The sequence below is a fragment of the Rhinatrema bivittatum genome, unplaced genomic scaffold (genome assembly GCF_901001135.1).
Source record: "Rhinatrema bivittatum unplaced genomic scaffold, aRhiBiv1.1, whole genome shotgun sequence".
Taxonomy (NCBI): Eukaryota; Metazoa; Chordata; class Amphibia; order Gymnophiona; family Rhinatrematidae; genus Rhinatrema; species Rhinatrema bivittatum.
Window position 1 is genome coordinate 112,032 of NW_021820764.1, and position 69,898 is coordinate 181,929.

A 69,898-nucleotide genomic window follows, 5' to 3' on the forward strand; every position below is an offset into this window, starting at 1 on the left:
CGCGCCCTGCCCCCAGGGAGCAGCGTAAAGGATGTCAGCCCTAGATATCTTAAAATAATTTAAAAAAAAAAACATTTAAATATGTCATCAATTAGCAACCAATCAAATGAAACGAATATCATTTTCCTAAAGCATGGCCTTTAAAACATGAAATCTGACCTCACACACATACAAAAAATTGCCTTGCCACAATCCCCCCCCCCCCTCAAATCCCCTCTCAGGGACTCTATATAGTACCTAATCCTGTATATGGTTCTTCATCCTGCAGAGCCTGAAATGATTTAATAAAATTATTCACTTTCCTTACAGTACATATGACCCTGCGGTAATCATCAGCAAAAAAATATTGAAGAAAGAAAATAGAATGAAAAAAAAAAACCCCCAACTCTTCATTATATAAAAATATTAAAAATGGACCCAAAACTGATCAGAAACTACTGGAATGCCATGTTCCAACTGGTACCATTTGAGAGGTACCAGACACAGAGTCTAACACTACCCGCTAGGCCTTCTGGCCTGCAGGTCATGAAGCACCAGTGCAGTTCTATTAAGTATGTGTTGTGCGTGCAGAATCCTGGCGAGCAATTTATTAATATCACCTCCTGTCCAATGCAGAGGCCCCCAAACCCCTCGTTAGGGAGTGAGGGAAAAGCATGGGACCTACACTCACCCAACACCAAGACATATCACTGAGATACCTTTTGGTCTCTTGTTAGCTGTGTTACAGTCTCCTATGAACGTGTCAGGTAGAAGCAGGCCTACGGAGAGGACGGCGGAGTGTGGAGCCAGCTCTGGCACGGGGGGGGGGCCTGGAGAGGGTTACATAAACAGCAGGGAGCATGAGCACCTGCAATGGGATCCGTCTCGCCCAGACCCTCTGCGCCGAGGACACCCTCGTTACCAGAGGATGCTGGCGTTCAGCTCAAATGGCACTGGTTTATTATTTATTGGAAGACAAAAAAAAAATAAGAGACCGGTCCCTTGTCTGTCAGAGCGCATACAAGTTCCCCAGGGCACGCACGCCAGACAGACGGATGAAGAAGAACGTCTCTCGAGACAAACGGCCACCGAATAAATGACTTGATGGCGAGTAGCCCAGCCCCACCTTACGGGTGCCGAGGTCTCTTCTCTGCCCAGGGTTTTCACTGGGCAAAGCGCAATCTGTTTGCGGCTGGCGTGGGGGGCTCGGTGGTAGGCGCTGTGCTGCGCCAGGGTGAAGACTGGGGTTTCTGTTCTCTGAGCCGGCCGGAGAGGCACAGACTCAATCACGGTTGTAAAGGTAGCACCCAGCAGGCAGACACAGGGCCCACGATGCAGGGCGTGGCTGGTGGCTGTCACTGCAATGACGGGGCTAAGGGGGGAATATAAAATAGTTAAAACAAAAAACAGGCAGCTGTGACTGAGGACTGATGGCACCGCTGCCCAACACCGGCCGGTTCTGACTGAACCCAAATCCCACGGAAACAGAAGGCAGCTGCTCGGCGGGGGGAGGGGGAGGAGGGGATAACGCACAATCCTGGTGGGGGATCCTTTCCATTCCTGGGTACTGATTTAGGTATGGAAACCTGTAGGCTCATTTACCCCAGATGGTGGACGACCAAAAAAAGAGGGGAAAAACAACAAAACTGAATTGCACGACGAATGATCCCCTGCAGGTGGTCAAGCTTGCACGGCTGCCTGCTGGGAGATATCTTTAGCCTACTCTGATGTGAAAAGGGTAGGAGAGGGCGAAGACAAGAGCGAGAGGGGACAACCAGGCAGGCCGGCTAGTCCTTAGCTGCAGCTGACCGCTCGTTACTGTACTCCGGACGAAGCCGCAGCGTGGCCGAGAGAAAGGTTGAGGAATTGCCTACAGAGCCGCCGCCCCGCTCCCCTGCCCTCCTCAGCCCCCTACGCCAGGCCCGCCCCCCCCCCCCCAAGCGCGGGCGCTCTAGACGACATTGTTGTTGGGCTCGATGCGGGGCAGCAAGCCTGGTCACCAGCTTCTCCATGATCTTGGAGCTGGCCTTGCTGGTCTGCAGCACCTCCTCGTGGTTGGCGACTTCCTCGCTGTCGTAGTCCATCACTGCTTTGTTGGTGATGAGGGAGAAGCCCAGCACCCGCAGGCCGCAGTGTCGGGCCACGATCACCTCCGGCACCGTGCTCATGCCTGGAAAGAGGAGCACGGCAAGGCAAGTTACACACGGTGGGGGGGGGGGGACATCAAACCCTCCTCCCCACTGCTGCCGAGAGTCACAAACCGGCAAGATAGAATGGGATGAAGGGCACAGAGTTTGTGACTGTACACACCAAACGCGCAAATAAGACTTTACTTGGTCAGGGCGTAGCATTTCAAGTTCTTTTATTTCATCGCGGTAACTGCTTTCGGTGAAACACGGTGTTTAACAACAGTCCCCCAACACGGACATTAAAATTATCCCCCCCGAAGCAGCCGGACTGGCGAAACAGAGGGTCCGTGTTGGGGAATTGCTGTTAAACACCGTGTTTCACCGAAAGGAGTACCGAGTTGAAATAAAAGAACTTTAAATGCTACGCCCTGACCAAGTAAAGTCTTATTTGCGCTTTTGGTGTGTACAATAGATGTGCAAAGTGCCTCTGTGCTCCAGTGGTATATTGGGCACAGATTTTGTGACGCCATCTAGGGATTAACTAAAAAAAACTGTAAAATGAAATCAAACAACAGTATCCCGGCCTTAGCATGCTCAAAAATAAAGATGTAAAGTACCCCAGATGACTTAAGACTTTCTCATAAGCTGGTGATGGACACAAAATTTAATTCTACTTTTTTTTAGCATCCACGTAAGCTCTGTGGGGAAGGGGCTCTATGACTGAGATGCACATTATGAACAGTCTCTCAGCTGGAAGGGCACGCCGTACACTACAAGACAAATGACACTGAGACCTGATTACCCTCCCTGAAACTGTCCAGGCCATCGGATACGCTGATCCCATTTTACGGCCGTGCTGATTAATAAGAGGTAATAAACGGGACGCCTCGTTCACGGGGTCCTTTCTGCAGCCTCTGCTTCCCCTCCCCTGTGCACCTGCCGACAAGACGGAGCTCGACGCCGCTGGCACCGCCTCCATCTGACCACCAGGACTTTCTGCATGGATGGGACTTACCCACGGCGTCCGCTCCCAGCCGGTTCAGGAAGACGCACTCAGCGATGGTCTCGTAGTTGGGGCCACCCAAGCTGCAGTACACCCCCTCTCGCATGATTCTGGCGCAGCCCAGCTCCTGGCCCACTGCCAGCGCCAGTTTCCTCAGGCTCTTGTCGTAGGCGTCCGACACGGCCGGGAAACGTGGACCAAACCTAGTGCCGAGCGCACAGCTGGGTCAGTCGCGGAAGCAAAAAAAAAGCCAGCCTAAGCCACGCTCCAGGGGTCTCCGATTGCACGTTACAAGAACGCCAAGCTACCGCCTGCTGAACGAGGGGCCGTTCAGGGTCTTTACCTCTCGTCGTTCCTTCCTATCAGGGGGTTCTGCCCCGCGAATCCCGGCATGTTGATGTGGTCCTTAATGACCATAATGTCACCCACTTTGTAGTCTTGGTTCAGACCCCCAGCTGCGTTAGTCACGAGGACCGTGTCCACGCCCATCAAGTGGAAGACGCGTATGGGGAAGGTCACCTGACGGGGGGAAATTAATCGGGTTAGCTGTGCAGGTTTACAGAGACCATTCCTTAAAGCAAGGAAGAGAGCCGCCCCCCCTCACTGCCACCCCAAGACGGTACTCAGTCGCCTGAAAATTCACCCAACCCCAGGCGACGAAAACGAAACAGAATTCCTCTCCGAGGCAGGAAGGCGGCGATGGCGATAGCAGCAGAAGTCACCGCGCGCTCACGGAGCCTCCCCCAGACCTAAGGCACGGGTTTCCAGTCTCTAACAAGAAGCCTGCCCAGGAGGAAGGGAGGGAGGGGGGGCCCGTCAGTGCTCCCCCACCCCCCCACTGCTGAACACAGGAGGGAGGGGAGGGAAGCGGCCCCCGGTTCTATGAGCCCCACCCACCCCACTGGGAGCCTCGACCCAACCGTGCGAGAAGCACAGCTCTAAAGATTCAGATCCCACTGCCTGCTCCCTGTGACCTTGGGCAATTCCCCTCCGGAGACGGGGAAACGCCTGCCGGACCTGAAAACGTAATCCGTTATTGAAGTGTCTGAAAAGGCGGAACAGAAATCAAATTTCAATCAATCAGGTGGAGCGCTCACCTTCCAGAGGGGGTAGCCCTCGTACATGTGGAACCTGCCCTGCATGCAGACACACGGCTTCCCGTTCAGCTTCCCAAATACCAAATGTCCAGCATGGCCGTGCACTGTGAAGAACAGGGGAGGGAGAGAGAGAGAGAGCGTGAGCATCTCAGAAAGGAGAGACAGAGAGAGAGAGAGAGCGTGAGCATCTCAGAAAGGAGAGAGAGAGAGAGCGCGTGAGCATCTCAGAAAGGAGAGAGAGAGAGAGAGAGCGCGTGAGCATCTCAGAAAGGAGAGAGAGAGAGAGAGAGAGCGTGAGCATCTCAGAAAGGAGAGACAGAGAGAGAGAGAGAGAGAGCGTGAGCATCTCAGAAAGGAGAGAGAGAGCGCGTGAGCATCTCAGAAAGGAGAGAGAGAGAGAGCGCGTGAGCATCTCAGAAAGGAGAGAGAGAGAGCGTGAGCATCTCAGAAAGGAGAGAGAGAGAGAGCGCGTGAGCATCTCAGAAAGGAGAGAGAGAGAGCGTGAGCATCTCAGAAAGGAGAGAGAGAGCGCGCGTGAGCATCTCAGAAAGGAGAGAGAGAGCGCGCGTGAGCATCTCAGAAAGGAGAGAGAGAGAGAGCGCGTGAGCATCTCAGAAAGGAGAGAGAGAGAGAGCGCGTGAGCATCTCAGAAAGGAGAGAGAGAGCGTGAGCATCTCAGAAAGGAGAGAGAGAGAGAGCGTGAGCATCTCAGAAAGGTCCCCAGCCCTCTCCTGTAATCCAATCCCCAACGCTTGCCCCTGGTGGTTCTGCCACAGCTCGGGCATCGATTCCTCTTCTCCCCATGACCCCCCCCAGGCCAAAATAAGTCCCGGTCTTACCTGTGCTCTGAGGGAAGTTGGGAATGTCGCTGTACTTAATCGCCTCCCGGTCTTCCATCAGCTCAGCCAGGCCCCCCAGGCCGGACCCCAGCACAACAGCCACGCTAGGACGGCATTTCGTCTTGGCCAGGAGCCAGTCGGCCGTCTCCTTGTACTCCTCATAGGTGTACCTGAGGGAGAGAGAGAGCAGCACAGGGCGAGAGCTGAATTGGGAGCACAGAGCCGGGAGAGGGCCTGCTCAGCGCGCAGCCCACGCCACCGACAGAAACAACGCGCCTTCAAGAGCCATGCGCTTAACCGTCACTACAGCAACTGTGGGACCCTCAGCAATGCCTTCCTTCCAGGGCCTGCGGTCGCCCTGGCACGACCCCAGCCATTTTATCCAACTGCAACTGGGAAATAATGCTCTTTCCACCCTCCTCAAAACACCCCCCAAATGTATAAACTAAGGTGGAGCGCCAGCAGACCACGCTTCTGAGTGGATATTAACACATTTTTTTAAGATATGCACAGGGAATTTGGTAGAATTTGGGATGTGTGAAATCCAAGTGAGCTTGTAATTTACTGGCAAAACATCCCTCCACAACTGGGAAAAGCTTCTAAGGTGAACTTTTGCCACGAGTTCAGAAGTTTCCCGTTGCATGTTGAGAGTTTTGCAAGGGGAGCTTCAGAGCAGCTGGGGAAGGTTTCAGCTTTCGGGTCTTCCGCTGTGCTGGTAGCAGGACCCGCCCTTCCCTGGGGCTCGGAACCTGCGTGTGATCCGGACCCCGCTCCATGTGCACAGCAGGAATACAGCACGCGGTACCAGAGCCAAATCGTCTTACGCAAATGCCACCCACCATATTGAGCTGTGCCCATGTTCGGTTCACATACAGACACAGACGCAGGCTCTGCCGGTATTCCCACAGGCCTCCCTCGGTGGAGCGCACTGTTAGCCCACGTTTGGACACGCGTTTGATGTGCTAGCTTTACCCCTTATTCAGTAAGGGGTAATAGCGTGTCCAAAATGCGCATCCAACCCCCCCCCCCCCCCCGAACCTAATAGGGCCATCAACATGCAAATGCACGTTGATGGCCCTATTAGTCATTCCCGCGCGATACAGAAAGTAAAATGTGCAGCCAAGCCGCACATTTTACTTTCAGAAATTAGCGCCTACCCAAAGGTAGGCGCTAATGTCTGCCGGCGCCGGGGAAGTGCACAGAAAAGCAGTAAAAACTGCTTTTCTGTGCACCCTCCGACTTAATATCATGGCGATATTAAGTCGGAGACCCCAAAAGTTAAAATAGGCCCGTGGGTCGGAAGACGGATGCTCAATTATGCCGGCGTCCGTTTTCCGAACCTGTGGCTGTCAGCGGGTTTGAGAACCGACACCTGGCAAAATTGAGCGTCGGCTGTCAAACCCGCTGACAGCCGCCGCTCCTGTCAAAAAGGAGACACTAGGGATGCCCTAGTGTCCCTAGTGCCTCCTTTTACCGCGGGCCCTAATTTGCATAGGCCACCCTCCTGAATCGCGCGCCCAGGAGAGTGGCCTGTGCGCGCGCCGGTTCTCCCGCGCGTTCCTCTGCATCGGCCTGATTGTTCTTATCACAGCTCAGCACATCTGCGTCTCAAAGCTTGTGTTTGCTAACAGTTCTCATGGGTTCCGTGCATTAAGCATTTCTGAGTACAAACATCTGCATTGCCATTGGCTGTGTTGCTCCATGATACGTCTAGGTGAACCCATGAACTTAACCAACGCTCCCCCAACACAGAGGCATCACAGCTAACCCTACCCCCCACAGTCGATAATATGCACGCTAGTCTAGTGAGAACTGCAGCAGGGATTAAAATAAGAGCCTTCTGCTGCTCGACCCAGAAGGAGGCGCGCCAGGTCTGGCCAATCAGCACAGCTGCTGCTATTGGGCCACAGTCACATAGGCAGATAAAGACCGAAATGGCTCGTCCAGTCTGCCCAGCAAGGTGTTTAGGATTGCAACTGCCGCTCAAGGCAGGTTACCCCCCTCGCCTTCTGTTTAGGATTGCGACTCTCACGCCACTGGGTGGTAGGTCCTTGCTTACATGCTGCGCTGCCCCGAATCACAGTCCAAGGCTTGCCCCTCTCCACCTGATACTAGGCCCATCATTTCCCTACTCTCCATTTTGGGATTGGGGGGGGGGGGAGGGAGACATGGGCAGAGGGAGAGGGGAGTTCCATGTAGCGTTCAGGCTTAACAAGAGGACCCCCAACGAGCAAAGAAAAATCAGGCTGGCTATAAAAGCAGCGGGTTTTGCGTCTGCGTTTCCTTATTACTGCATTTATTTTACGTCCACCCATAACTGCCCTGGGCAGATTAATGTTTCTAATGCAAAGTACAGAACAATAAATCAAACAGTTGCCATCAAGACTCCCATAGAAGAGTGACGTATTATCCAAATTAAAACCACAACATCAAAAAAACAAGCACTAGAAAGCAGATCCCCTGTGAGACCGGGTGCATGAAACGAGGGTATCGGAAGAAGGTGGCGGAGGGGGTGTGGGTCCCCGCTGGCACAAGGGCAGAGCCAAAGCGATTCGGTGCTAGGGCAGACCTCTCTCCAGCAGCGAGGGCCAGCAGGGTCACCGCAGGACAAATCACAGAGGTGGTGGTGCAAACACACATAGACAAACAGGAGACACCGGAAGAGGAAAACAAATCTTGTCTGCCATTTGCAGTTTTTCAGATACTCCCATAAAACTGCACAAAATGCCAGGGATTGTTTGTTATCTATTGCAGTGTGTTACTTGTTTTCTTTACTGTAATCCAGCTTGAAAGGGTTTCGAAAACTCAGAAAGGGGGCCTCTACACGTTAAATGAATCTCTTTGCCTCGCCTGAGGTAGAAGACAAACTGGCATCCTTCTCGCTGTTCTCCCCTGCCTTCTTCTCAGCTTGCACAGGAAGCACAGCAGCAGAGAAGCTGGGGAGCAAAGCTGCGGCAAGAAACCGACCTTCTCAGGAGAGGAAACCATGCCAGGGGAGGGCTGAAACTTTGCTGCAGAGCCTTGGTTTTACAGACCTGGGTGGGGGAAACATTTACAGTAGACACTGGCTAGGGATCCCCAGGCTGAGCTCCGGATGCCGGACACGAAATGATCTGACCGGAGACGTGCTTGCAACCCTCCCCTTCTCACCGAGCACCCAGGAAGGCGTATGCGGCAGGACGAAACAAGCTGTCATACGTGGGGGTAAAGCAAAGCCCAGAGGGCCGTATCATTCGCATTCCTTATTTTATGAGATCACGCGTGCGCCTTTGCCTGGCCACAATACGGTTATGACCTCAGAAAGCTGCCTTCACCACTTCTAGACAACCAGGCAAAACATTTTCAAAGGTGGCAGCTGTGCATCCAAGCACACAGGGCTCCGTACACAAAAACTGGGTCCGATATCTGAAACCTTTCCTGTCTGAAGGCCGTTACATTGGACGTTTTTGCGAAGCACCACGTCACAAGTTTAGCTACTTGGTGCAGGTTCAGGTACCCAGAGTTACCCCAAAAGTAATCCGGGGCATCTAAACGCAGTGTGTGTAATGCGAGGCTGCACCTCTAACTCCACCCCAGTTTAAAACATCTGACTTTCTGTAACTAATTGCAGTCAGATGCTCATCTCTTGCTTTGGGAAGGCTCTCAGGCGTAAGGGTCCCTTCTCCGTGTCCCTGCTCCTGTACAAGCGCCGCTAAACTGCCGCATGCGCCCCCTGCAAGCGTCTTCTCTCTTGGTGCCTAAAGCGAATGTATTGTGTGGCATACGTTGTCACTCAAGTCAGGAGAAAGTGTGCACGGAGCACCTCATCCCCTGCAGGGTCAGAGTCTGACGCCCATTGCAGTCCAAGCACCAGAGCGCCCACTTTCCACAGAGCTGATCTGTGTCATCCGACTCATGCCATCCTTTCCGGATCTCCGGGGTGGGGGAGAACAGCCGAAACCTGGACCTCACCATACCTTGCTACCTACAGTCCTCCAGAGAGCCAGGTGTGCTCTTTACAAACTCGGCTGCCAGGCTCGGAAAACGCAGGACGCGTTCTTTCTGCAGCCGAGGACATCGGACAAGGAGACAGGTGTCCAACGAGGTCAGCTACAGGAAGTCCAATCTGCTTCCACCGAGGGCAAAATCTGATTGGCAAATTGAGCGGGTCTCGGTTGGAAATGCCAGAGCAGCCATACGTAGCACATCCGGAAGTCTCGCTTCTCCACCGTCTGTTTTTATCATTCAAGTGGAAAATGTTAAGCAAAGTGTTCTATTTAATTTGCTTCTGACGAGCTACCAACATTTCTGCTTGTTTCTAGCAATTCCACACACACACACACGCACGCTCGCACAGACACACGCATCCCCTGAGAATCCCAAAATGAAAGCCTGTTGTTAAAAAGGGAGAGTCTGAGGAGTAACCGGAATAATAGACTAACCTGGTGACTACAGCACAGAAGACAAACTTCACCACAGATGGCACGAATCTCACAGTTGGAAAACAGGATGGCAGAGAAAAATCAGCAGAGAAAACATCCCGTCTAGTCTACCTCTGAATGAGTCACTTATATGAGTCAATGGCCATCAGAAAATGCCACTCACTGCTATACTCTATGGTGCAAATGAATCATGAACCATACATGAGCTACAGAGGATCACAGACAGTAAGGGATTATCTCTCCAAAGACAGAGAACTTTGTACAACAGCAGACATCTTTAAATCAATTATTGACTCTCATGGCACAGGCCACCTTCATAGAAACATAAATACATAATGCTTTAAAAAATAAATAAATAAATGTGGTGTTTAAAAAATAGAGATTTTTAAGATCTTTTATGAGGGCCTAAAATATATGTTCATTATAACTTACAACTGTAACATTTGTGTGAATTAGGAAATATTTAGAGGTGGTTAATATTTTATAGCGTTAAGATAACTTACATGCAGAATTAATAGGAAATGTAGTTTGGTTATTGAAGTTAATGGTATTAATACATGTGTGTGTGTACAAAGGTGTGGATATATGGAGTGTATTTGATATGAACATAAGAACCTGCCATTCTGGGTCAGACCAAGGGTCCATCAAGCCCAGCATCCTGTTTCCAACAGTGGCCAATCCAGGCTACAGGTACCTGGCAAGTACCCAAACACTAAGAAGATGCCATGCTACTGATGCCAGTAATAGCAGAGGCCATTCTTTAAGTCAACTTGATTAATAGCAGGTAATGGACTTCAAACCTTTTTTTAAACCCAGCTATACTAACTGCACCAACCACATCCTCTGGCAACAAATTCCAGACCTTAATTGTGCGTTGAGTGAAAAAGAATTTTCTCTGATTAGTTTTAAATGTGCTACTTGCTAACTTCATGGAGTGCCCCCTAGTCCTATTATCAGAGAGAGAAAGTAACCATTCACATTTACCCATTCTAGACCTCTCATGATTTTAAAGACATCTATCATATCCCCCCTCAGTCGTCTCTTCTCCAAGCTGAAAAGTCCTAACCTCTTCAGCCTTTCCTCATAGGGAAGCTGTTCCATTCCCCTTATCATTTTGGTTGCCCTTCTCTGTACCTTCTCCATCGCAATTATATCTTTTTTGAGATGCGGTGACCAGAATTGTGCACAGTATTCAAGGTGCGGTCTCACCATGGAGCGATACAGAGGCATTATGACATTTTCTGTTTTATTCATCATTCTCTTTCTAATAATTCCCAACATTCTGTTTGCTTTTTTTGACTGCTGCTGCACACTGAACCGACGATTTCAATGTGTTATCCACTATGACCCCTAGATCTCTTTCCTGGGTGGTAGCTCCTAATATGGAACCTAACATCGTGTAACTACAGCATGGGTTATTTTTCCCTATATGCATCACCTTGCACTTATCCATGGTTTTATGAATAAGAGATGTGTTGATTTTAGTTGTATGATTTTTGAATTATATATGGTAATACATTGCATGGACATGTCTCAGGACCAATAAAAAGCATCAGAGCTTACAAAGCATCCATGTCCCTATTTGGAGGCAGATCCATACAAGGTTAAGTTATTTCTTGCCACTGGAAAAAAAGAGGAAGGGAACAGCTCTGAGAGGTCACAGCCAGATAAATCAAACATCCCAGCAAGGAGCAGACTTCCTCACTTCAAAGCCAAGAAGGAAGTGCTACAGGACTCTCCACTAGTGCATGCTATCTTGCTTATTGGTGTCCTTGCAGCAGATCCAGCCTCTGGTACAGCGTTTCCCAGCCCTCTCCTGAAGGCACAGGTAACCAGTTGGGTTTTCAGGATATCCACAATAAATATGCATGCAATAAATTTGCTTGCATTGGAGACCTAAGTTATGCAAATCTATCTCATGCATATTCATTGGGGAAATTCTGAAAACCCGACTAGCTAGGCGGCCTCCAGGACAGGATTGGGAAACACTGATCTGGTATAGGGACCGATGCATCACCATGACCCTGGGAGGGGGATGGAGGGAACCATTTCCTCCTTCCCTTTCCTTTTCTCTGTGGCACCTTCCTTCCCCCTCCCAGGGATAGTTGGGGATGGGGGAACACACATTACTCCACCCCTCCCGCCAGGCTCCCCGATCAGAACTACAAGTCCCAGAATGCCGCGGCGCTCACCCCGTCCTTTTTTGCTCCTTCTCCTGCTGCTCCTCCTGGGGGGTCTTCGAATGCTTGGACATGACGAGGGGAAAGAAAGTTCAATGTACTGTATTTTTTTTAAGGCTAAGAGGCGGCAAACCAATTAAAAAAAAATACAAAATAAACTGCCCCGCTTCTTGTTAGGGTGTCACGAGCCCAGGGCGCGTCTCGCGCCAAACACCGGGGAATTTTTTCGCGTGCGAGAATCACGTGACCAGGGTGGGGCGACAGGTTACTACAAAATAATAATAATAAATAAATAATAACAGTAATTGATAAATAAATAAGCAAAAAAAACCCTCCCCGAATTCTCAAGAACCGAAAAAACAAGTTAAATAATAATAATAAGTGCCTATTAGAGTGCTTGCCGGTCGTTTGCCCGCGCGCGGATGCTCAGAGCACGCGCTAAGCCGCTCGCGCCGCCACTCCAGCTGCAGGGAAACTGATGCTGCGACCATCAGGGCGTTCGGTAGGTAAAGCGGGGGGCGGGGCCTGGGAGGGGGGTTAGGATAAAAGGGGGAAACAGTAGCCAAAACAACAAACCCAACTAACAGTGAGGGGGCGCGGCTTGGCCTCCGTGACGTCACTGCGCGAAAGACGGGAAGGGGAGCGGGGAAGGCGAGGCTCCCGATTCCGGCCGCTGATTGGCTAAAGGGAAAAGCGGGGCGGTGACACCCCCACCTTACGTCAGGGGAGAGAAGGTTTGCGGCGCCGGGGTGGGAGGAGCTTCGTGGTGCAGTGCAGGTAAAGTGTGCAACACGGTCTGCATGCACCTACATTTATGTATTGAATTAGTAACAAATATATATATGAATATTATAATAATGTATCAGAGCCCCGTGCAGACATTGCACCGAAACAGCAACATAGTAGATGTCAGCACAAAAAAAAACCCAAAAAACATCCAACCGGCCCAGTTATCCCCCCTCTACGTTGCCAAGAATGCATCCCAGCTGCCAACGCTATCACGCCTTATCCTGGCTGTAAACTTTTCTTGCCTTCCTCCACTTTCTTGGGCTGATGAACATATTTCCCTGTTCTCTGTTCCGCCACTGTGTGTCTGTGCGTGGGGGGGGGGGGGGGGTTTGCAATGCTAACACCCAGTGGTTATTTTTCTTTAAAAAAAAACAAAACATTTTTACCGGATGCGGGTGTGTGTGGCAGTGGCAGCCTCCACCTTCCACTTTCCCCCCAATGCAGCAAAGGCTGCAGGTTCCAAAAGGTTCCAGATGGGTGACCTGGCGGTCAGAGGCGCCAACCCACGGATCTTATTATGAATGGAGGGGTTTGTTCCCCTGTATTCACGCGGGCCCCCTGCTCAGGGTGAGGGGATTGGAGAATCCTCATCCAATTGGGAAGGCAGCGGGCCACACGCCTGCCGGGCCTCAGCCAATGGGCCCCGAGGGCTCCAGCGACCGCCCTGCTGCCAGCATGCACCCCACCGAGGAGAGGGGCAAGGGATCCCAAGGATCTTTCTGATCGGGGGTAAAGGGCAAGGCCTCACCGAGCCCCGGAAATGGGGAGTGAGGGGAATGGAAGGAAAACAATCGCCAAGGAATGATATTTTGTAGTTAAATTGTAATCTCCGGCTCTGCAAGCCAGGGCAGATTCTCGGCCGGAGCCAGTTCTCTCCTTTCATTGCGGCCTTCTGGCTCCCTCCGAGGCGAGGGGCAGCGCTGCGTAATCAGTGGGAAACCTTCCACGCAAATAAATAGAATAAGGGCGCCTCCACCTGCAGTGGGCTAAAGGTAACCGAGCGCAGCTGGCACTTTCCAGCTTTACACAGCAGCCTCTCCTTGATGGAGACCGCCAGACCGGAGCGTGCACCCTCCACTATCTCCCCTGGTGTCCTGGGGGGGGGGGGGGGGGGTTGCATGCTGCTCCACCGGGGGCTGCCTCTCACAGCCCTTCCAGGGGCCTGGCTTGCATTATATTTTATTTCCAGACGTCGGCAGCCCCCTGAGGGGAGCCTGTGCGTGCATGAGCCCGAGCTGCTGCAGGAATGTGGGGAGAGCTGGGCCGCTTTGCACGGCACACGCAGTGCACGCAGCACCTCTTCCTCCCCCCGCCTTCTGCCGAGTCCTTTCCAGCTTCTCATTCCCAGGCGAGGAGAGCGGGCGCTGAGCACTGGATGTGACTCACCACCCAGTGCTGGGCGCAGCAGCAGCAGCAGTGGAGGAGCTCTGGCAGCAGCCACATGGGGCACCCGAGTTAGCTAACACAGGGCACCCACCTCTCCCTTCCCCTGCACTTGTATAGAGAGAGGGGACTGATGCACTGTGCTGAGCTCATGTGCGTCTCCACTCCCTCCCTGGGTTTCAAAAATGACTCTCCCCTGTCCACACTGCTTGCCCCCCCTGGAGCCTGCTGTGCCACACATGTGTTAATGGAGGTGTGCCTTAGGCTTGAAAAGGTTAGGAACCAAGATTTTGTTAGTTTACAGTAGGCCACAGGGGCTCAGTTGTAATCGCTGTCATAGCATGATAACAAGTTTCACTAAGCAGATGCTGCAGGGAGCCTCCCAAATGTTGGAAAATTCCCGCAGATGTCTCTGAGCAAGCCACAGCTGCCGCCCTTGCTCTGTGAGTGTGTGCACGTTTTGGTTTTTTTTTTACACGCTATCGGCTTAAGCTCCCTCCGCGGTGGTTTCCTGGTTGTAGATTACGAGGCCATTTCCCAATCCTGGCTATAGACTGTGAGACAATTTCCCGGACTACACAGCGACTTTGGTTCCTTCCGATTTCTAAACCAGTTGTTGATTTCTCTTCTTTCCTCCCAATTATTTCCTTCTGACACTTTGTGTGTTAAATCGTCGGGCCTGGAAAAGTCCTTGAATCTGACAAAGAGAGGGAGAAACACACAAGGCCCACCAGGCTCTTTCCCGCCATCCCAAAACACTTCGCCCGTTGTCCCGCGGCCCTCTCTGCTGTTCCAGCACTGAGATCCCCTCTCCCATACACATGGCAATGGCACTGACTCTCTGCGTGGGACTCTGGGAGGAATCCCTTTATCCACCTGTGCCTCAGTACTAATCCCCGGCTCTGCCCCCAACTCCGTGAGGGTGATCCTGAGAGAGTCACTTTATTTACTTTTCTATTTAACAAATTAATATAGCGCAATAGACAAAGTTCAAAGCAGTTTGCATTACAAACATCCATAATAAAAACAAAACATAAATAACTCAGTTAACAAATATCCATCATAAAAACATTAAAACGTACATAATAACTCAGTTAACAAATATCCATCATAAAAACATTAAAACGTACATAATAACTCAGTTAACAAATATCCATCATAAAAACATTAAAACGTACATAATAACTCAGTTAACAAATATCCATAATAAAAACATTAAAACGTACATAATAACTCAGTTAACAAATATCCATCATAAAAACATTAAAACGTACATAATAACTCAGTTAACAAATATCCATAATAAAAACATTAAAACGTACATAACTCAGTTAACATAACCAGGTGTTCAAGTAATATGGACTGAGCTAAATGAAATGGGGAAAGTCTTCGTTTTCTTAAATGATTTAGAACATGAAATTGCACACAGATGATCAGGAAGACCATTGCATAGGTTTGCAGCGGACACAAAAAAAAAGCCCTTTAGCGAGTTTCTGATAAATGCGCTTATTTAATAGTTGGAACAAATAGCATTCAGGCCTGAGAGGCGCGCAGGGTGCGCTGTGGATTGTATATCTTCAGGAGAGCATACATCCATGCATAGTCTACGTTATCCAGGAATGCGTGAATAATGGGCGACACCTTTTATTGCACTCTGGCATGGACAGGAAGCCAGCGTAACTGACGCAGCGCATGGGGTGACAGGGGGTCCTGATTCTTGTACCCGTCAGAGTGCGCCCAGCTGTGCAACTTGGAGGACTCGGACAGCAGCTTGAGGCAACTCCAGACACAAAGAGTTGCAGTAATCCAGTCCACGAAAAACTAAAGCCTATCCCAGAAAATCTGTGGGCTCGAGCAAAGGTTTAAGATTGTTAAATTGAGGATCTTGTGTAAAGGTTGCATACACAACCTTAGAGTCTAGAATAAAACCCAGACTCTTAGCATGTGACAGGATAGATATTTCATATCCATCAAAAACAGATTTTGAAAGCTTATCTGCTCAACTTGTGCCTCAGCTCTAATCCCTGGCTCAGTTACTGACTCTTTGTGACCCTGGCAGAGTCACTGTAAGAAAACATCCAAAAGAAAAAAAATCAAAACAAGATGCCTCTGATCATACCGAGGATTTAATGAATAAATGCCGGAGGTTTTGTATTAATGCACTGATTTAAAATATTGTGTAACAGGCACCCTTGGTTTTTTTTATCGCTTCGACTTCCTACATACCGGTTTGCACGTATTGCATGAAGGTCACACACCTGTCACGGTTGTTCGACGGTTTGGGGGTTTGTGAAAGAGAAGGGGGATTGTCCCTACCTGCTCTCATCCTGGGCGCTTGCTGTCGTCTTCGTAGCCATCCTGCGCCTGCTTCGCTCGCGTAACCCTCCCTGAATGAATTCTCTCCACGGACTGCCCTCGGGGTCTGGGGCACCTGCGGCGGTGGCAGCCCCCAGCTCTCTGCGCAACGACGTGCTTACTACCCCAGTCCCACGATGACACAACGCAGGCAGTTCCTTCTTCACAGCTCAGTGTACACCGCTGCCCGCATTCGTTACTGATTTCTGTCTTGCTCAAGACAAGTTAGCTTTCATTTACATTTTAACTTCAATCAGAAAACACAGGAGCAGCAGCAGTGTAAGCTTTGGACACGTAGGCGCTTCCCCATCACAGAACAGGTACAGTACAGACTGCCAGAGAAATCTCTGCAGGAGACCCTGTGACTGTCCCCCAGCTGCCCTCTACTGCTGTGCAGGTTAGAGATGGTGGAGGGGTGTGGGAGTGCCTTGCTGAGGTGCCACCACTGGCCGGTCTCCGGTATGTACCAAAACCCAGATTAGAGCGATTAAAACTCAATTCGCCTGAAGGCCTGAGCAGCCACGTCTTAGGGTTCAGCACCCTTTGGGGGGAGCCGGTGTTGCTGAAGTGGACCCTTGGGCCGAGGTGAAGTTGGCGCAATCCACAGGGAGGGGTCCTGCAGGTCCCCCACCATTGGCAGGCGGCGTTGGCTGGAGCAGATGCCCAACTGGAGCTTCATCAGTACCAGCCCTCATTCCCCTTAGGTTGAGCCCTCGGGTGCTGGGGCCCAACTGGATTTAGGCGCGGGCATCTGTGAGGTGAAGATCCATCACGCAAAAGGTGTTGCAGGCCAGCACGGTGAAGAAGTAGACTCTGTACAAGCAGCGGTCGGGACAGATTCAGGTTGTGGTCAGTGGCGGGCGGAGTTCACTCAGTGTCGTAGTTCGGGCAGTGGTCAGAGGCAGGCGGAGGTCGAGCAACATCGAGGTCCAATCCATGGTCAGGCCAGAAGTCCAATCCGATGAGGAACAAAGAGGAAGAGGGAGGACGAAGAACCACAGGAGCAAGACAAGACGCTGAAGACAGATGAAGGGACGTCTGACCACGAAGACGGGAACTCAGGAGACAAACCAGACACCCAGGAACCGCGAACAGGCCACACAGCGGAAGCAGGAACCAGGAATGCAGAGACAAAGCACTTCTCCGATGCAGTTGACCAATTGCCGAGGCATTGGAGGGGTGTCCAGCCAGGCTCTTTAGACAGGAGGCTCCATGATGTCATCAGAGGGCGCCGTGGTGGATTTCCCGCCATGGGCCCTTTAAATCCTGGCAAGTTGGGTCCGCACGCGCCTGGGGAGGCTTCTGAAGCAGGACCTGCGGCAGCGTCAGCCTAGCTGCCCCGTGGCGGGCGGCCGTGTCTCGGCTGGAAGGATCGATTGCGCCGTGGGGAGTCTTTCGGAGCGGACCCGGGCTTGAGGTAAGCGTGGCGTGCAGTGGGATGAACCTGCGGTCCGCCGAGCACAACAGCCAATGACCGAGGCCTGGCCCTGGTCCATGCGCCAACTTTAAGATTTGAAGAGGCTGCGAAAGCCCAGTCAGAAGCTGAGATTTAGGCCGCAGAACTAGGGACACCTGGGAGTCGGGCTACATCCAGGTTTATCTCTTTCACCACAATCACTGATCACTCCTGCAGCGCTGTACACCCAGGAGCCAGCCCCTGTCCCACGGACCTTACAATCCAGTGGAAAATGCATGGGCAAGACAAAATGGAAGGTTTCAGGAAATTTGACAATTACAGTTTGGATTGAAAACCGGCTCCAGAGTTACAGGCCAGGCTCTACTCCACTGCGTGAACGGCTTTCCGCTTGTGCGTCTTTCTTTCTTTAATTATTTCTTGGCGCCGTAGCCCGCCTTTCCAAAGCAGCCCGTGGCAAAATCCAACAAAGTAATACAATCCAGCTGTAAGAAAAAAAATGCACGGACGCAGAAAAGCCACAAAATGAGGAGCAGCGAATTTAACAGCCAGTTACAGAGAAGTAACCCCTGGGAGATCTCGTCCAAGCAAGAACCATGAAGCCAGAAAATGCACCAGCCTAGCGAGCAGTCCTCTGAGTGTTTCTAAAATACAGAACAGGGAAATAGGTTCGGTCAAAAGCGAGGAGGAAACAACTGATGTCAATTAAACCAGTAGGAGGGCTACGACCACCACCGACCCTCTAAACCAAAAGGAGCCCAGCCACTAGGAAGAAGTTCAGGTTGCAAAGAGCCTTTTCTAAACGATTGGGGGGTGCGAAACTCCACACACATTTCCCCCTCCCTGGGTCACAGTCAAGGGGGCACTCATTGCATGCACTGAGTGACAACTGGGGGGGAGGGGCTCCCATCCCATCCCTGGCCGACCCAGGACAATCAGCACCCAGCACTTGCCACCATTTTGGGGGCAATAAGCGTAAACGATACGGAAGCCTTTAATATTTAAATCTAAAGATCCTTTTTTTTTTTTTTTTAACTCTTCCCATCCAGAACCCGTCTCTCGATACGGTGCAAGGGCTGGCTGAACGGGATACATTTGCACATCAGAGCAGGGGGGGCAGTCGGACTATTCCAACAATAGGGCAGTGCCCGAGGGCCCTCAGCACTCTCCCCTGCCCTCGGGTGGGTGGTTAGGGTTCAATGGCCCTGATTGCCTTTGGGTGCAGATTGCTGGCAGTCCATGCCTGCACCAGAGTAACGAACCATGGATTGTAATTTGACAAGAAGCCAAGGAAGTGAAAACCTGGCACAGGCCTGGATTCCCTAGTGCTTGTCAGCCATTACCCATAAGAACACGAGACATGCCCTACTGGGTCAGACCAAAGGTCCTTCAAACCCAGCATCCTGTTTCCAAGAGTGACCAATCCAAGTCACAAGTACCTGGCAAGTACCCAAACATTAGATAAATCACAAGCTACTATTGCTTATTAATTAATAGCAGCTTATGGACTTCTCCGCTGGGAACTTATCCAAACCATTTTTAAACCCAGTTACAATAACTGCACTAACCACATCCTCTGGCAATGAAATCCAGAGCTTAATTATGCATTGAGTGAAAAAGCATTTTCTCTGATTAGTTTTAAATGAGCAATTTGCTTACTTCATGGAGTGCCCCCTGGTCCTTTTTTTTATCTAAGTAAATAACCAACTTACATAACCCTATTCTAGACCTCTCATGATCTTAAAGACCTCTATCATATCCCCTCTCAGCCTCTCTTCTCCAAGCTGAAAAGTCCTAACCTCTTCAGCCTTTCCACATAGGGGAGCTGTTCCATCCCCTTTATCATTTTGGTTGCCCTTCTCTATAGGGCAACCAAAATGGCAACCTTCCCCAGTGCAACTATTTCCTTTTTGAGATGCAGCGATCAGAACTGCACACAGTAGGTGCAGTCTCACCATGGAGTGATACAGAGGCATTATGACATTTATTTATTTATTTGAAATCTTTACGTTTTATTCACCATTCCCTTCCTAATAATTCCTAACATTCCATTTGCTTTTTTGATCGATTTCAATGTGTTATCCACTTTGACACCTAGATCTCTTTCCTGGGTGGTAGCTCCTAATATGGAACCTAACATCGTGTAACTACAGCAAGGGTTATTTTTCCCTATATGCATCACCTTGCACTTGTCCATATTAAATTTCATCTGCCATTTGAATGCTCAGTTTTCCTTCAATAGGTCCTGCCGCAGTTTATTACAGTCTGCTTGAGATCACATCTCCCCGATTCTCTTCTCCCTGAACTGGCTACCAACAGACGCTAGAATAAAATACAAAATACTTACTTTGATTTATAGTCAGCATGGCTTTACCCAGGGCAAGTCTTGCCTCACAAATCTGCTTCACTTTTTTGAAGGGGTTAATAAACATGTGGATAAAGGTGAACCGGTAGATGTAGTATACTTGGATTTTCAGAAGGCGTTTGACAAAGTTCCTCATGAGAGGCTTCTAGGAAAAGTAAAAAGTCATGGGATAGGTGGCGATGTCCTTTCGTGGATTGCAAACTGGCTAAAAGACAGGAAACAGAGAGTAGGATTAGATGGGCAATTTTCTCAGTGGAAGGGAGTGGACAGTGGAGTGCCTCAGGGATCTGTATTGGGACCCTTACTGTTCAATATATTTATAAATGATCTGGAAAGAAATACGACGAGTGAGATAATCAAATTTGCAGATGACACAAAATTGTGCAGAGTAGTTAAATCACAAGCAGATTGTGATAAATTGCAGGAAGACCTTGTGAGACTGGAAAATTGGGCATCCAAATGGCAGATGAAATTTAATGTGGATAAGTGCAAGGTGATGCATATAGGGAAAAATAACCCATGCTATAATTACACGATGTTGGGTTCCATATTAGGTGCTACAACCCAAGAAAGAGATCTAGGTGTCATAGTGGATAACACATTGAAATCGTCAGTTCAGTGTGCTGCGGCAGTCAAAAAAGCAAACAGAATGTTGGGAATTATTAGAAAGGGAATGGCGAATAAAACGGAAAATGTCATAATGCCTCTGTATCGCTCCATGGTGAGACTGCACCTTGAATACTGTGTACAATTCTGGTCGCCGCATCTCAAAAAAGATATAATTGCGATGGAGAAGGTACAGAGAAGGGCTACCAAAATGATAAGGGGAATGGAACAACTCCCCTATGAGGAAAGACTAAAGAGGTTAGGACTTTTCAGCTTGGAGAAGAGACGACTGAGGGGGGATATGATAGAGGTGTTTAAAATCATGAGAGGTCTAGAACGGGTAGATGTGAATCAGTTATTTACTCTTTCGGATAATAGAAAGACTAGGGGACACTCCATGAAGTTAGCATGGGGCACATTTAAAACTAATCGGAGAAAGTTCTTTTTTACTCAACGCACAATTAAACTCTGGAATTTGTTGCCAGAGGATGTGGTTAGTGCAGTTAGTATAGCTGTGTTTATAAAAGGATTGGATAAGTTCTTGGAGGAGAAGTCCATTACCTGCTATTAAGTTCACTTAGAGAATAGCCACTGCCATTAGCAATGGTTACATGGAATAGACTTAGTGTTTGGGTACTTGCCAGGTTCTTATGGCCTGGATTGGCCACTGTTGGAAACAGGATGCTGGGCTTGATGGACCCTTGGCCTGACCCAGTATGGCAGGTTCTTATGTTCTTATGTTCTACTGAATGACGACACCAGCTCATGGCTTAGCTCACAGCTACGCATTTATAAACCGGTTAGAAGCCTCCGCTCCGCCAATAAAAACCTTCTAGAAGTACCTACCATCGAGGCGGCACGTTTAGACATGGAGAGCTTTTTCGGTAGCTGGATCCCCTGCTCTGGAATTCGATCCCAGACAATCGTAGAAACTCCTCCGGTAAGAAAGAATTCAAAAAGAACTTGAAAACTTCTCTTCGGAAAAGCATTCCCCAGTAAGAAATAACGACTCGGCGCCCAGCACCGTTCCAGACAGGCTCAGTAGGCCGGAGTCCTCCTTCAGTATTCCTGCTACACGTCTCTTTTTGACAATCCACTTGGAATCTCTTTTCTCCTTCGATGTTACCTGTTCTTATGATTTTAATTTAACTCAAACCTTTTCATTTATTTTCTCGTATTACATACCTTTGTCTGTATTTAGTATTTTATCTTCTTTTTAACAAGTATGTTCACCTTGTAAACCGTTTTGGCTACCTCCCAGTAAAAAAAAAAAAAACGGTATATAAAAATAGTTTAAATAAACGTAACCACTCTGCATAATTTTGTCTTCCGCAAATTTGATCACCTCACTCGTTCTCCTTTCCAGATCACGTATAATAAGTATAAACATGTTCCAAAGATATTGAAAATGGCCCGAGCCTCCTCGGGTTCCATTGCTGTGCAGGACCACGCTGGACTTTCCGCTGTCCCCCTCCTGGCTTGGACATGATCTGTGCAGATTTTCCAGCAGCATCACTCAGGACAGACCGAAGCCAGCCTCTTAGCACTTTTGACTCATCTTGCAAAATACCGAAAATAGACAAATGTGGGGGAAAGCCCGAAGAGATTTGCAACTTTTGCATAAGTTTGCACCATTTTTGCTCAGGCCCAGAGCTCCTGGAAGGTGACGGTAGATGGAAAGGGGGAGGCCGTTTTCACTCTTCTGCTTTTCTTTTTTTTTTTTTAACAGCCCGCATGAGGCAGACCTGCTCCTCTTCAAGTCCTCCGTGCACATCCCATCAGCTTTCCTTATGCAACCCCTTGGGGTTTTTTTGGTTTTTCTTTCTGCAGGCCAACCAACGCCTGTGGCTTTGAGAGTTTAAAACATCCGTCTTATAAATCCTTAGAATGTCTTGCAAATCTCCGCACTTTAAGAGCTCGGGGTTGGGTACCAACCTTGCAAAACCTCAAGACTAAATATATGCAATTTATAGAATGCACCCACTTCCTTATTCCTACCTACTTCTTATCTATTGACTTGCAATCTCCCTCCTATCTCTATATCATATCTGTATTCATGTATTACGTTCCGAAGGTTAACCTTGCAACCTCTCAGCCTGAAACTGAAAACGTAGCCATTCGCTGTGCTACAGGAGCTAGAAATAGCAGATTGACTTACTGATGGAATAAGGACGTGTTTTGACTTTGAGGCCATTGCTTGGATCAGAAGTACGTACAGAGCAAGAACGCAGATAAAGCCTCTCGTGATCTGTGAACGAACAGTTGACAAGACGATCTGGCACGGGGGTGGAAGGCTGTTTCAGGAGTCTTTTGGCTTAGAGTAAAGTGAAGGGTTTGGAGCTCGAGTTACTGTGTAGAGAGTTTGGGGATTTTAAGGGTATTGTACGTCACGTATGTTTTTAATATTGGTCCATTTTGTTTGTGCATGTTCATTGGTAACTCGCCTGGTACAGATGGGCTGATATAGGCAGAATGAAAGAATTTCAAGTAAATAGATCAATCTTTGCCACTCCGTCTCACACCTTCATTGGAGCACATTTTGGTTGCCCGCGCTGTGCAGCAATAACAAAAAGCTGGCAAAAATCGAGAAATTGCCAGTCGTTTCCATTATCACAGCAATCCCAACAGAACACGTCGTTATGGTAATAAAATCCACAAAGTGCCAGGCTAAAAGCACAACCGGGTCTTCACTTTTCCTGGAAAGGTCGACTGCAGCCATATCAGTAGGGAATTCCACGGTTTTATTTGTTTACGAGCATCTGATATCCTGCTTTTCCCTAAAGTCCACAAGTAATGGATACCTGACTGATTAAATGATAAAGCAGATTCGCTTCCTCATTCTAAAACAAAAAAAAACAGGACGCTGGAGGCTCCCTGCTGCCGGTGAGCGTCCAAGCCACCAGGAGTCTCCTCGGGCCCCCAGTTCTGAATCGAATATTTCAGCTGATTCTCTGGGCAAACTGCACCACTTATTCCTGCTGTCTATGGACACAGGATTCCCCTTTCTAAATTAACCCTTATTGATGTTAAGTCTATACCTTAATTACAAAACAATTAGGCAACACATACAAATATATAACAGAGCAAAAGTAAGAAGAGCATTACAATTGAACATCACTCGAACCTCTATCTATGAGGGCAACTTTTCCCAGGAATAAACTTCCCAGAAGACGTTAGGCCACTCTGCCCACGGTTCCCCTGGCCACGGCTTAGTGCCATGCAATGAAGGAGGAGCCCTTATCTGGGGTAAGTTCATCCATTCTGAGCAGCACATTTTTGTGATACGGCAAGATCACACCAACTATTAACCCTTAAACGTGCCTACCCTGAATAGTAGCTGAACTCCCTGCGCCTCCAGGTTCGGCCTTTCCAAGACACTGTATCCTTATTTTCTACAGAGTTACTTCTTGTTGTTTTAACCTCTCCTTCTCTAGTTTTTCCCCCTCCCAGTTACTCCCCCTTGTTATCATGTAATTTCAGTCCTGCTGTTCAATTGTGAACCGGTATGATGTCCATACTAATACTGGTATATAAAAGCTGTTAAATAAATAAATATGAACATGATTTTGGAGATGACTTTAACAAAAGGATTAACGATACCAGCATTACAGATACTTACAACCAGAGGTCTCGCTCAGTTACATTTAGACCAGTGGTCCCCAACCCTGTCCTGGGGGCCCACCAGCTAGTCAGGAATTCAGGATATCCACAATGAATATGCGAGAGAAAATTTGCATGTTATTGAAGCAGTGCATGCAAATTTTCTCTCATGCATATTCATTGTGGATATCTTGAAAACCCGACTGGCTGGCGGGCCCCCAGGACAGGGTTGGGGACCACTGATTTAGACCATCTGCTATGAACAAAGGCCCAGTCCCTTTGGAAAACTCTTCCCCTAATATCTTTTTTCCTGGGTCCGAGAAGACTCTTCCGATTCCTCTTTTAATTTTCCAAACAATTTAGAAACTATACCTTTGGGAGAACCAATTTTTATTCTCTCAAACTCTGTAAGATCTCTAGTGAAATTGGGCCTGCCCGGTCCCCTATGTTCGTGAAATAAATTTCTGGATTGATTTTAAAAACGTATATCCCACAACTATCCCCTGTTCTAGGTGCGTTACAGACATACATTTATATAAAGGCAAACATGAACATCCTACAAAAAAAACCCACCACAACCCATGCCTTCCTCTCCAATCATGCCCCGCCATCGAAATAAGCGGCGAGCTTCAAGCTAAGTTGTTAAAATATCATCCGCGGCACTGAAACTACATCCTGCCATGTTTTTCTCTTTTCCATGGACTCCAGAGCAGAAGTCCTCATCCAGATCAGGCATTACCTGGAAAATGTCGATCCTCTTATAGGTCACCCACCTATTTAAGTAGCAGAGATGGGCATCTGCTTTCTCTCGAGCAAGGCCGGTGCAAAGATATTTGGCGCTCTAGGCAATCCTTGGGTCCTGCACTCCCCACCTCCTGCTTGCCTACTGGCAGCTCCAGCACGGCGCCACCTCCCACTGGCAGCTCCAGCACGGCACTTCCTTTAGCGATGTCGGCTCTAGTCTAGCGTCCTTTTGGGCTTTGCGCTAGCTGGATTTTGCCACCCCCAAAAACTTCCGTGCTCTAGGTGACCGCCTAGTTTGCCTAATGGAAGCGCTGGCCCTGCTCCTAGAATTTGAATACCTTTGTGGGCGGAGGACACATTGCTTTCTGCCCTTCTGCATAAGAACATAAGAAGTTGCCATGCTGGGTCAAAATAAGTTCCATCAAGCTCAGCATCCTGTCTCCCTCAGTGGCCAGTCCGGGTCACCAGTATCCAGCAGATCCCACATATTAGTAACACATTCATCGCAGCCACTAAGCTTCCTTTACATTATTTATTTAAAAGATTTATAACCTGCTCACTTACTGTTGTGACAGTTTAAATATTCTCACCATGAGCACTCTGGTAGAAAGGCGAGTAATAAATTGAAAATAATAAGCAACAATCTTATCAAAGTGCACATTGGCCTATACAAGTATCTGCTGTAAAATGGATGGCTACTAATGTTTTATCCCTGCCTTGAAGATCAGCCATAAAGAGAACCAATTTGTTATCCAGTTCATGTGCTATGTTCATGATTTTTCCATTACTTTGCCATAACTACTGCAATCTTATCTTTTTATTTTAACAGACCATCCACTGATAATCTGTCTGTATGCAATCTATTTATTTATTTATTTGAGATTTTTATATACCGACATTAGTGTGCAAACATCATACCGGTAACTAAAAGATGGGAAATACAATGAACAGGGAGGGGTGGGGGAAACAGGTAATTGCAACAGGAAACTTGCAGAGAGGAAAGATAAAGCGCAAATGGCAACTATCTAATCTCTTGCTATGGTAAGAACATGCCATACTGGGTCAGACCAAGGGTCCATCAAGCTCAGCATCCTGTCTCCAACAGTGGCCAATCCAGGCCACAAGAACCTGGTGCAGCAAGAGGATTGGTAGTAACTTATATACAAGGGACTTATAAAAGTGTAGGTAAAGTGCATCGCAAGGTTAAAAACAGTGACTTGTGCCAGAATTGTGTGCAAGCGTGTGTCAGAAGGTGGAATAGGAGGGCAGAGGGCAATCTAGTCCAAAGGGCTTGGCTGTGTTGTCACAAGATGCTCCCTCTTAAACTCATTCTTATGCTGAGAAGTCTAATTATTTCCTAATCTTTGGATTACCAGTTCAGCACAGGCAGCCACTGAGGTTGCCTAATCTAAATCCCATTATGCACCGCCCTTTTTATTCAAATCACTTGGGCTCCTGACCGACATGATCAATATTTCTACTCAAGGGCGGATTGCCCTATCAACGGATTGGGCTTTCCCCAGTGGGCCGGTCACTCCCATGGTTTCCATTTTTTTTTTTTGGGGGGGGGGGTCAAGTTTAAAAAAATATAGATTGCTGGAGGGAGCTGGGCTTTTTTTGATGGGTGCGGGACAGAGAGTGAATGATGCCGGGGAGGGGGAGGTGCGGGGGCAGCGCAATAATTGTTCGCGCAGGGCAGCAAAAAAAGCTTGCACCAGCCCTGGAGGCCATGGCCGGAAGATACACGTGCTACAGGGAAAGTGCATGAGGGCGTTGGATACCTCATGGGTCAGTTTTGAAAAAATCCCCCGGGGCTATATGTTCCTGCAATCCGCCCGTTTCCACATGAGTAAAATTTTCTCTTTGACTTGATCCCATCACAACGTACATAATTCTTTCCTAACCCAATACAAATGTTCATTTTAGCAAGATGCTGCTGGCTGGGGTGAAGTGGCATCCCTTCTGTTACACAAGGAATGGCCCTTCTTTCTGTTCCTTAAGTTCGTGGGGGCGGAACAGATCCATTAACATTTATAAGCCGGCTAGACTTGGGGATCACCACCTCCTACTTCTGGCCTGGAAGTGAGCAAGGTAAACAGGATCTCGCCATTAAGATCTGACAGTCACTTCCAAGTGACCCAGACTGGCCATTGTCAAACAGGATGCTGCTGCTCAGTGCTCTGACCCTGCATAGCAAAGCACTTCAGTTCTTTTTATGCCCAGCTCTTCGTACTTGATTTATCTCAAATTTTTTTTTTTAATCTTTCTTGCACATTATGACTTCCTGGTGTTTTGCTGTTAAAGAAAAATGTTCAGCTCACAACCACCACTTTAGGTTCCAGAACTACAACTCCCAGATTGCATCAGAGACGATACCCAGGAAACTGTCAGGATTCCTCCCTACCCGTCACCTGATAAAGGACGTTTATTTATTTATTTACAGAACCTTAATATTCAGCACTCCTGAAGAGGTTACCCCTTTCCACTCAGCAAATCAGAGTGAATGTTTTCCCTGTCAGGCACAGAAGGGTGCCACCCCCACCTCCATTAGCCAATCATAGAGGCCTCCCTACACATCTTCCGGTATCACGTGCGCAGGAAAACCGGCTTTTTCACCAATCACCTCGCCCTCGTCGGAGGGGGAGGAGCGCAGGGAGGGGAGCGCAGGCGCACTGAGCCAGGAACAGGGCCGACGGCCGGCGGTGGCGGCTATGGCGGACGGAGAGCGCTCCCCGCTGCTCTCGGAGCTCGCCGGCGGCAGCGGCTGCGGCTGTGACGCTGCAGGCCCCGCCACGCCGGGGCCCGGATTGCTGCTACCGCCGCCACCCCTGCCTTCCTCCGCCGCCCCCACGGGCTTGGGAGCCGCGAGCCAAGTGCAGGGTGAGTCGCGCTGTGACGTCAGCTCTAATTATTCACGAGGCGACCACGCCCACCCGCAGAGGCTACGCTGATGAGGAGGCGGGCCTCGAACCCCGAGCCATTGTTTACGACGCTTCGCAGCCAATGGGGGAAGCTGGAGACAATGGGAGCAGGCGCGGCGGCCAATCAGAGCGTATGAGTGGGGGCGTGGCATTTTACCATAATATTTATCACATATGTGCTATAGTTCTGATATAATATTCTGTCTTGTCAGCTTGTTGCATGCTAAGTTACTCTGTCTGGGTGCAGAGTATCACAGTTATGTAAGATGTTCAGGTTTGCTTGGTATTTATTTTTGTAATCACGCCCGTGTGTCCAAATCGATTCTGGATGATGTACGACATAATCTCGTATTTTAGAGGGGAGGGATTTTAGTGCCGGGTGGAAGGATGGCGTCAAACCATGATGGGGGGAAAATGAGCTGCCTGCCTCTCCATCCATCCCTCTACCAGCAGCTTACATAAAGGAGGGGGTTACTGTTTCTCTCTTTCAGGGTTCCCCCCGTTCCCCGATGGCCCGCCCTCGGTGCTGCCGGGAGAGGACCCCCCTCTGTACTCGCCCATGGCCAGTCCCGACAGCGGCAGCACCCCCATGATCACCTGCCGCGTCTGCCAGTCGCTCATCAACGTGGAGGGGAAGATGCACCAGCACGTGGTGAAGTGCGGGGTGTGCAACGAGGCCACGGTGAGCAGCTCTCGCAGCCCTGGATGCCCCGTGCAGGGGACTCCCTTCCGTCCCCCATGGTACGCAGAGGTGCCGCCTTTGACTCTTGCCCCGGAGATGTCACAGGCAGGGGCACCCCTTTGGCTTTTAATCCAGCATAGGTCACCCAGGGGCTCTCCTGCAGCTCTTGTTGGGGGGTACCAGGTATGGGGGTTCCTCTCTGGCTCTTGTCAGGACATCAGGAATGGCCTTTCAATTCACTTCCTTACCCTGCTTTTAGCAAAGAGCTATTGTGCATGGTCTTTCTCCTTGCTCCCTTCCTCCCTCATCAGGCATGACTCCTCTTTCAGAGCGAAGTTTGAATCTCAGTATTCCATGACTGAGACAGTTCTTCTGCCAGCTGGCCTCATGCGCACTCCTTGATCTCAGTCATATTCAGATTTAGATTAATTTATCGGCATGACAAAATTCCTACTAAGCTACTTCTTTCAATTTTGGTAGAGGGCTCTTCCGCGAGCTCCCTGCAACATTAGCGGGTAACCCCTCTGGCCCAGTCCCCAGCAGGGCCTAGACAGATATTGCTGGCAGGCCCATTGGCATTAAAGGATCAAGAGCTGATCAATGACCCATTTTGTCTCTATGATTCCTCCCATCCGGTACCAAGATTGCCAAGTGGGTTCTCCCAGAGACCCAGCGCTGGGTTAGGAACATCCCAATCCTGGATTATACGGTGGAGGGAGGTGGTATTTACTTTCTGGTAATACCTCGCTTCTCTCCCCGCTACAGCCCATCAAGAATGCCCCTCCAGGGAAGAAATATGTGCGCTGTCCCTGCAACTGCCTGCTAATCTGTAAAGTGACGTCTCAGAGGATAGCTTGCCCGCGGCCTTACTGGTGAGTGACTGGGATGAACTGGAAGCTACCTGCACCCAGCACACGGTCAGGGACTCTAACCATTCTCTTCCTGTTCTCCCCCCCCCCCCTCCAGTAAACGGATCATTAATCTGGGGCCAGTGCAAGCCAGCCCTCAGAGAGCCGAGCCACAGCCGTATGGAGTCCGAGTTATCTGCGGACACTGCACAAACACTTTCCTGGTACGTGCACAGAAACGACCCATTAGAGTCTGTCCTACTGCTTTCTAAATGTTTGCTGCTTCCGATGTTGTTTGAAAGAGTATGGTTTATTACATTTGATATACTACAGGTATCAACCAGTCCCAGTGCTTTACAAAAGAAAATATTCATTATGTTAAAAGAAAAAAACAGCACAGACCACAACTAAGCCAGAATAAATATATTACCAATTAAATACACTACAGAACCATGATAGAAAAAAGATCAAAGATTCCTATTAAACAAATAGGAATCAAAATATGGGCCAGAAATAGCAACATCTTTGGTACAGTGATCTCGCATCACAGAAGTCACAGATAAGAACCTTAAAAGGTCATTCGGTCCATCCCAGTTCCAGGGATGATCCCTCACCCAGAAACCATCCCATACAGCCGTGTGTCTGACCTACTCTTAAAACCAGTCAGGTAAAACAAAGGAATAGATGCCTTGGTCCTTTATCAGTTGTTTATTAAAGTAGAGACGTAATCTTTTGACGATTTCATCTCATTCAAAATTTGAGACTCATGATTGCTTAAGGTAAAGATGGATATTAAGATTGGTCATTATATACTGACAAGAAATTCTGTGTCTGTATGAGCAACATATCAATAATAGATTTCTGTTGCACGTTTTTTAAAATGACAGATGTCACAGTTTTTTAAATTGAATTTAGTTTTACAAGTTATCTGCATGATAGCTAAAAGCTTTTTAAAAAATGTTTTTTTTATTTACTGATTACATTTATTGTATGATCTTTTTATAGCCCCCGAGACAGCGGCTGTTGAGCTGCGAAACTCGGCCCGAGTCGGGCATGGTTTTAAAAGATTACGTCTCTAATAAACAATTGATAAAGGACCAAGGCATCTTTTCCTTTGTTTTACCTGACAGCTATTATAGATCGCCTCCCTCTTTGTTTTTTGGGACCTACTCTTAAAACCCTCCAGTGACAGAGCTCCTGCCAGGTTTGACTACCCACACGTCTCCTCTGCTGCATGCTAAGCCCTGGACACTTTGCTGACAATTCAAGATAGGCTTGCGCTCAGCAGCTAAAAGATTTAAGGGCTTGCAAATCCCTCTTTCTATGCTCTGTGGGCTGAGAGGCATGGTGGAAGGGTTTTCACTCTTTTTTGTCTCTCTCATGTCTTTTCCCCCTTGCACCCGCTCAGTGGACGGAGTTCACAGCTCGGACCCTGGCCCGATGCCCTCACTGCAGGAAGGTGTAAGTGATGCTGTTTACTCATTTTGTCATGTGTTGAGTGTAGGTTGGAGGGGATCCTTCCCTCTACTACCATTTCAGGTGTGAGGTAGGAGACATGGCTAGCAGAGGCCCAACCGCCTAGCCCGCTCCTACTGGGAGAATGAATTTATTTAAATGTAATATCCCACCTTATGTGAAATCTAATTAACAAGTCCGTAACATTTGCACCCTCTCCCCACCCCCGAATTTTTCTGAGCGGTGATTTAAGACCTGGGTTCTAATCCCGGGTCCCGCTGCAGAGGTTCGAGGAGTTGGGCTCCATTCTTGGCTTGGGCTGGAAGCAGTGTTCTCTCCAAGCAGCGAGTAGCTGTGTGCAAATGTATTTTTCATGTGAGCAACAATTTTTTTAAACCAACTGTTTCTGAGCACCAGTATTAGCCTTGCATTTCTGAATATACGGCACAAAAGAAAAAACATTTCTATGAGCAACCACGTCAAAGCTAGGAGCAACGCGCACAAATGCATCGGCGTTGCACACGTGCTCAGCTTCGAGGGAACAGTGGCTGGAAGTGATACTGAGAGCCTTGGCTTTCCTCCCTCATCTCTAGCACCTAACTCCTTGGACTGGGGAGGGGGGAGCAGGAATTTAGCACCAGTGCCCTTATGTGATGGGGAGGCTCCTGTGGACAACAGAACCCGCCCCGAAAGGGTGAAGGATTCTAGGTCTGACTGCTGCTTTTTTGCTTTCAGCTCCTCCATCGGACGGCGGTACCCCCGGACGAAGTGCCTCTGTTACTTTTTCTTAGGTTTATTGTTTGTGGTTGCCGCGGCTGGACTGGCGGTGAGTACCAAGCCCCTCCTTCCTTACCGCAGGGAGAACCAAGAAGGAAGCAGCTGGACAGATAACCCCATGTCCCAGCACCGGGGAGGGGGCAGGGGTGACATTAATCAGACACAGGAGTGGGGGGCATGTTTGGTCTCCCCCGGGGCTGCTTTGCTCAGTGCTTTTAACAGCTTGGTTCCAGCACTGCCCGGTGTGCTGCATGCTCTGGGGAAGCAGGAAATGGGTTTGCGTTGGTACCGTGAATCTAGTCTGCATTCGGGCTGGGCTCCCGTGTAGGGTGTCATTTCTTGCATCACAATTAGTCACAGGGTGAGGATGGTGCCTTGTAGCTGCGGGCGACATGTTGAGGGTCACCGGGCCCCAGTCTTCCTTCAGCGTGGGATGAGGGCGGCTGCATGCGATGGGTGTGACAAGTGATATTGTGAGCATCACCGCTACTAGATATCGTGTCGCTGTGCGACGATGGCTGTGGGTGACATCGTAAGGGCCATCATCACACAGGGAACTGTCCCTGTGAAACACTGTTTCCATGACTGCGTGGGGGGTGACGATGGTGCATTGGGATGTCTCGGGTCGCTGTTGGCTGCCCATGATGGGATCATGCTGCCTCCCATTGCAGGTTGGCACGTGGAAACACGCGCAGAAGTACAGAGGAATCTACGCCTCGTGGGCGCTGGTCATCGTGGTGGCCGTCGTCGCCATGATCCGGGCCATCTACTGGGCATGCATGAGGGTCAGTCACCCTGTCCGGTGCTTCTGAGCCCTTCCCCCTCTCCTCCTGCACATCGCAACGAGGAACCAGACTGAAAGAATCTCAGCACTTTTCAGATCCAGAGCTTCTCCAGAGCCCACCCACCCCCAACCCTCAGCAAGGAACGAGAACCTCAGCAATCGCCTTCTGTCCAGAGCTTCTTCCGAACGTGACAGAGAGAACCTCAGCTTTGCACCTCACAGCTTCTCCCGCGCCCCACGCTGAGGATCATGAAAGAGAACCTTGCCATCATCTCTCCATCCAGAGCTTTCCCCCGAGCCCCACGCCGAGGAGCGTGAGCGAGAGCGGCAGCCTCCTGCGCCCACCACGGCAAGGAACTCGGCCTCCAACTCCGGTCCAGTGCTGCTCAGTGAGCGAAGGGTGGAGGGGAGCCTCATCTTCCAGTGCATCTTCTGGCTGGAAGCGACTCGGGCTGTTAGGTTGCTGAATGGTTATAGTATATGGAGTCGCCCAGCTGGCCGGTTCAGGGCATTAATTGACTTTTTTTTTGTGTCACTCTGCAGCCCCCTCCCTAGATGTGTGACAAGAGGGCAGGATGTGCAAGGTTGGGTTGGGTAATGAAGTCCTTCCCAATGCAAGCGGGGGACACCATCAGTGGAAGGAATGTTTGCCTGTAGGACGGCCCCTGCTGTTAGTGCCACCCCTTCCCCCGAGGTTGTAGGGCCGGATGTAAAAATGCCCACAAGTCACTTTGGAAAGAGTGGGTCTTATGCCCAAGAGCTGAACCCATGCATGTAGGAAAAAGACAGCCAGGCTTTTACCTCAGCGAGTGTTTGAAGCAATGTCCTCGGCGAACGCAGCCCGATTGCATCCGTGGGCCTGAGGTCCTGCAGAAGGCTGCGGTTTAAAATGCGACTGTTAACCTGAAGCAAAAGCACTTTTCCCTCCCCACTTCTGGGTGCACGTCAGGCTCTTTGATGTTTTTACGGCTGGGGCCTGGAGCACACAACACCGGCTTTTGAAAGCAGACCCTTCTCCTGCCTTCAGAAAAAGGTCCCGATTAATCGTTTAATCTGCTGCCTCCGAAAGCCTTCTTTCAGCCGGGTCTGGGCAGCACCGCCCCAGATTCTGCATCGGCCCAAGCTTCCTCGAATTCAGAGTCCCCCTGAGGAAGGGCTCCACCCCCCTTCTTCTGACAGCAGCGGGAGTAGTGCTCACATCCGCAGGCAGATCATCTTCTTGCGATTGCCCCCGAGCCCATCAAGCCTCTTCTCCTGCAGTCCCCAGCTCGCTTTCCACCTCTGTACACCCCCCACAGTATCCCAGACCTTTCCCCTCCTTTATGCAAACTTCTGCGCTATCCTAACCGCACAATCTAACTGGAACTCTTCACTGAAGGATCAAAACGCTTGCCCTGTACATAACAGCTGTGTGCCACCGATCGAGAAACTGACATGTAAATAATATCTTTTTAATTTATAGCTCTTCCCCGACCCTCTCAGGATTGCAGGGAAAGGGGCGATTGATTTTCTTCTGTTTTGATTTTTTTTTTTTAAAGCACCAGTTGCGATTTGTTTGTTTTTTTTAATGTCCTTGTGATTACATGATTTTTTTTTAATGTGTATGTATATTTGCTGGTATATTTTACCCCCATCTGTCCTGGTAGCCATCATAAAGCTGGAAATAAAACTGAATTGTAAAAAGGACTTTTTTCTGATCTCTTGTGCTTTTTTTCCCCCCTTTGCTAAAGACTCCACCCATTCCTTCAGAGACAGAGGTCAGAGCAGTCGCTCCCAGCCTCCTGTGAGAATTACCAGACTATGATTCGGGCTGATCTAATATAAAAAACAAAAAAAACAACCCACAGAACTCATTTCCCAGTTAAAGCAACAGCAGCAGCACCTACCGTACCTTTATTTTTATAGTTCGGTGGGCTGCAGCAACTGGAAAAAATAATTAAAAGTCATACTTTGCCAGGAGGAGGTACCTTAAGTGTTTATCAAGATGTTGGAAGCTTCTGATTAGCTGTTGCCAATGTCTTGACTTGTGAGAAATTCTGAAAAAGGTGCTGCAGTGCTGATCATCATCAGAGGCCCATGCACATGGCAGACTGGTATACAAAGCATGAGTACAGCGAGGAAAAAGCACCGGATTATATACAATGCGCCAAAGCCCTCTCTGGACACAAAGATTATTAATAAACTCTACCCATAAACCCTAAGCTGAGGCAGCCAAAGATCCTGTGGTACCCAGAGAAAAAAAAATTAATTAAAAAAATTCAAGGCACTCTTTATAGAAAACCAATGCAATATTTTATTAGGACTAAGGATCCCTGGGTCCTTCCCCATCGATTCCAGTTGCCAGTTTCCGGGCACCACATTCAGCCCTTGGTGCCATGCTTTTCTTTGCCGTGACAAAAAGCTGAAGTCTGGCCAGCTGGATGAGGGCTTCTCCATTAATCGCGCCACGTCACCTCTACTTCATCTGTTCGGTACCTGTGGAGGAGAGATGGGGGCAGAGCTGCTAACACTGTATTGTCTCGGATCATTTCCTGTGCTAAAGATCCCACACTAGTTCAGAGGTCGGAGTTCAGAGCAGTCATGCCCAGCCTCCTCAAAACAGCTCAAACACTCTGTCACCGATGGCATCGCACGCGTGCACACACATCCGGCTGGTTCACTTGTAGCCAAACCTACGTGCGACACCATCTCTAGCGCGTCCGAACAGGACCCTGCTGACTGACTTTCAATAAACAGAGGCAGTAACACGTGTCGCCCGAGACAGGACAATTCTTCCCACTTTCTGTGCACAGCTGTAAATTACTTTTATATTAAAAACGGAAACAAATCACTTAAGACTACTGCCTCCCCTCCCCCAGTAAAATTGTGCTTGAGTCCAGATTATTAAACCCTTGCTTTCTTCCACTTCCCTGCAATACAATTTTGCCTTTGCAGTTTCGATTCTCTTTCGAGAAAGACGGAGGTGTGACCTTGGATTGGAGCACGGGGGGGGGGGGGGGGGGGGGGGGGGGGGGGGGGGGGAGGGGTACCTCTGTGTGATCCAGGACTGGTCCAGCGAGGTGATCTGCCCCGAACGGAACATCTCCCAGCCGGCCTGTGCAATCATCGCCCCGTTGTCAATACAGAATCTGGGAGGATGGACGCAGGCAGAAAGAAACAGGCCAATTAGAACGGAAGCCAAAACTCCCAGCTGATAAACTCTCTCACCAGCGGCAAGTTCCCAAAGCCGTGCAGGACAGAAGCTGAAACAAACAGACTCCAGCTTGACATTGGGCATCCGAGCATTAGATCAGATGCTCAAGTCCTTGGGACAGGATCACATCCAGCATGTGTTTAGGAGGAAGTTAATGCATCTTTTGTGAGGTTGTGCCTCTAACCCTGCCACTCAGACTGTAGGTGCCTCATTTCTGATCAGATGCTTAACTTGTCTCTCTAGACCTTTAAAGTATCCATGTTACTCTTTTATGTGGCTCACTAGCACACAGCACATTCTCAGCTTCCTCTTCCAATGCCACTTTGCAGTAAAAACGACAAAACAGAGCAGATCTAAGTCTGGAATCCATGCAGACTTTCCAGTCTACACTGCCATGTGGCAAGCCTCTCATCCCCACCCATAAAGTACCTTTCATCTGTAGCAAACAGCCGGGCCCCTCGCTCTTTGCACATGACCTCCATCATCTCCTGCAGCCGCACATTACCTGAGGAGACACGGAGGCTTATTTTCTGAAACTCAAGATGAGTGGTGATGGGATTCTCCCATTGTCTGAGGATTTCTGCTTACAGAACACAGCCTATGCTTTGCATTCCATTTTAACTCTAATAACTTATTTGGGGGGGGGGGGGGAGGGGAGGAAATTGTTAACCAGTAACCTGAGCAGATCTGAACTAGGAGTACCAGAGTAGACAAACATTTGGGCAGCACCTTGAAGGGTGCTGGCTCCAAAACTTGCTTAGTTTAGAATTTAAAAACAAGGGGATGTGGCTGTAATAAAAAGGTGCACACCTTGAATTTTGAAACATTAAGATAGAAAAGAAAAGCTAGATAGGACTAAGACCCAACGAGGAGGGTGTGGCTAGCAATGCTGCATCATATGGGAAGGTACTAACATCAGGCTGGAAGTTCGTACATCCTACCCCTCCGACGATCAGCACCTCCTGAGAGCCACAGTGCGCCATTGCCCGCTCCGTGATTTCTACCAGCATGGAGAAAAGTGTCTCCTGGGGAAAGGGAGAGACAAAAAAAAGAGGGGAGTAAGAGACAGCACTGGATTCAGGACTTGCAACAACTGTGAGCCAGGTTGGAGCAAAACAGACAAAGGCAGATTGTCCTCCTTATAAGCGACAGTCTTTTAGGCCAGATCTTCAGATGGTTCCACATCACAAGTTATGCAGGCCATCCTGGCTTCCACTCCCACCGCAATAAATGCTGGGAATTGCATCCTGTCTGTCCCTGCCGCAATCAGAACCCAGCCCTGGTATCCTGCAGTTGACAGACTGCAGTGAAAACAGTACTATTTCAATGGATCTCTTTCTGCAGGTTGGTGCCAGAGAAGCAAAATGACCCTTTCTTCACAATATGCACCACCCCCCCCTCCCTCCCTCCCTCCCCTTCTTAAACTTCCACCAAGTGCGATTACCTGGAGTGAAAAGCAGAGATCTTCTGCGGTGCAGTCCCCTGACAGCAGCATCTTATGAGCAGCCTCCTGCAGAAGAGAGTGAGTGGTGAGGGAAGTCAGCGACCACTCAGTATCCATCCAGCTGCCTTCCTTTGCCAAGTCATGTTTCTAACCAAAAATGGGCAAGTTCTACTTGCAAGCTTTATAGTCTGGGGAGGAACAGCCTGTTGCCTCTTCAATAACAGAGACTCGGATAAAGACAGGACGTCCACATCTGTATCTGATTATAACATTACCTCAATATAGGAGAGGATCCCTGAGAAGGAGACATCCATTCCTTTCACTGTGTAGGGCAACTCCACAAATTTCTTTCCTCTGTGGATGGGGAGAAAACATCCTGAGGTGCAATCACTCCAGTTACATAGTGAGAGAAAGCTTGAAAGACTCGAGACAGACCCTGATTTGAAAACAGGGAATGACCATGTCCAAAACAAATTTGAATCCCTTTCCTTCATCCCTGGGGGGGGGGGCAAGAGGGTCAATCACTCACTTTTTAGCCATCTGTTCAATATTGTAGCCAGGACTGGGGTCATTCGAGATCTAAAGTAACCAACCAGAATTGAAAGCTATGATTAGCGTTGGCCAGAGATCCACAATATGCAACAAAGTGAATGTACGAGAGACTACAGAATTGAGGTGCGGAGTTCCCTTCCACTCACCTTCAGCACACGGGCAAAGCGGTCCAGGCAGTTCCCCACAGCAATGTCGATGGTCTCTCCGAATATCCTGTATCTGTGCTCAGAATATGCAATGACCTGTGGAAGCAGAGCAGCAGGAGCATTAATGGAAACCCAAAGCATAACACTCCACCCCCATGTGCTTGCCTTGGGATACAGAGCACATACCTGGGTGTTCCCTCCACTCACATACAGGACTGTGGGGTTCTCGGCTCCCGTGATCAGCCGTCCCATCTCGATATGCCCAATACAGTGATTCACTCCCAGGAGGGGCTTCTTCCACAGCTGGGCCACCGTGCGGGCCACGATGGCCACAGTGAGCAGAGGGGCACCCATGCCCGGCCCTGTGTTGCACAAGACAACATAAGAGATGGAGAGACAAGCAGAGAACAATGAAGTGGGAAGGAGGGGGGGTTGGAAAAGGAGAAAAATAAGCCTGATAAAGACAAACTCCCTTATATGGAAGGCATTTTCCAGTCACCAGATCATCGAGTCAGCCTTAACTCCCCGCTTTCCACTTTGTCACAGCCTCTCTCTCTCTACCCGGATTAAAATCCCTTTCTGAGGCTGCATTTAAATCTTACATCCTGGATCTCCCCTTTCACTGCCCTGCAGCGTATTTCATCGGTGTTTACCATAGGCACTTTTCCTGAAGTCTCTCATTATCTGGTCTATATGACTTGACTAGACAGTAGGCTCCTCGGGGCAGGGACAGTCTCTCGGCCGCATTGCTAAGGGAACGATCAGAAAAAAACAGGAGAGGGTAACCGGGTGGAGGGAAGCGGCGGGACGGCACCTTTGGTGTAGCAGACGCAGTCGATCTCCTGCGGGGTGAGCCGGGCTTCCTGCAGCGCCTCCTGCAGCACATCCAGGACACAGGCGCGGTGGTGCCGGGCGGTGTCGCTGGGCTGGAAGCCTGCAGAGGGAAAACGCGAGAGGCGTCAGGGGCAGCGGGAGGGTAAGGGGTTCTCCCCGCGGCTCGTCCCATACCTTGCCCGGGCGGGGTGATGTAGGTCCGGCGGGGGTTGGCCAGGACAGCGCCGTCTCGGACGATGCCGACCCCGATCTTGTTCGCGCTGCCCTCGAAGCCAATAATGACGGTCATGGCTGGGAGGAAACAGGGGAACCGAACAAGCTCCGTCCGCACGCTCCCGGCTCCCCCGCTGCGCAGCCGGCGCTTCCTCTTCCTGCCTACGCAAGCGCCGCGCACTTCCGGTCCCGCCCCTTCCGCCTTGGCCTCTTTTGTTTAGCTGGGCGCGCGTGTGTGCGAGTCTGAGCGCGAGGGTGGGCGGGGCTGGGAGACAGACTGGCGCGAGGGTCCCCCGGGAACGTTCGGAGGACCGGCGCGAGGCATTGGGTGCGTGCAGACAGCGGTGCGCGAAGGCCTTAGCCGGTGAGTCCGGGCCTACGGACCCGGCACGTTATCCCCTCCTCCCCCAGCCCAGCCAGGCTCCTTCTGCATTTGGAAGCGCCCGGCGGGGGAGATGCATCCCTCGTTGCTCGCTCAGCGCAGGCGATCCCCAAGGCCGCCTGGCTAATGATTATTGACGGACCTGTCCTCGAAAATTCCTCCATCACCAGGTTCCATGGCTTGATTGTAGCTGGAGTGAAAATAAAACGTTCTCCAGTTTGTTTTAAAACGGCTGCGTACTAGTTTTATGGTGTCCTAGTACAGTTTGAAAGGGTAAACTTGCATGCCCCCCACTCACTCATTTTATACATCTCTGTCAAACTGAAGAGTCCTAGCCTCTCATCACACAGGAGCCGTTCCATCTCTTTCAGCTTTTTTGTTGTCGTCCTCAGTACTTTTTTTTTTTTTTAGTTGTTAGATCTCTTTTAAGATGGGGGGAGACCAGACCTTCATACCTTAAGATATTGCCCCAGAGCATGCTGGGACTGCTGCTCTTGCCTTCCCCCAGTATCATGTCCTGTGAGCCAAAGCCTCCCTTTTGTTATAAGAGCATTATCTTGGCTTCCTTTCCCCTCAGGAGAGATTCTGCGTGTCTCTGTGTTTCGTGGCTGGCTCCATCTGGGCTGTGCTTGGAGGATGCCGAAGCGTGGTAAGAAACAGCTGGAGGAGGAGACTGTGAGCGTCGAGTGCCCAGAGCAGGATGGAAATGGTAAGTGCACTGTATGGCACCTCTGCAGGAAGATGGACGGTAGTGGACAGTGCCAAAGGCCAATGCAGCACTTAGTTTGTGCACGATAGCTCCCTGATGAGATCCTTGTGTGGCGAGGAGAAGGTGGAGTGGAGATGCCAGAGATATTTAAGCTGATGTTTAAATGTTTTAACCTCCTCTCCAGAGCAAGTAGCAAAGAAGAGCAAGAAGGGAGGAGGGGCCAAAGCCACGAAGGAGCCAGAGGACCCGCCCACATATGAGGATCCCCCTGATAAGCTGACCTCTGCCTCAGGGAAGAAATGCAACCTCAAGATCACCTCCTGGAACGTGGATGGGCTCCGGGCCTGGGTGAAGAAGAATGGCCTGGATGTGAGTGTCCCCCCAGCAGGAAGACTCCTCTCTTGTCTGCACGTGCCTTGCTCCCCCTCTTCTCCCCCACCCCCAACAACAAAGCGAGAGATTGCACCATCCTGCCCACTCCAACTGTTGCTCAGCCTCCTAGCCCGCCCAGTCTCATGCCCGTGCCTTCTCACTCGTGGTACGAGATTTGTCACAGCACTGACAGCAGAGCCCTGGTGACTGCACTCATTCTCTGCGTCTTGTCTGGGGGAGGGCCGCTGGCTTTGTAACGTGATCAGCTTGCCACCCCGCCTGCGCGGATAAGGAAGGAGGGGGCAAATTGATAGTTTTACTGCTTTCCCCCTTGAATCCCCATCCAGGGAGATAAATTCGTGCTGTAAATACCACGGGGATCCTGGCTATTCTGTGGTCTGGTGAGGCCTAGGTTGCCCAGACTGTGTCTCCCGAGGCTGTGCTCCGTGAGTAATGGCTCCTGTTTCTCTCCTCCAGTGGGTGCGGCAGGAGGGATCCGGACATCCTGTGCCTGCAGGAGACCAAGTGTGCCGAGAAGGTCCTGCCCAGCGAGATCAAGGACATGCCAGAGTACCCCCACAAGTACTGGGCCTGCTCGGATGACAAAGAGGGCTACAGTGGCGTGGCCATGCTTTGCAAGGACATGCCGCTCCATGTTTCCTACGGCATTGGTGAGAAACGATCCTTCGTCTACTACGCCTTTCTCAGGAGCTCACCTAGAATCAGGGCTGGGAGGGAGACCCCAGGAAGTCATCTAAAAATCATAAAAAAGACAGAGCTTAGGGGGCAGTGGGACGGATCTCAGAAGATCATCGAGAATCATAGGGTGGAAGGGATCTAGAGTTCATCTGCCATGTTATCATCCACTTTGAGCGAGAATTTATTCCTCTGAAAAATATATTAAAAAAAATATATATATATATTCCAGCCCCCGTTCAGTCACCCTAGACAATATTTAACAAACTTAGGCTTAGATTCCTCATTCTGCTGTCATTTTTGCATGAATAGTGCCTGCGATTAAAAAAAAAAAAAAGGGGGTGGGGGTGGGGCATGGTTAGGGTGATCTTGGAATTACCGCAGCGTGCGCTGTTTTTAGCGCTTTGCATACGTATTTACCACACCACGTGTTAAATGTTGCGGGCGCAATAAATTTTCGTTTTGCGAGATGAGAAATGCCCAAACAGGCATTTTCACGTTTTGGGCTGCTCGTGGAGCGTGAGAGAGCCTTATAAAGAGTCTCTCTCATTAGTCCTCTATTTATACTACTGTAGGAGGGTCAAGCAGTGAGGTCTGGGGGCAGTTTCCCACGCCCAGTACCCCTCAGTGAGGATTGGATGAGATTTGGAATGAGGAAAGGCAGACACAGATGAGATTTCCTTCTCTCTCCTTACCTGGGTGCTGTCAGACTGGGGAGAGAGTACCTTGTACAAATCTCATCTCTGCTTACCTTTCCTCCTTCCATATCACGTCAGATCTGCACTGGGGTGCATCGTGCTGCTCGTACCTCTGACTGCGCATGTAAAACTGCCCCCAGACCTCACCTCGCGCTACGAGCTGATCCTCCTACAGTGGTGTAAATAGATGACAAACACGGCGGCCACCCCAGAGGCTCTCGCTCGTACTCTCCCTCCTGCTGGAAACGGGAAATCTCGGTTTGGGCATTTTGCACAGCGTAACGCCAGAACAAAAGGTGCTTCTTTCCCGTGTTATGACGGGCGTTACGCTATTGCACGCAACGTTAACCACCCTGCCCAAACTCCTCCCCGTTGACTACGTTATTAAAAATTTGCATACGCATCGCGAGATGCGAAAAATAGCGCATTTTGATGACTGACCCTGTTAAGTTTGCGGTTGCTACTCCCGGAGGAAGTAACGGATCCCTGATGCCCATTCCTGGCTGCTCTTGCCCCCTTAAGTCACTTCATGCTGCTGCCAAAGGGGAGGCAGATTTTAACCTTGGAAACCCACCTCCTGTCCCCCCGTTTGTGAGCCGGGGAGGAGGAACTCGCATTCCTGTGGGGGAGAGCTTGTGAGAAACCCCCTGCTTTGCCTTCTGCCTTGCACTGTTTAATTCTGCGGCGCCTTTGACCTGTGCAGCGCAGCAGGCGGAGCGCAGGGGGGAGGGGAGCTTGCACTGTGCACAAGTCCCTGCTGACGCCCTGCTGCTGTTTCTTGTCCCCCTCCCCGTTCTGTAGGGGTGGAGGAACACGACAAGGAAGGGCGCATCATCACGGCCGAGTTCAAGGACTACTTCCTGGTGGCAGCCTACGTGCCGAACTCCGGCCGCGGCCTGGTGCGCCTGGATTACCGCCAGAAGTGGGACGGGGACTTCCGGGCCTACCTGAAGGGCCTGGATAAGCAGAAGCCCCTGGTCCTCTGCGGAGACCTCAACGTGGCCCACCAGGAGATTGACTTGAAAAACCCCAAGACCAACAAGAAGACGGCCGGGTTCACCCCCCAGGAGCGGGAGGGCTTCGGCAGCCTGCTGGGGGAGGGCTTCGTGGACAGCTTCCGCCACCTCTACCCGGACGTCCCGTACGCCTACACCTTCTGGACTTACATGATGAACGCCCGGGGCAAGAACGTGGGCTGGAGGCTGGACTACTTCCTGCTGTCCCGGGCCCTGCTGCCCCAGCTCTGTGACAGTAAGATCCGTTCCACCATCATGGGGAGTGACCACTGCCCCATCACGCTCTGCATGGCCATGTGAGGAGGGCAGGAGGCAGTGTACGCGGACCTGTGCATGGGGGAGGGGGGGGGGGGGGAAGGAGGCGTGGGATGGTGCGGGCTTCACCCTTGACATAAGTCGTGTGAGTAGCCGAAGGGCAGAGGTCACCGAGCTGTCCCCTACCCTCCGCCGTACTGCGTGGCCCTGTGAGGCGTGAAAGAGCGAGGGGCAGCGCGCTTTTCGGACGGTGACTACTGCCCCCTTCACAGCCATGTGAAGGTCAGTGGCAGGGTCAAAGGGCAGGGGTCACTGGGTGCCATCAGCGATTACCTCTCCCCCTTGTCTCCTCGTTTCCGTGCCGTCTCCCGTCGCTGTGCCGCCGTTCTCCTGTCCTCGGATGGAAGTGTGGATAAATCTGTTTTATAAGCTGCTGAATGCCACCCGACTACTGTGCCCGGGGGGGGGGGGGGGGGGGGGGGCTTTGGGATTGGCCTGTTCCCTTCTCCTGGGGGATGGGGGGGTCCCTAAGGGAGCCAGGGGCGCTCGGGGCTGGGGCAAAGGAGATTCCCCTGCTGTGTGTGGCCAACACCATTAACCAATAAACCAGATGTTTTCAACAAAACCCAGCTGTGAGTGTGACCTCTGTTTTGGTAGCCGGGACGAGGCCTTGCTGACGCTGTTCTCCGCTAACCTTGCTTCCCTGCTTTGAGATGTGTGTTTGGCGGTTTTTTCATGTTTTACTTTTAAAGCACAAATTCCCCCCCCCCCCCCCCCGTACTAGCACCCGCTTTCATTTGGCTGGAACCAACCCCCTCCTTCCCTAAAGAAGAAGAAAAAAAAAGGCTTGGAGAGCTTTTCTCTCCCGGTCGGGTTGTGCTGCCTCCATGAACGCAGGATCTTCTCAAGACCAGCGAAGCCTCTCTGATAACTTTACCAAATCTTAAACTTGTACAACATCGAACGATTCCCCCCCCCCCCCCCCCCCATCTCACTATAGGCTGCACCTCGCCCCCCTCCAATCAGAGCGGTGTTGGTGCTCGTGGCCGCTCTCGCCCCCCTCTGATATCCCACGCGGCGAGCAAATGGAAGAGCGCGGATGAGGACCTTTCCGGCGTGAAATAACGAATAAAATTAAATCCCTCGACGACCTTCCCTCGCTGATAACGGCTCGGGGAGCCACCGGGAGCGCGGCGCGGACCTTCGCCCGCCTGCATCCCCCACTTCCGCCAGCGGGCTCCGACGTCCCATACCGTACCCGATTCCCCCCCCCCCCCCCCCTGAGGATTCTCCGGAGCCTGACCCAAGAGGACCCGAGCTGGCCTGGCCCCCTGCCTACTCCTTCCTTGCCTTCAATTCAAGGCGTCTTTAAAAAAAAAAAAAAACCCCAAGAAACAGTGCAGATGTTTATTTTTTGATATCCCTTTGAGTTTTCTGGGGTTTTTTTACGTTTCCAGACTCCTCCTGTCCACCTCAGGATCAAACTGAAAAGGCCCAGTTTTGTTCCCCATTGATCCCTAAATTTCGGCAGGATCCAGGGGCGCTCCTCGCTCTTGGGAGATCCGGGCGCCCTGACTCCGCCGGGTGCGGAGGTGGAAAGGCTGGCGAGAGAACCAGCGCCCCCTCCGCTGCCCGTGCTGGCCACGGTCTCCACTCCACGTTGGGTGATCCTCCCCTTTCCTAGTTCCCTTGATGTGGTGCCCTCTTAACTCGGCGCCTCCACCCCTCTTTAGGTGGCCACATCGGATCCTAAATAAAGCCCTAGACGTCCGACGCCCAGGAAGGGGCGGGGCCTTGGTGTTGCCGGCCTGAAGCGGCTAAAATCCCCACCCCCGAGGAGCCCAGCTGCTCGTCCGTGTGAAACCAAAAGGTCCAGAACCCTCCCCTTGCTGCAGTCTTGGATCTTGGGTCCTTGCCGGTTCTGGACGTGGCCTCCCGACTCCCTCACACTACCGAAGGTCCCATTGATTTTTTTACCGCCCTCCCCTCCCCTCATCAAACAGAGGCAGCCATCTTAGCGCAACATTTTATTCTTTCTCCGCTTTTATTTGCAAACTTAGTTATTTACACTGGTATAGTACAAAGACGGCAGGATGGAGGGAGCGCTGGAGCGGCTGCCGCTGCTCTTCTAACAGGAAAGATGGGGGCAAAGCCGCCCTCTTGCCCCTAAATAAATGAGGGGGGGTGAACAAACCACCACCAGCAGACGCAGGAAGATCCCGTGGGGGGGGGGGGGGGGGCGCGCGCTTCCCGGCTCCGCCCCTGCTCGCTTTTACTGCCGAGATGGCGCCCGGTCCCTCGCTTTCCTGCAAGGTAGCGGTCAAAGGCGGCTCGGCGTGCGTTGCCCCTTCGGGTCCGGGCCGTCGTTGGCCCCTGCCGACCTTGGTTTGTGACGCGAAGACCTCCCGTGCGCCGCGCTCCGTTTCCTCTCTGCGGGAGCTCAGCCTGCGGAGCCGCCCGGCAAATCAAAAGGCGCCCTGGGTGTGGGATTGTGAGGCGGTGAGACCCCCCTCCCCCCCCCCCCCCTGTGCATCCCATGGTCTGTGAGGGCAGACAGTGACCGGCGCGACCCTTCGGCGTTAGGCCGTTGGGTGCAGTTTTTCTCCACCTCCACCATGGGGGGCTCGTCTACGATGTGATCTCAGGGTCACAGCCGCACGTCCTCGTCCCGGCAGCCCCCGCTGTGCCCCCTTCCCAGAGCGGCTATTGACAGTAGACGGTCAGCGCGTCCTGCTGGTTCCCACGGATGAAGACCAGGGGCGGGCTCAGGTCATGGGACAGCATTTCCAGCCAGGCCATGTAGAGGGCGCTGGGGCAGGCGTCCTTCTTCATGACTGGCAGGCTCCTGCGGGGGGTGGAGAAACAGGAGGAGGGAAAGGTGAGAGAGAGAAAACCGCCTCCCGGGGGGTGCAGGAAGAGGAGGAGGTAGGGCCACGGTCCTTACATGACGATGACGGCGGCGTCCTGCGAATTCTCCTGGAGGATTTCGTTCAGCCTCACCTGGCGTTCGGACTGCAATGGAAATGGATCGGGGAGAGGAGATTAGAGAAGGGCGACCCTGGGGCAGCCCCAGCCGGAGGAACTAGAAGAGGCGAGAGCGTGGGTGGGCTGGGGAGAGGGGGAGAGGCAGCCTGCCCTGTCTCAAGCTGACCCTTTTTACCTTCTTGCTGTGGGCCCGGAGGTCCTGGTCGGAGATCCTCCAGGGGTTGCTCCTTCTCAGCTCCTGGCTGCTCTCTCGGTCCATCAGCCCGTCGTTGAGCCGGTGCGGCGTCACCATGTCCTCGAAGACTTTCAGGCTGCGGAAGAGGTCCGAGGGCGATGGATAACGGTTAAGAGGTCGGGGGCGAGCGGGCCGGCTGAGACTGCAGGTTAATAACACGGGCTCGGGGAGGCGCCCGCAGAGAAGTCCGGCCTTAACCCGAAGGCGTGTTAGCAAGGGGGAGCGGACGATGCCAGCTCCGGACCCCCGCCCTCATTTTCATTCCCCCCTCCCGGCTCTTGTCTCTTAAGAAGAACGAGCAATACAAGCCCCCGGGATGGTGGGATCTGTGCTCCTGTAGCAGCTGGGGCAGGCATCACGTGGACGCAAAGTGAGAACCCCCCCGCCCCCCACCCAAGGACATCTGACCCTCCTCCCGCAGCGTAAGAGATGCCTTAACTCCAAGGGCCCAGAAAGCAAAGAGGTAGGCGATGTATAATGGCCGCCAGGTGAACACAAAAGGATAGATGCCTTGATCTTTTTCAAATATTTATTAAAGTAGAGACGTGTTCAAGATGTTTTTGCATTGCTGACCTACAGTTACTCGTTCCTCGATGATGCTGCACCGTTGTATTTCATTCAAAGACCTTGGATTGTCTGAGCCCCTGAGGCAGCAGCTGTTGAGCTGCGAAACCCGGCCCGGGTCGGGCGGTTTTATGAATACGTCTCTGCTTCAATGAATATTTGAAAAAGATCAAGGCGTCTATGCTTTTGTGGTTTACTTAACTCCGAGGGCCTCCTGGGTTTCCTGTCTCTCGGCCTTCCGGGTCCCAGCAGAACAGAGAGAAGATGGAGGCGGGGACCATCCCGGAGCGGAGTCGGCAGCTTTTGGGAGCCGTGCAGCCCCCTCTGGGACGCGTTCCATGGCGACGGCTTTCCACGTTCAGACCTAGGGGTTATCTTCCCTCTCGCCGGGAGCGCTCTGCTGATGGTGGGAGAAGGAAAGGGGAGAGCCTCTTACCTCTTTGCCTCTGGTTTCAGAGCGATGTCCGGCAGCACCAGGACCTCCTGGAAGCCCAGGCGGAACCTCTTCAGCAGAGCGAGCATCCTGCAGGGGGACGGGAAGAGACCTCAGCCATGGCCGAGAGAGAGAGAGAAACCACTCCTGCACCGCTCTCTAATGCATCTCCTGATGCACTGATACACGCCCTCTGCAGCACCACTCCTGCACCGCTCTCTAATGCATCTCCTGATGCACTGATACACGCCCTCTGCAGCACCACTCCTGCACCGCTCTCTAATGCATCTCCTGATGCACTGATACACGGCCCTCTGCAGCACCACTCCTGCACCGCTCTCTAATGCATCTCCTGATGCACTGATACACGCCCTCTGCAGCACCACTCCTGCACCGCTCTCTAATGCATCTCCTGATGCACTGACAAATGCCCTCTGCAGCACCACTCCTGCACCGCTCTCTAATGCATCTCCTGATGCACTGATAAACGCCCTCTGCAGCACCACTCCTGCACCGCCCTCTAATGCATCTCCTGATCCACTGATACACTGCCCTCTGCAGCACCACTCCTGCACCGCTCTCTAATGCATTTCCTGATGCACTGATAAACGCCCTCTGCAGCACCACTCCTGCACCGCCCTCTAATGCATCTCCTGATCCACTGATACACGCCCTCTGCAGCACCACTCCTGCACCGCCTCTCTAATGCATCTCCTGATCCACTGATACACTGCCCTCTGCAGCACCACTCCTGCACCGCTCTCTAATGCATCCACTGATCCACGCCCTCTGCAGCCTCTGCAGCCGCACCAGCTCTCTGCAACAAGCTCTCTAATGCATCTACCTGATCCACTGATACACGCCCTCTGCAGCACCACTCCTGCACCGCTCTCTAATGCATCTCCTGATGCCACTGATACACGCCCTCTGCAGCAACACTCCTGCACCGCTCTCTAATGCATCTCCTGATGCACTGATACACACCCTCTGCAGCACCACTCATGCACCGCTCTCTAATGCATCTCCTGATCCACTGATAAACGCCCTCTGCAGCACCACTCCTGCACCGCTCTCTAATGCATCTCCTGATGCACTGATAAACGCCCTCTGCAGCACCACTCCTGCACCGCTCTCTAATGCATCTCCTGATCCACTGATAAACGCCCTCTGCAGCACCACTCCTGCACCGCTCTCTAATGCATCTCCTGATGCACTGATACACGCCCTCTGCAGCACCACTCCTGCACCGCTCTCTAATGCATCCACTGATCCACGCCCTCTGCAGCACCTACTCCTGCACCGCTCTCTAATGCATCTCCTGATGCACTGATACACGCCCTCTGCAGCACCTCTGAAGGATGGAGTCCAAACCTGCAACCTCATGCTCCTGGTGTGGTTTTCCCCCATGAGATGGTGCAGAGCCGTGACAGCCAGGGCCATGGTGTCCAGCCCCACTACGTGCACCAATCTCCTCCTCTCCTTGAGAGGAGCTGCATAACCTCACCCTGCCCAGCTAACAGGAAGCCCCCTGTTACCTGGGCAGTCCCCGCTCCCATTTCCCACTGTTGCCCTCCCCTTACGTGGCCTTGCCTCTTGGTACCCCACTAAGTACCCAGCAGGACACTCACTCCTTCTTCTCCTCTTGCACGGTGTCAAGGTGGCCGCTGATGAAGAGTCGAACCTTGCACTGGCTCCACCTCTTCCTGCGGGTCAGCAGGTAGGGGATCAGCAGCGTCAGACCTGGGAGGATACAACAGGAGTCGCTGTGGCTCTTGTGCAAAGCAGAATGAAGTGCATTGTGGGTAAACTGGTTCCCACAGGTGTTTGCTTTTTTTTTTTTTTTTTTCCCCACACTGCATCAGCAAAGCTTCAGTGGAAGAGGAACGTCAGCCTGGGTGCTCTGCTGAAACCAGTACCGTGTGGCAGCGTGGGATGGAGACGTGCAAAGGCTGCAGTCAGATACCTGACCCATGCCCCAGCCTGAGACTTGGGCATCCAGCGGTAGTTGGACATCTGTAAAAGGGAGCCAGCGGGGGTCTAGCTTAGAACCAGCATCAGCTCCCTGCCACTGTGCTGTGCTAATCCCTCCGGGGCCAGCCTGGGAGGACGGGAGCCGGAAGACCCCGGGCTGGGGTGGAGGCAGGCAGTGCCTGGAGGAGAGGACGGGCATTCACTCACCTCCGTCGTCAGACAGCCAGTACACGTCGATGCTCCTCCTGCCCTGCTTGGACTGGAAGACGGTGCTGGCTGGCTTCTCCTCGCCCGTGGGCTCTGGAAAGGAGGTGAAGGGGCAGGGATCAGAAGTCAGATCAAGGGGGGGTGGGGGTGAAGAGAGAAAAGAGAGAGGCAAAATGCAGCGGGAATAATATTTTCCTGCAAAGCAGCCACTGTGAAATTAACCCCCCTGCGCCCTCTCCCTGACAGGACATGCGGGGGAGAAGGGGGGGGACACCCCAGCCATGGATTAGGACTGGTGCTGGGCAATGGGAATGACACTGATGCTCTCTCTCTTTACTTTTTCCCGGAGTATCCTCCTCCTCCTGCTCCTCCTCTTGCTCCGAAGCCGCCGCGTCGTCCTCCTCTCCCTCAAAGGTTGGGTTCACTGTGAAGACCAAACACAATGAGCAGAGGTTTGAAGCTTGAAACCATTCCAGGAGCCGAAGGATGCAGATGTTTTTAAATTATTTAACCTTTCATTGGGGTTCAGTTAGAACTGTGATCCCAAATGGGGACGGGGTTTGATCCTATTTCTGTTAGCTTTTCAGGGAGGGGGGGGGGGGGGGGCTGCTGGACAAGGAAATACATAGGGTGATGGTGGAACGTGCTAGAATGTGGCAAAACAGGCAAAAGGTGTGGGACTTGGCCACCAAATATTGCCCGAGTCTTTGGAGCTGGTGGGTCAGGCAGCCCCGGCTGTTTTTAAGACTGAACGCAGGCAGCGCCTCTGGTGGATGAGTTGATGGGGCTGCAGCTCCTCTCCGGAACTTCCTTTCAGAACGCTTTGCTGTTCCCTCCCAGTAGGGGGCGCTGAGAACATGGCAGCTGTGGTTACGTGCCTCCCAGCCCAACGTTTGAGACTCACCGTGTGCCTGCATGGTCTGCGACGCATCCAGCCCTTCCTTCATCTTTAGCAGGCAGACCCCGAAATTCATGTCGAAAGCGTCACTGCAGGAGGACAGATAGCCATGGACATTTTAGCGTTTACTCCTGGGATGGCTATTGTGTGTGTGTGTGTGTGTTTCGGGGTTGGAGGGGGAGAGGGAAGAGATGACTACATCACACGCCATTCCTGTAACCCATTGCCTAACTATGACATCGTAATGCCATCACCCACAGCAGGAACCAATGGGCTGGAAGATGTTCTGAAGACTCTCAGAAGGACCTGTCAGGTAAGTACTGAAGGTTGGACCAGTACTGATGGTGGGCAGAGGCCCTGGCACCCCACGCAGCCCCTGATGAGTAAGGGGTCCTTTGGCGCACATGCTGGGGTACTCGTGTGACGCGGTGGGAAAGTGGTGCCCGAACCAGGACCCTAAGCCACTCACTGGATGATGCCGACGTAATTCTCCAGGTTGTCCGAAGTGTCCTGCCGCCAGTTCTTTTTGTAACCCAGAACCAACGTGTTGGGCCTGAGTCTGCCCAGCCCAGCGACCTGAGGAGGAAAGCGAGCTGTAACTAATGCATCCCACATAATTCTGCTCCGAGTGGCTTTTCTGTGCCTCACTGACTCTTATGTGTGACCTTAGAGGAGTCACGTTATCTCCCTGTGCCTCCGCTCCGCCCGTGTATTTGTGAATTTGACCTTGGACCAAGGGGGCTCCCTTCTCCCTTACCTGCATCAGGTTCCTGGCCCCTGACCTCAGGTCCTCGGCTACAATGGTGGTGTAGAAGGCCCTCACTTTCCTCTTCTTCAGCCACTTCATGTGCCCTTCAGATTACAAGCCCTTCTCGGGGTCCTGATGGAAGGAGAAGCACTCAGGATAAATCTGTGCAATCCAAAAAGTCCAGAGCACTCGGACTCTGCACCCCACCTGCCACTCACCGTCACCACGTTCCCACAGATCATCAGGCTGATGTTTTTGGTGACCGTCCCAAAGAAATCGATCAGGGCGGGCCGGAAATTCGGGGGTCCACTGAGAACCAGGCACTGAGGGCTGGGGAAAAAGGAGGGGGGGGATAAGAGGAAGACCCTTGAGATGGAGGGCAGCATGTGGGGGAGTGGGACACGTGCGAAATGGAAGGCGATATGTGGTGGAAAAAGCCACCAGAGGGAGAGAATAGGCAATGCTGTGTCGAGTACCAGGTTAAGAGTAGCGATGTTTGCGGCGTGAGTTGTGTTGTCACGTGTCCTAATTTTATCGTGTCTTGTGTGGTGCTCTGCAGTCACATAAAAGCTCAGCGGCTGTTACCGGAAGTTCTTGACGTGGTCCTCCACCCTGGTGAGATTCATGGAGTAGGCCAGGGCCATGTGGTAAGAGCTGGCTTGCACGGAGGAGCCCCAGTTCACATCTGAGGAGAGACGGAGAGAGGGACTTAAAATGATCTACCATTATCTGCCATCTCCCCATGCACCTCTGTAAGAGAGGGAGCTCAGTTCCATGAACCCAACAGGCAAGAAGACCTTGCACAAACTCCGCTGTCTCCCTGTGCCTCAGTTCTAATCCCAGGCTTTGTCACTGTAACTCTTTTAAAAGGGTTCTTATGCATCCAGGGGCTAGAAATGTGCTGCCAAAAAACCTTCAACCCCAGATGTGGCTGCATTATTATGCGATCCCGTACCCACCTTCATTCATTTTTATAGCCACGGTGGTCAAACGGCGTCCCTTCATGTATAATCCAATGCAGTTTACAAACCACTAGTCCCAAAGTCTGCCTAACAAATACAATCACATACAAATCCAAGGCATAAGAGGCAAACCAATGCAGAGCAAACGTAAGAGACGGGGGGTGGGAAAGGGCCCCTGCTGAGTTCTCTCTTACCAGGCTTCTTATAAGTGACGTATCCGAGCAAGAAGACGATGATTCCCACAGCGATAATGGCCGCCCACCAGGTGAGCAGGAACATGATCACCACAGACACCAGGGCTCCGAAGAGCGAGACCCACTGTTGTAATAGCGGAAGGAGGGCCTCCAGCCTGCGGGAGAGGCGGAAGCATGCAACGTTAACGGGACAGGAATACCCCATGAAAGACGAGCAATGTTAGCCCCTTCCCTCCTCTGCGCAACCTTTTTGGTGAAAATCACAGCAGCTTTTTAGAAAGTCGCTTGGCTTTCCAAACCATTCGCTTTGGATTTTGCCGTGTTGTTGGGTTTGCTTGGGGGGGGGATTTGAAATTCCCACTCAAATTCCCTCCTCCCAGATACGCTGTTGAAAATCCAATGGATTTCCCCTATGGAAAGTCCTAACGCTTTGAATTCGAACCCTCCTGGCATTCATTTGGTTCAGATTTGACTTGGAATCATCGGTGCATCCCTCGTGCAGAGAACAGCAATACAAATAACAAGATGTCTAATCTAGTGTGATCTGGAGAACAAGATAAAGGACTTTGGGTTTATTTAACCTAAGAAAGATGAACAGGGGGGTGACATGATAGCAGTGAGGGAAATGCTTATCCAGGGAGGGGGGTGAGATATCTGCCACTGGAGGTTTTAAAGAGGTTTTGGGATAGGACACAGTAGATCCTATGGAAGGAGGATGGGCTAAGGATCCTCTTGAAGTCCCTCCCACCTCTGTCATTCTGAGATTCTAGATAACCCTTCAAGGTTCCTCCCAGCCCTATCATTTTGATATCTAGATGACATCTTAAGGAAATAAGATTATAAGATAGACCTTGCTGGGTCAGACCAATGGTCCATCGAGCCCAGCATCCTGCGGTCTATCAGTGGCCAGTCCAGGTCATTAAGACGAATCTGGCAGATCCATTCCTTGTTGCTCACTTCCAGATCAAGTCTACTTGACTAATAATGGTTTTTCTCCAATTCTTTCTCAAGCTGTTTTCAAACTCAGCTATTGACCACATCCTCTGGCAACACTGAGTGAAAAAAAGACTTTTCCAATTTTTTTTTTTAATCTGCTACCTGTTAGTTTCATGGAGTAAATAACCATCCCCCTATTTATCTGTTGAATGCCATTTATGATTTTATAAACCTCTAGCATATGTCCTCTTAGTCTCTTCTCTGAAGAGCCCTAATCTGTTTGTTCACATTAAATCTCATCTGTCCAGTTCCACAGTCTAGCAAAGTCTCTTACTGCTGTTCCTCAGGGGGTCCCCACCTGCTAGGAACTCATTTCATCCAGACCTATAGTTTTCTAACATTTTCCTTTGAAAATGTTTGTAATCATCCAGTGCTTCTATACCCACCTGGGGAGCTGGTGATGGATGCATGGAAACAGCTGAAGTTGACCAGGGCATAGGAGCAGAGAAAGAAGTTGGAGATGATCGGAGCAATGGTGTTCAACTCGGCTGCAAACACACAAGCAAGGTCAGGTCAAGGGCAAGAAGGGAAGGTCCCGTCACTCGCCAGCAGTACAGGCGCGACTTCCCCCCAACTCAGAGAGCAGAGTAATTCAGTAAGGTTTCACATGGTGATGGCCTACAACACTAAACACCTTGGCTCTCAGGAGAAGATTGCGCTCGGCAGACTTCTAGTCTTCTCCCTACCTAAGCAGTGTTGCAATTTTTGTGTTATCTAATTGCATACAATGCTAAGACTAATTCACATTAGCTGATACCTCAGAGCACCTACAAAGATACCTGTTTGGGGGTTAATGGAGTAAAATTCAGCCTCCCCAAAAAAACTATTTTTAATAAGACAAGGGCTTTCTGTCACCTCGATCCCTCCTGCTGTCTGCTGCTGCTCTCTCTCTCGCCTCTCTCAGTCTTTTCCCCCACTACTACCCCAAATATAGACGCGCTGTGGGGTGGGAGGGGAGACTCACCGATGAGGATGAAGGCCACGGCAATGATGAAGGCCAGGGCGTAGCCCCGCAGTGGCTCGTGGTTCTTCCCATAACCCTTGGCAAAGAATCCAATGAGGGGGTACAGGTTTGTCTTCACACAGGCACTGTGGGGAAAAGATGGCAAGTAACTGGGGGGAGGAAGGGGAGATGGGGTTTACAGCAAAACAGTGAGCTCACACCCATCGGGCAATGAGATTGACACCATAAATGGAGAATCTCGCCATTGATGACGGATGAGTCGTCCAAGGACAGATGATGCTGATAAAGGCTGGCGACATCACTGGGCAATGACTGATCATATACTTAGTGACACTGTTTATATATATAAACATATTTTCTCTCTGCAATAATGTAGGGAAACCATAAAACTGAGCAGACATGAGCAGGGAGTCCCAGAGCAGAAATGCACTTAGGCATCACCTCGAAGAATAATATTTTACGCAATGATTTGTCCCTAAACGAGCACTTGAAATTACCAGAAGTGTGCAGACAGGGGGCTGTGATATAATGGCAGGAAATCCCTTCTGCTACAAACAGTAGTCCAACTCAGGAAAATCTGGAAGGGGGTTTCACAGGGTAGGACACTTTGGAAGGGAAGTATGTTTAAGGAAGGCTACGTGCCTCCTCTCTTAACCTGTTTATGCCAGTGCTGCAGGTGACTAACCTGGAAGACTTTGGGTGCAGAGACGAGGCACGCCAGAGCGGAGGAGAGGGTGGCAGCGAAGATCCCAGCAGTGATCAGAGGGCTGAAAGCAGACACCATGCTCATGGTCTGAGAGAGAGAGAGACGGGGAGACAGCGCAAGGCACATAAGATACATTTGCACAAAATAGCAGCAAGAAATGGTGACCAATCAAAGGGACGGTGATGAAGCAGTCAGGAGCCAGCATCAGGGTTTCCAATTGCCTCAGCTAGAGCAGCTAACTGACTGTCCATCTGCCAGTCCTGAGAATCTTTATTTCACGGTGACTGCTCCGTCCAGAGGGGCAGGAGGTCCTCACCTGATAGAGATTAGCCAGCCCGAAGGAACAAGTTTCAGTCTCTCGGCATTCTGTGAAATTCCACTGGTAGGAGCAGGATGATCCCTCGCAGCCTCCCGTCACGTTCAACAGCACCGAATCATTCAGGCTCCCAGAGGCATCGCGCACTACACAGGATCCTAAGGAAGGAGAACCAGGCAGCAGTGATGCTATAGGCCAGCCCTGCCAGGCTTTCTACACATATGCACAGAACCACAGTCCAAAGGTAGGAAGAGCAATGGTTGTATCACAGACCTACACACAGTCACAGATGCACCAGCCTACTGGTGAATACACGCCCATGGAGCCACCCGTGCTGCCACCACCAGAAAGGCTACTCGTTCCATTCCCAGTCACAGAGACACGATTCCCTTCAGATTATGCTCCGAGCCCAGGATGACAATCAAATTTATGGGGTACCCCCCTCTGGATCTTTAATCGGTCTACCAACCTCCCTCCCAAATAATCCCCTGTTAGTGCTGGCTGTGTAATCTCACCGATGGTTGCAGAGATGGCCAGGTAAGAGATGGTTGTCCAGAAGATGGCTAGCAGGGTGCCTTTTGGGGATGGCCACAGCTGGATCCTGCATGGCAACAGCAGAGTGAGGAAGGAAACCCCAAGGTCTATGAGCACAACAAAGACATAGCTCCCACCTTCTGCACCCCCTCCCTCTCAGAGCCCACAGGGAAATAGCAAGGCGAGAAGCAACCTTGTACGTCAATATATCTAATGGAGACATCTCACCAACCACCATGTGCAGTGAAAGAACAAATCACCAGGGTGTGGAAATCTGCACTCCCATTTTTCCAACAAATGGGAAAAAAAATGACAAAATCCCAGAATCCTTTGGGTTGAAAGAGCAAGCATGGTCAAGGAAAGACCATGGAAAACGTTGATCCTTCCATGCCTGTGAGGGCACCATACAGGAAAGAATACATAGTCTTTTGGTCCACCAGGCTCCCTACCCTTATACCTTCAGGTCTCCAGAGATGTTGGCACCAGCCAGAATCCCAGTGGTTGATGGGAAGAAAATGGAGAACATGCCGAAAAAGTTTCCGGTTTCCCCCCGCCAGTCAGGAACTATGTTCTCCAGGAAGATGGATCCTGCAGGCAAGAAGAGGTGATTCAGGGTGGCAAGCAAGTCGCAGAAAGTCGAGTTCTTTGCTGATGTGCCTCACTTTATCTCCTCCTTGTGATCTGTACGCCCTGCTTAGGGCAGTATTGTGTATTGAGTGCTTCAAGGGATCTCTCTTATGGCAGAAGACGGGGAATGCTCACTTCCAGGTGGATTTCAGGATATTCATAAAAAATAATCATCAGATAGATTGGTCTACAGGGGATCCAAAAAGCAGGCCCTGAAGACCAGATGTGTTTGCTGCTCTGCAGGACTATAGGGGTAGATTTTAAAAGAAACACGCGCAGCCTACATGTGCGCTCGCTACCCGGCACGCGCTCATGTACACCTGATTTTAAAACTTGCGCGCGCATGTTATAAAATCAGGGGTCGACGCGTGCAAGGGGGTACACAATTATGTACCTTGCGCGCACCGAGCCGCGCTGCTTCCCCCGTTCCCTTCCCCCTAACCTGACCTTCCCACCCCTTCCCCTAACTTTCCCCCCCCCCCCCCCCAGCCCTACTCTAACCCCCCCCCCCAAATTATCTTACCTTTTGTGCCTGCCTCCGGGCAGGTGCAAGTTGCGTGCGCCGGCAGCTTGCCGGCACGCGATCCTCCGACAGAGCAGCAATGGCTGCTCTGTGGGAGGCCTCTGGCCCTGGCCCCCCCCCCGACCACCCCACCCCCAGACCGCCCCTTTAGCAAAGTCCCGGGACTTACACGCGTCCCGGGGCTTTACGTGCGCCGCCGGGCCTTTTTAGAATAGGCCCAGCGTGCGTAACCTTTTAAAATCCGGCCCATAGTGATTACCCCTGTGGTAAGAGCTCATCTTGGTTGGTTCATAAGTGCTTTATCCTAATTGAATATGCTGGGAATGTTGCCCTGGGGTATTAAAGATGGCATCTTGCACCAGCTGGTGCAAATGATACTTTTATGATTATACGAGATGACTCTTTCATGCCGAGTGTTTGGTAGATGCTCAGTAGACTCTGCGAGTATGAGTAGTGCCTTTTATGGTTGGCTCATATACTTGATCATCATAGAGCATGTGCAAATGCACAGCAGTGTCACTGAGCAGTCTCTTTGGACACTAATATGGTGGCATAAGAAAAACTGATTCGATTGCATGAGCCACCTTCATTCCCACCACAAGCGAAGGGATGCCACAGGCTGAGTTAAGTCTGTTTTTACTCCTGTTGCATGCTGGGAAACAAAGTTAAGGTTTTTCATAGAAAAAAACAGAACTCCCAGTCTATATTCAACGGGAGCAAAATCAGGACTGGCTTTGCCTGTCCAGACATTCTGGAGCCAGTTGACAACCCTACCCTACACAACATTCCAAGATAGGCTCTCTAATCCCCATTTGAACATTGTGTACGCAATATGGGATGTCAGTGGTGATGGGGCATTCCTGGTATCAGTGGATCTCTTGGTTGGAGCTGCTCACTCACCTTGGTAGCCAAAGAACCCTTTGGACTGCTTGTTCTCATTGGGAGGAAGGAGGGTTCCCACCAGATAGTTCACAAAGGACACCATGATCACGAAAAAGAAGGCAATCTGAGCCTGGAGGATGATGGGAAACAAAATCTCAACAAGACCATAGAGTGGCAGTTGGGAGTTAAGGGTGGTGAAGGGTCTGTGGGGAAGGGCGATCAGATAGCAGAATGTGAAACGAGAGAACATTGGAGGTAGTCATGTCATAGAATGGGATGTAAAACAGGCCACCATTGGGTAAAAAGTGGAATGAACTCAGTCTAACACTTAAATCACTAGAGGGCTGCCAAGCACGTGCTAGTGGTAAGTGACACTAAGTGGATGTCTCTGGGTCTGCTGCCGAAGATCTCTCTACTTCCTCTGTTCAGGACCACTGCTTCCATTAGGCAAAACTAGGCAGTCACCTAGAGTGGCAGACGTCCACCAGTAAGATGACCAGAGGGTGCCATGCCAGGGCCTCTAACAAGAAAACAGAGCGCAGTACTGGAGCCACTGCTGCTTGTAGGAGGGAGTGCGTCTGTTGGAGCTGCCACCAGTAGGAAAGTTGGAACGTGTCCAAAGGTTCACTAGGGCACCAAACATGCTTGCACCAGCCCTGCCTCTGTCTGCGTAAACAAAACATGCCATCCATAAGCTCCTGAACAAACCTGAGGACTTGTACCTTCTGCCTGTCCTTGCTCACTAAGGGGCGGATTTTCAGAGCCCTGCTCGCCTAAATCCGCCCAAAACCGGGCGGATTTAGGCGAGCAGGGCCCTGCGCGCCGGAAGCCTATTTTACATAGGCCTACCGGCGCGCGCAGAGCCCCGGGACTCGCGTAAGTCCCGGGGTTCTCCGAGGGGGCGTGTCGGGGGCATGTCGGGGGACGGGCCCGGTCGTCGCTGCGTTTTCGGGGGCGTGTCGGCAGCGTTTTGGGGGCGGGTACAGGGCGTGGCCATGGCCCGGGGCGGTCCGGGGGCATGGCCGCGCCCTCCGTACCTGCCCCCAGGTCGCGGCCCGGCGCGCAGGAGGCCCGCTGGCGCGCGTGGATTTACGCCTCCCTCTGGAAGGCGTAAATCCCCCGACAAGGTAAGGGGGGGTTTAGACAGGGCCGGGCGGGTGGGTTAGGTAGGGGAAGGGAGGGGAAGGTGAGGGGAGGGCAAAGGAAAGTTCCCTCCGAGGCCGCTCTGATTTCGGAGCGGCCTTGGAGGGAACGGGGGAGGCAGCGCGGCTCGGCGCGCGCCGGCTATACAAAATCCATAGCCTTGCGCACGCCGATCCAGGTTTTAGCAGATACGCGCGGCTCCGCACGTATCTACTAAAATCCAGCGTACTTTTGTTTGCGCCTGGAGCGCAAACAAAAGTAGGCTATTCGCGCTCGTTTTAAAATCCGCCCCTATGAGTGTTGTCACAACAAAGTGATGACAAGGATGTGATATGGGATGTGTAGAAGATGAGGAAAATCCTACAATACCTTAGCTTCCCACTCCATCCCCGCCAGAGAAATTGCCAATAGAAGGGTGACCGTAAGGACACCAATGATCCTGATGTCGTTGACGGGGTCTGTCATGACGGCATTGTACTCCTGTATGGGGGGGGGGGGGTGAAGAGAGGAGGGTGTTAGATTACAGGTTAGGAAGGTGGACATGGGCAAAAAGGAAAATTTCTTTGGAGGAATGAGCTTAGGTGGGTTGGGAAGAGAAGATGGAGACCTACTATCAGCATGTCCCGCACGGTCTCCGAGAAACCCACTGTGTGCATGGCCACCGCCACTGCATTGGCAAAAGCGAATATGAGTCCGATGGAGCCACCAAGCTCTGGGCCCAGGCTACGAGAGATCAGAAAATAGGTACCCCCTGAAAGATACAACAATACTTTCATATCTTAGAAGGTGCAGAACAGAATGGGACAGGGGCTCCCTTAAACACAAGTTTAAGCATCACTGGTGTACTATAGTAACTGCTATGGGACCTTCAGTACCTACAGAGAACCATAGGTTGAATCTTTACCGGAAATCTTGCTGATTTAAAGTAGCCCAGATCTTTTAATGCCTCAGAGTGCCCCCTTTTTCTTTATTAGGCTCCCACTCACCTGACTTAACTTTGCCATTGGTGGAGATGGCAGAGATGGAGAGTCCAGTGATGGAGGTCACAACCACAGAGAGGAGAATGATCAGCCAAGTGAGGACCTGCAGGAAAAGAGCACCATTGGTCATGGTCACCATGGTGACCTGCTCTCATCCCAACCACTTGGAACCCCCCCCCCTCGTTGTCAGCTTTCACCATCCCATAAACCCAACTAGTTTCTCTTCCCTTCCCTACTCCACACTCTTGCCCTACACCCAACTAATTTCATGTCAACCTGACTAAAACCACAAACCCAACCAATTTCATTACATCCTGCCTCAAACCCAAGCATGTCACCCTACCTTACCAAAGATTAATTCAAGCCTAGCTAACCTCAGCCCAACCATGCCTTTTCACCCCAAACCCAACAAACTACATCCCAACCCCCTAAAACTCCGCCCAGCCCTGCCTCCAAATAAGCCCAAAACCTGAACATCCTCACCTCCCCATGACCTGTCAGTTTACATCAAAACATTCTCAGCTCACTCTGCTCCTGTTTTGTTATCTCTATTCTTCACTCATCCCATGAATTTCAAGTCTGACCCAAGTACCCATGACCTCTCTCCCTCCTCCATAATTGACCCATGTCAGCATTCACTCCCTTTCCGCATATGCTGGCCCTACGCATAGCGCCCTGTGTCTTCGTACCTATTCCAGCCTGTGCGGTGATCCAAGGCAGCCTCAGATACAGGATCACCCCCCAGATATTTAGCATGCAGCGAATCTGGGTGGAGAGGAGAAGACACACACCCTGAGACCCTCAGGTTTCCCCAAGCCTCCTCCAGGATTAAAACATATAAGCCACTCCCTGGCTGTGGCTGTACAACCTGCATGAAGCCCAGTTTTTCACTGCGAAGCCTTCGTTCGATAAGTCCTGGCTGCAGTCTCCCACCAAACTCTTAGGAAGCAGCCAAGTTGGCAGAAGTCACCAGTGACATCACCTACAACGGATACCTTCTTCACCCAGCTGAAGTGGAATTTAATAAAACTATTTGCTCTTTCCTACTCCCAACGCTTCTTCCAAATTGGCCTTTGATACCTCTTCCAACTTTTCCTACGGTTTTGGCCTAAATATGTGGAGAAAAAAAAGGAACCATCTTTTGGAAGCAATAACATGGAGCTATGTGAGACGGAAGCAACCTACCATCACGCCCTTGACCCAGCCAAAACGGACCGGTTGCCCTTTAGCTTTGAGATTTTGGCCTTCCTGGTTGGTTTCTTCTGTGACGGTGGCGGTCTCCTTGCCGCCAGACCCTGTGTTGGGATGTGGAAGAGCAAGGACCGTCTGCTCCTCATCCTGTGAAGATGGAATGCAGGCATCAATGGACCAGGAAGGAAACTGAGGTGGTGGTGAAATAGGGGAAGCCCTCACAAGCTTCGGGGGTGGAACTATCTTGGGAGGCGAGGTGGTAAATTATCCAAGGCTGATGCTGGTACATGATCTTTTGAATCCACATTCTTAAGACACCATCTCATCTGAAAAGCTCATGTAATAGCATTTTTGGATAATTCTCATACTGGTCCAGTTTCTCCAAGGCCAAAACAGCTACTAGAGCTCTGCCACAGGGGGACAGAAGAGGGAGGTGAAATATGGGAGAGAAAAAAAACGGGACAGGAGAATGATTTTATGTCAACCTTAGAGGTTATGATTTGACAACATGTTTACACTAGGAGACTTTGCATTATCTTTTCTTAGAAGTAGGAAGTGTAAATATATAATTTTTCATTTACATAGTTTCTTTATTGACCTGATAATTCAGCTACTGAGTGCTCTCATCTACTGGAACTCACCACCAATGCATTACGAAGGACGTCCAGCGAGGGTCTGTTGCGCCTCAGCCTGCCTGGCACCATGGTGTTGGCATAAAATTCGTAGCGTGGCGCAGTGTCCAGGGTGTCATAGTGACATGCCGTCCCTCTCATGGAGACAAGGGTGAGAGCACTGGTGCATGTCCTGTTGCTGAGTGAAGCCAAATCTCTCCCTGCTGTGTCCTCTCCTGCCAGCTCCCCGTTGCAGATGTTGGGTCCCCCTTCCCTGGTGGGCATGCTGGAAAGCATGCAGAGCCCATCACTAAAGGCATAGATTGCCTCATTCAGGTGCTCCAAGGCTGCATGAACCTCTTCTGCTGGGACCTCCACTACTGGGCAATCACAGGCAGATAGATAGGCTGGAGCAGGGCCGTCACTGGTGGATGTGTGGGTGGAAGCCAGCCCATCACTAGTGTTGGAAGTGCAGGCCGGAGCCAGTCCATCATTGATGGAGGCAAAGGCTGGAGGAAGCTCATCACAAACAGCCAGAGCCAGGCCATCACTGATGAAGGAGCAGACTGGCGTGAGTTCAACTATGGTGGAAGCATAGGCCGGAGCCACTTCAATGGTGGCAGAGGCATAGGCCGGAGACAGATCTTCACTTGAGTAGCAGGCTGGAGCTAGGTCTTCATTGGTGGAGACATAAGCTGGAGATAGGCCAACAATGGTGGAGGTATAGGCCGGAGCCAGATCTTCACTGGTGGAAGTATAGGCCGGAGCCAGACCTTCACTGGTGGAGTAGCAGGCTGGAGCCAGGCCTTCACTGGCAGAGGCATAAGCTGGAGATAGGCCAACAATGGTGGAGGTATAGGCCGGAGCCAGATCTTCACTGGTGGAATTATAGGCCGGAGCCAGATCTTCACTGGTGGAGTAGCAGGCTGGAGCCAGGCCTTCACTGGTGGAGACATAAGCTGGAGCTAGGCCAACATTGGTGGAGGTATAGGCCGGAGCCAGATCTTCACTAGTGGAAGTATAGGCCGGAGCCAGATCTTCACTGGTGGAGTAGCAGGCTGGAGCCAGGTCTTCACTGGCAGAGGCATAAGCTGGAGGTAGGCCAACAATGGTGGAGGTATAGGCCGGAGACAGGCCTTCACTGGTGGAGGCATAAGTTGGAGCTAGGCGATCACTAGTGGAGGAGCAGACCGGAGCCAGGCCAGTACTGGTGGAGGCATAAGCTGGAGCCAGGCCATTACTGGTGGAAGAGGAGGCTGGAGCCAGGCCAGTATAGGTGGAGGCATTAGCTGGAGCCAGGCCATCACTGGTGGAAGAGCAGGCCGGAGCCAGGCCAGTACTGGTGGAGGCATAAGCTAGAGCTAGGCCATCACTGGTAGAGGAGTAGCCTGGAGCTAGGCAACTGCAATTGACTGTGGAGCCCAAGGACGATGGATTGCAGTTGGACTTACAAGAGAACGTATGACTAGAGCAATGGGGTCCATAGAAAGGAGCCAGGCTATGGCAGTTAAGTGTGTAGGCTGGAGAAGTTTTGCTTGATGGATTCAGATTGATATTGATGGCTTCTGTTGTTTTGGTTTTCTCTTCCTTATATGAGTCAATCTTGAGTGCAGCCTGATCCCTCTGGATGGGGCCAGGAGGGGAAGCACAGTTCAGGACAATATAGCTGGGTGCACACTTCATCATTTCTGGGTGATGCCCGGGTACAGGACTATTACAGGTGCTCCCGGGTGCAGAAAGGTCACTGGCCCAGCTGTCCCCTCTGCCGCTCCGTCTGACGGTAAATCTGCCCACAGAAACCTCCTCAGTACCAGAGGAATCCATGGCAGATACTGTGAGAGAAGAAGCCTAAGTGCTGGGAAAAAGATACAAAAACAGAACAGCGTCAAGAGCTGAGACTTTGGAGGATAGAAAAGTCCAGGGAGGTAAAAAGGAGGGGCAATAACCAGAGATTCAGGAACTACTGAGAGGAGAGAGAGAGAGAGGGGCAATAACCAGAGATTCAGGAACTACTGAGAGGAGAGAGAGAGAGAGGGGCAGGAGGGGCAATAACCAGAGATTCAGGAACTACTGAGAGGAGAGAGAGAGGGGCAGAAGGGGCAATAACCAGAGATTCAGGAACTACTGAGGGGAGAGAGGGAGGGGAAAAGGAGGGGCAATAACCAGAGATTCAGGAATTACTGAGAGAGGGGCAATAACCAGAGATTCAGGAACTAATGAGGGGAGAGAGAGAGGGGCAGAAGGGGCAATAACCAGAGATTCAGGAACTACTGAGGGGAGAGAGAGGGGGCAGGAGGGGGAATAACCAGAGATTCAGGAATTACTAAGGGGAGGGCAGGAGGGGCAATAACCAGAGATTCAGGAACTACTGAGGGGAGAGAGGGGGGGCAGGAGGGGCAAAACCAGAGATTCAGGAACTACTGAGTGAAGAGTCTTGCGTCAGAAATCTGCTTCACTTTTTTGAAGGGGTTAATAAACGTGGATAAAGGTGAACCGGTAGATGTGGTGTATTTGGATTTTCAGAAGGCGTTTGACAAAGTCCCTCATTTTATTTATTTATTTTATTTAAGAACTTTTAATATACCGACGTTCGTGAGACACATCACACCAGTTTACAATTAACTCAAGAAGGAGGAATTACAATGAACGAGGAACAGGGAGTGGGAGCAGGCAGGAAAAGGGGGAAGATAGAGACAGAGGGGGGAAAAGCAGAGAAGTAAACATAGAGAGAAGAGAAACCATAATAAAAAATAGGTAACATATTTACATCATTTCATTAAAATACATCAATGGAGGTGGAGTACAAGGACAAAGGTGTTAGACCAGTGAAACTATTAAGATTGCATCCTAATCGTAGAACAAAAATACAGGGAGGCGGATGAACTCTGAGCGGCTGGGGGAGGAGGTCTAGGTTTGATTGGGGTCTGGGTAAGTCTGCCTGAACAACCATGTCTTGATACCTTTTTTGAAGGTATCTTAGAAGGTATTTTAGAAGCCTCATGAGAGGCTTCTAAGAAAACTAAAAAGTCATGGGATAGGAGGCGATGTCCTTTCGTGGATTACAAACTGGTTAAAAGACAGGAAACAGAGAGTAGGATTAAATGGTCAATTTTCTCAGTGGAAATGGGTAAACAGTGGAGTGCCTCAGGGATCTGTACTTGGACAGGGGCTTTTCAATATATATATAAATGATCTGGAAAGGAATACAACGAGTGAGGTTATCAAATTTGCGGATGATACAAAATTATTCAGAGTAGTTAAATCACATGCAGATTGTGATACATTGCAGGAGGACCTTGCAAAACTGGAAGATTGGGCAGCCAAATGGCAGATGAAATTTAATGTGGACAAGTGCAAGGTGTTGCATATAGGGAAAAATAACCCTTGCTGTAGTTACACGATGTTAGGTTCCATATTAGGAGCTACCACCCAGGAAAGAGATCTAGGCATCATAGAGGATAATACTTTAAAATCGTCGGCTCAGTGTGCTGCAGCAGTCAAAAAAGCAAACAGAATGTTAGGAATTATTAGGAAGGGAATGGTTAATAGAACGGAAAATGTCATAATGCCTCTGTATCGCTCCATGGTGAGACCGCACCTTGAATACTGTGTACAATTCTGGTCATCGCATCTCAAAAAAGATATAGTTGCGATGGAGAAGGTACAGAGAAGGGCAACCAAAATGATAAGGGGAATGGAACAGCTCCCCTATGAGGAAAGACTAAAGAGGTTAGGGCTGTTCAGCTTGGAGAAGAGACGGCTGAGGGGGGATATGATAGAGATCTTTAAGATAATGAGAGGTCTTGAGCCATGTAGATGTGAATCAGTTATTTACACTTTCGGATAATAGAAGGACTAGGGGGCACTCCATGAAGTTAGCAACTAGCACATTTAAAACAAATCAGAGAAAATTCTTTTTCACTCAACGCACAATAAAGCTCTGGAATTTGTTGCCAGAGGATGTGGTTGGTGCAGTTAGTATAGCTGGGTTTAAAAAAAGGTTTGAAGTCCATTACCTGCTATTAATCAAGTTGACTTAAAGAATGGCCTCTGCTATTACTGGCATCAGTAGCATGGGATCTTCTTAGTGTTTGGGTAATTGCCAGGTACCTGTAGCCTGAATTGGCCACTGTTGGAAACAGGATGCTGGGCTTGATGGACCCTTGGTCTCATCCAGTATGGCATGTTCTTATGAGAGAGAGGGGGGCAGAAGGGGAAAGGAGGGGCAATAACCAGAAATTCAGGAACTACTGAGGGGAGAGAGAGGGGGGCAGGAGGGGAAATGGAGGGGCAATAAGGCAATCCCTCCCCCGCCCTCCTCCCAGTTCTCAGTCCAACCACTGTACATTAATTTAAACTTGTATATATTCTGTAATAAGTTAAGTTAATAAGCATGTTATATGGTAACACCATCTGTTAAAACTGTTACTTGTATTTAGCTAGTTACTCAATTGAGCTGTTATATTGTATCATGCCACCAAGGCTAGCCTTAGACATCTTGTTTTATGTGATATACACAATCGAATGTCGGTATAGAAAAACAAACAAACAAACAAATAAATAATAACCAGAGATACAGGAACTACCGAGAGAGGGGGGCAAGGAGAGGGAAAGCAGTGGCAATAACCAGAGATACGGGAACTGCTGAGGGGAGAGAGAGGGGCAGGGAGGGGAAAGCAGGGGGCAATAAGCAGAGATACAGGAAACTACTGAGAGGAGAGAGAGAGAGAGAGAGGCAGGGAGGGGAAAAACAGGGGCAATAAGCAGAGATACGGGAACTGCTGAGGGGAGAGAGAGGGGCAGGGAGAGAGAAAGCAGGGGGCAATAAGCAGAGATACAGGAACTACTGAGAGGAGAGAGAGAGAGAGAGAGGCAGGGAGGGGAAAAACAGGGGCAATAAGCAGAGATACAGGAACTGCTGAGAGGAGAGAGAGAGGCAGGGAGAGAGAAAGCAGGGGGCAATAAGCAGAGATACAGGAACTACTGAGAGGAGAGAGAGGCAGGGAGGGGAAAAACAGGGGCAATAAGCAGAGATACAAGAACTGTTGAGGGGAGAGAGAGGGGCAGGGAGAGAGAAAGCAGGGGGCAATAAGCAGAGATACAGGAACTACTGAGAGGAGAGAGAGAGAGAGAGAGGCAGGGAGGGGAAAAACAGGGGCAATAAGCAGAGATACGGGAACTGCTGAGGGGAGAGAGAGGGGCAGGGAGAGAGAAAGCAGGGGGCAATAAGCAGAGATACAGGAACTACTGAGAGGAGAGAGAGGCAGGGAGGGGAAAAACAGGGGCAATAAGCAGAGATACAAGAACTGTTGAGGGGAGAGAGAGAGGCAGGGAGTGGAAAGCAGGGGCAATAACCAGAGATACGGGAACTGCTGAGGGGAGAGAGAGGGGCAGGGAGGGGAAAAGCAGGGGCAATAACCAGAGATACAGGAACTGCTGAGGAGAGAGAGAGGAGCAGGGAGAGAGAAAGCAGGGGCAATAACCAGAGATACAAGAACTGCTGAGGGGAGAGACATAAGGGCAGGAGGGGAAAAGGAGGGGCAATAACCAGAGATTCAGGAACTACTTAGAGGAAGGAGAGGGGCAGGACGGGCAATAACCCAAGATACAGAAACTACTGAAGAGAGGGAGAGAGGGGCAGGAGGGGAATATATCGTTTAACCATTTATTCTTTCCTTTTTCTTCCTCTTCACCAAGTTCTGCCACCCTTGTTAATTGTAACTGTACTTTCGGCCACCTGAGTTCTAGTTTGATGTATTTAATGCACTCCCGTTTCATGTAAACCAGCAAGATATGTTCTCATGATTGCCGGTATATAAAAACCTTAAATAAATAAAAATAAATATAAAATAAAATATGGAGGGGCAATAACCAGAGATACAGAAACTACTGAAGAAAGGGAGAGAGGTGAGGAGGGGTAATAACCAGAGATACAGGTACTGAGGGGAGAGAGAGAGGGGCAGGGAGAGGGAAAAGAGGGGCAATATCCAGAGTTACAGGAACTACTGAGGGGGGGAGAGAGAGGGGGGCAGGGAGAGGGTAAACAGGGACAATAACCAGAGATACAGGAACTACTGAGGGGAGGGAGAGAGGGGCAGGGAGAGGGAAAGCAGGGGCAATAACCAGAGATACAGGAACTGCTGAGAGGAGAGAGAGAGGAGCAGGAAGGAAAAGCAGGGGCAATAACCAGAGATACAGGAACTGCTGAGAAGAGAGAGAGAGGGGCAGGAAGGAAAAGCAGGGGCAATGACCAGAGATACAGCATCTGCTGAGGGGAGAGAGAGGGAGGAAAAGCAGGGGCAATAATCAGGGAAAGCTCTTTGTAGAAGAAAACAGAGACTAGGGAAACTCAGAAAGTGAGGACCCACAGGAAGCTGGAAGGTAAAAACAATTCCTCTTTCCTGCTTTAATTCTGCTTTCTCTTCCTGGCAATAATTGCCCCCAGAGGATTGCAGCCACCTGCGAAGGGCAGGAAGAGAAACCCCAGTGACCCCCTGTGACTTCAGGCCAGGTCTGGTGCCTGTGGTCCCTGCTCCTCCCATCACAGTGCCCGGAATGCAGAAAAGGCAGGAACAGGGTAAAGGCTTGCCCTGCAGGAACGAGGTCGCACAGACCTCAGGCCACGAGGAAGGCAGCCCTGCTTTTACCCCCCAATGCCTTTCTAGTCTTGTGGTCTCAGTCTGGACGCAATTGAGGGCTTGCAAAGTAGGAAAATGTTAAATAAACACAAGAAGTCCCTTTAAGCGAGGCAGGGGCAAACCCAGCACCAGCTCCCCCTGGCGAGAGGCAGAGATTGGGAGGTGCCGGGGACGCTGCAGCGCTGATGCTCTGAGTGTTGGGTACCCCCAGCGCAGCCTGTCTGGGTCATTCCGCACCCCCCCCCCCCCCCTCACAGTCACTTACCTGTAAATCCTGGGCTGGACAAGGGCCAAGGAGTCAGGTCAATCACCTGCCCTCTTTTTCTGTCTTTCCTCTCCTCTCTTTTCTCTCTCCCCTTTCTCGTCTCTCTGCTCCTCTGTTTCGCTCTCCTTCCCGCTATCCTCCTTGTTTCTTCTCTCCTATCTCCCCTTTCCCTCTCTTCCCTCTCTTCCCTCTCCCCTCTTTTATCTCCCTCTCTCCTCTCACCTTTTCTCTCCCCCTTCTCTTGCCTTTTCCTTTCTGCCTCTCTTTCTGTCCTGCCTTGTCTCACTTTCTGTTTCTATATATCCATCTCTCCCGCCTTTCCTTGCCTCTCTCCCCCCCTTCCTGCTCCCGGCCTCCTGCCTCCCGGTAGAAGCTCTCAGGGCTGTGGGTATAGCCTGGTGCCCTCCTTATATACGCTGGGTGGGCCAAGCACAAGACAATAAGCCCTCAGCCCCCTTGCAAAGCCACTGGCCCTTCCCAGAGCTCTTAATGACATCAGGAAATGAGTGAGGGGGTCATCCCCAGCCCCCTCCGCCCACACACTCAGCCCTGGCTTCATTACCTGACCGGGCTCCCCCCCCCGAGTAGACTAAATAAATATTTTAGGCAGGATGGGGGGTGGTGGGGGAGGAGGAGTGTAGGTGAGGTGAGAGAGATGGTGGGGAAAGCGGGATTAGGACCTTCCCTCCCTGCAGCCTCCCCATGGTCCAGAAACCCCTACCCGAAGTGGTGCATGCGGGGAGGGGTGAGGAGCCCACCTGCCCAGGGCCCTGCAGCATCTGCCCCGGGGGGGGGGGGGGGGCAGTCCCACAAACCCAGCGCTGTCCTTCACTGCCCCAGAGAGGGGGGGGGGGGGAGAAGGAGGCATCCAGCTTGGCCCTAAACCATCCATGGGCCCACAAGCTGCTCCTCTCCCACTGCGCCTCCGCTGGGAAGGAACGGGCCGAGCCTGGCTGTGGGGGTAACGTAAGCGGAGGCCTTTTCTCCTGCTAAAATCAGATTCCAGATGCAGGAGGGATTTGGCTCCTGGATGCAGCTTTGCTGGCCGGCAGGTGTCTGGGTCAGGGACACTTTTAGTTTATATAATCCCAGCTCTCCTGGACTTTATCGGAAATAATTCTGTGGCTCAGAACCGCATTCTAAACCATTTGTTTTGCTGGCTTTGTTGTAGGCTAATCGTTGCTGTTTTTATGCATTGCTGCCTCTGCTTAGGGCTGTTTGCTCTGCTCCTTGTGTTGTGTGTTAATGGGGGTGGGGAGGAGTTTGTGAATTGCTCTCCTTTAATTGTAGCATTTTGGATGTTTTTATTTGATTGCAAACTGCTTGGTTTGTCCTTATAAAGCAATACATCAAGTACAGCAATCCTAAACCATCAGAGAAAGGAAGAGACAGACAGACAGACAGGTATCAGAGAGGGGAGGGGGAGGCTGGAATACACACATCA

At 50.9% G+C, this 69,898-nt stretch overlaps 4 protein-coding genes and 1 pseudogene across 7 annotated transcripts; 2 read left to right on the plus strand and 3 right to left on the minus strand.

Annotated features, from left to right (window-relative positions):
* Positions 1-1,919: 1,919 nt before the first annotated feature.
* On the minus strand, positions 1,920-12,243 carry LOC115082104 (purine nucleoside phosphorylase-like). The gene is given in 7 exon segments (XM_029586368.1): positions 1,920-1,969; positions 1,971-2,149; positions 3,124-3,314; positions 3,455-3,630; positions 4,209-4,312; positions 5,048-5,217; positions 11,661-12,243. Coding segments are annotated over 7 exon segments (921 nt in total). The 5' UTR covers positions 11,723-12,243; the 3' UTR covers positions 1,920-1,930.
* A 15,136-nt stretch (positions 12,244-27,379) lies between these two features.
* On the plus strand, positions 27,380-34,057 carry LOC115082103 (type 1 phosphatidylinositol 4,5-bisphosphate 4-phosphatase-like). Its single transcript, XM_029586367.1, has 7 exons — positions 27,380-27,784; positions 28,317-28,507; positions 29,273-29,379; positions 29,474-29,579; positions 30,764-30,816; positions 31,546-31,636; positions 32,259-34,057. Exons 1-7 carry the CDS (start codon positions 27,616-27,618, stop codon positions 32,397-32,399), a joined length of 858 nt encoding a protein of 285 aa, XP_029442227.1. The 5' UTR covers positions 27,380-27,615; the 3' UTR covers positions 32,400-34,057.
* A 583-nt stretch (positions 34,058-34,640) lies between these two features.
* Positions 34,641-38,932, minus strand: LOC115082099 (probable tRNA N6-adenosine threonylcarbamoyltransferase). 4 transcript variants are annotated; one of them, XM_029586363.1, is made up of 11 exons: positions 38,715-38,932; positions 38,521-38,640; positions 37,893-38,068; positions 37,707-37,802; positions 37,538-37,587; positions 37,284-37,362; positions 37,009-37,074; positions 36,499-36,589; positions 35,994-36,069; positions 35,401-35,613; positions 34,641-34,846 (listed from the first exon to the last, which is right to left on the minus strand). In XM_029586363.1, the coding sequence occupies exons 1-11, from the start codon at positions 38,827-38,829 to the stop codon at positions 34,807-34,809; spliced, it is 1,122 nt and encodes a 373-aa protein (XP_029442223.1). In that variant the 5' UTR covers positions 38,830-38,932; the 3' UTR covers positions 34,641-34,806. The 4 variants fall into 4 exon arrangements, 2 of the variants coding, with proteins under 2 accessions (XP_029442223.1, XP_029442224.1); XM_029586364.1 differs by having other exon boundaries at positions 35,401-35,499; positions 38,715-38,930; XR_003854073.1 differs by lacking the exon at positions 34,641-34,846 and having other exon boundaries at positions 35,401-35,499; positions 36,479-36,589; positions 38,715-38,931.
* Positions 38,933-38,960: 28 nt separating this feature from the next.
* LOC115082100 (DNA-(apurinic or apyrimidinic site) lyase-like) lies at positions 38,961-43,279 on the plus strand. The gene is given in 6 exon segments (XM_029586365.1): positions 38,961-39,117; positions 39,713-39,844; positions 40,029-40,213; positions 40,694-40,708; positions 40,710-40,887; positions 42,412-43,279. Coding segments are annotated over 5 exon segments (966 nt in total). The 5' UTR covers positions 38,961-39,117; positions 39,713-39,771; the 3' UTR covers positions 42,927-43,279.
* Positions 43,280-45,584: 2,305 nt separating this feature from the next.
* LOC115082098 lies at positions 45,585-59,888 on the minus strand (annotated as a pseudogene).
* Positions 59,889-69,898: the final 10,010 nt, after the last annotated feature.

Coding starts and splice junctions, on each gene's coding strand:
- LOC115082103 (XM_029586367.1), top strand. CDS start 27,616: ATGGCGGACGGAGAGCGCTCCCCGCTGCTCTCGGAGCTCGCCGGCGGC. Junction 27,785..28,316: donor AGCCGCGAGCCAAGTGCAGG/GTGAGTCGCGCT, acceptor TCTCTCTTTCAG/GGTTCCCCCCGTTCCCCGAT. Junction 29,580..30,763: donor ACTGCACAAACACTTTCCTG/GTACGTGCACAG, acceptor GCACCCGCTCAG/TGGACGGAGTTCACAGCTCG.
- LOC115082099 (XM_029586363.1), bottom strand. CDS start 38,829: ATGACCGTCATTATTGGCTTCGAGGGCAGCGCGAACAAGATCGGGGTC. Junction 38,641..38,714: donor CATCACCCCGCCCGGGCAAG/GTATGGGACGAG, acceptor TTCCCTCTGCAG/GCTTCCAGCCCAGCGACACC. Junction 37,588..37,706: donor GCTTTGCCCGTGTGCTGAAG/GTGAGTGGAAGG, acceptor TGGTTACTTTAG/ATCTCGAATGACCCCAGTCC.